At 45.8% G+C, this 62,962-nt stretch overlaps 3 protein-coding genes across 4 annotated transcripts; 2 read left to right on the top strand and 1 right to left on the bottom strand.

Annotated features, from left to right (window-relative positions):
• The first annotated feature begins 2,381 nt into the window (after positions 1 to 2,381).
• Positions 2,382 to 43,545, top strand: LOC142590191 (putative aconitate hydratase, mitochondrial). Its single transcript, XM_075702094.1, has 20 exons — positions 2,382 to 2,576; positions 3,358 to 3,426; positions 4,124 to 4,203; positions 5,128 to 5,266; positions 8,522 to 8,560; positions 11,033 to 11,113; positions 12,449 to 12,541; positions 13,521 to 13,590; positions 13,798 to 13,938; positions 17,862 to 17,960; positions 20,780 to 20,884; positions 21,662 to 21,753; positions 25,773 to 25,878; positions 28,067 to 28,298; positions 33,335 to 33,519; positions 35,442 to 35,745; positions 38,513 to 38,606; positions 41,641 to 41,773; positions 42,471 to 42,592; positions 43,031 to 43,545. Exons 1-20 carry the CDS (start codon positions 2,544 to 2,546, stop codon positions 43,160 to 43,162), a joined length of 2,349 nt encoding a protein of 782 aa, XP_075558209.1. The 5' UTR covers positions 2,382 to 2,543; the 3' UTR covers positions 43,163 to 43,545.
• Positions 43,546 to 47,878: 4,333 nt separating this feature from the next.
• Positions 47,879 to 55,213, top strand: agt (O-6-alkylguanine-DNA alkyltransferase). Of its 2 annotated transcripts, XM_075702093.1 has the most exons (5): positions 47,879 to 48,124; positions 48,852 to 48,998; positions 49,163 to 49,314; positions 50,682 to 50,839; positions 53,238 to 55,213. In XM_075702093.1, exons 3-5 carry the CDS (start codon positions 49,169 to 49,171, stop codon positions 53,498 to 53,500), a joined length of 567 nt encoding a protein of 188 aa, XP_075558208.1. In that variant the 5' UTR covers positions 47,879 to 48,124; positions 48,852 to 48,998; positions 49,163 to 49,168; the 3' UTR covers positions 53,501 to 55,213. The 2 variants fall into 2 exon arrangements, with proteins under 2 accessions (XP_075558208.1, XP_075558207.1); XM_075702092.1 differs by lacking the exon at positions 48,852 to 48,998.
• On the bottom strand, positions 53,240 to 56,931 carry LOC142590189 (WD repeat domain-containing protein 83). The gene has a single exon (XM_075702091.1). The coding sequence runs from the start codon at positions 56,806 to 56,808 to the stop codon at positions 55,888 to 55,890; it is 921 nt and encodes a 306-aa protein (XP_075558206.1). The 5' UTR covers positions 56,809 to 56,931; the 3' UTR covers positions 53,240 to 55,887.
• Positions 56,932 to 62,962: the final 6,031 nt, after the last annotated feature.

Raw genomic sequence — 62,962 nt, 5'->3', positions numbered from 1 at the left:
GCGTGCTTGACAACGTGCTTGTACAGCAGTTTACACAATTGATAAAGCAACTAACCCTACTTGGTATACTACTCACAATCAATGCTTCACCTGTCGGGCGGAACTGTGACTTCTTTTTATCAATAGACAATTTTGTTTTTGTTTTTTTGCCCTGGGAAAAATACAAGAAATGTTGGAAGTTATGTTGGTTTAGACATTTATTTGGTTTACCTCCTAATAGCGGGTCGTGCCAAACATGTTTCATTAACAACACACACTGTTTCTAAGCTGAGAATGTAATGAGGTTCACCTATGTGAGTGCATTATGAAATTGCACACTGCTATGAAGACAGCATAGGGAAGCCAGCTAACTAGGCAAGTAGGAGGGCAAGGAACATTGGAGCATTGTCCTTTGTCGTGTTCATTGTTTGTTTAGCTGACTTCCCTGTGGTATCTTACGAAGTCCAGCTGCTAAGCGAAGGGATCTGCTAACTATGTAGGTGAAGCTAATAGAAAAACCACACATGTAAACTTGTTTCCTAACGAGAACGAAAAAAATATCTGCAGTCATCAGCAATTCTACTGGCTCTGAACTCATTTGCTACAACAGCAGGTGGTTTTTGCAGTGATTGTTCTTGAGAAGGTCACCATCTTCTCAAAAACAACTTCTTTGCAGTAAGAACAGTGTAGTCTTTGTTCACCTCAGTATCGCGTGTTTTGTCTCCGGAGGTACCCAGATGCCAACACACTTACATGCTGTGTAGTGCACAAAACCAAACGCAAATTGCCAAGTGCAAATCTGTAATAGTTACTAGTGGCCAGTGCATCAGACTCCCAAATGCACAGGTTGCCAAAATGTGTCGAAGCATAAGTTCAGTCAGTGGTGACAACCTAGTTCTGTTTTCATGTGGCTACCGTGAAGTCAAGGATAAAGAGGTGTCCTGATGATAACAGCATGATAATGTTGGTGGCGGCACAACGATGTTGGAGTAAAGGAAGGATGAAAAAACAACATGGCTAGCTTATGCTCCTAACTGCCATAGCAGAAAAATGAGTGCAAGTAGATGAAATCCATGCAAAATTATGGACTTTCCTTTTAGTGCAAACAGACAGCCACATGCTCATATTGTGTAACGGTCCATTTCATTTTCCATTGACGTAGTGTAGAATGCAAATTGAACAGAGGACAAATTGCAGAAGTGCAGGCTTTTTGTTGTAGCATTTCAGCACCACACGTCTTCATTTCTTGTTGCATGTTGTGCCTCATTCTTTTTAATGTGCATTTAGTCTAAGCTGGTAGGGAGGGTTCAACTGGAGTAGCAAGCACAGACTGCAAAGTTGTTTTCTGTGCTTCTTGCTCTGGCCAATAAATTTGGCCAAGTGTTGGTGCCGTTGTGAGCTATTTCTGTCGTACCAACAGGAGCTTTGGCCTTGCTTCACAGGCACTTTTTATTGGCAAGAGTTGACATGACTCAGGATTATGGCCATTGGGAAAATTTCCTTTTAATTATTCAGACTTGTCGCCTGAGTTGTTGCACACCTAGTTGTTGCTGCTGCTGAGCTGCGTTACCGCTGCCAGAAACTTGTTGCCAATGGAAAAACTTTTCATAGTAGGGCAGCGCAGCTTAGACACTGAACAGCCCTAAATCAGTTTATACTGATAAAGTGTTCATTCAGGACTAATATTTTCATTCACTTAGCGGAAAAGGGTTGGTTACCATAGCAGAGAACATGGAAGCAATACTACCCTTGAATTTTCTGCTGAAGCCTCATTGCCGCTATGTCCAAAGAAACTGGCAGTGTGACGTCACAGATTTCAAAGTACTTTCTCAGGTTCGAACTGTTTTGAGGAGGAAAAGTTTTTAAGGTGGTATCTTTCTTAAAACAGTTGCACCCTTTGGGGTTTGTATTAGACCCACAACAATGATAGTCATCGGCCTTGCTTACGTTTCCTTTCTTGAAAACTCGGCGCTCGCTACTTTCCAGTCGACAATGTGTCACGCTCATAACGCGCATGCCGTTCGTGACTTGGAAAACCGGGCTCGCAGCATTGAAGCAAGGAAATGCGACAAGGCAGATGGCGATTATCCTTGTGGGACAAGGTTAGCCCCAAAAGGTGTAATTTCTTAGACTCTTTAAAAAATTACGAGCGAACTCCAAGCTTGAAAAATGCGAGCGCGCGCTTACGCCCGTGTATCACGTTGGAGTATAGTTAATTGTGCGCGTCAGGTCACATTCGAGGCTAACGCCGAAACAGTGCCGAATTAATTGAGCGCACAACCTGTGCGTCTAGCATCCGGAGCGTGGTCCAGAAACGAAACTAGATGTTGGTCGTCCAAGTTTAGCGGTAGCTTAACCACAAGTCTGAGGACACTGTGCTGTATATAAGAAGCCGGCGCATGCTCTCCGCTGCGGCAGCCGTTTGGGGATCCGCTGCGCCGCTGTCCACCGGACTGCGACCCCAGGCCGTCCTTTTCGCGTCCTTCACTGCGTCTTTCGCTTCAAAGAGCCCTCTGCTTCGAAACCGATTGCGCTGTGCACAGCGCTAGCGTCGTTGAGCAAGCATGGTTTACACTTCCAGAGCCTGCGCCAGCCTGGTAATTGCGACTCCTTTCCACGTTTAGTGCGAGCTTTGTGGGTCACTCTGCTGGACGGCGCGACCACGTTTGACCCGATCGAGATTCGATGCGAGGGGATCATATTTCACGCTCTGCCGGGTCGTTGGTGTGAGAATGGTGTTGTGTTTTCGTTGTGACGAGAGAATCGCGGCTTGTATGGCCTGCAAGAAAAAGTTTGTTGTGCACGAATCGCGATGCCGAGTAATGTGCGGCAGACGATCTGTGGGAGTCGGCAGCTGCCTTCGCTACGACTGAAGAACTTGATGTTCACAAATCTTGCAGTGCTCGTGTACTTGCTTTCTGCAACTCAGTCCCCCCCCCCCCCTTCCGCATAACGATGCAACTTGCACCGAGTGCATCGGTAAATCTCGTGTGCAAGTAGCGGATGACTCGGCAATGCCACCTCTGTAGCGGTCACCGGTGAAACGTTGAGATGCAGACCGGTTCGTTGCGCAGCATTTCTCGTCTTAATGCTTTTGTACAATGTTTCAAGGACTTGGACGCACGTGCGTTGTAATTCCCGTTGTTCGCCCGACCCATGTGTGCAAACTTTAGCAACGTCGCAGAAAATAACCGAACCGTGCCACGCCTCAGGTTTCCCGAGGTTGCTGCCCCTTTCAGGTCACTGTAGCGCTTATCTGTCAGTGTCACCATTGTTAACTGCGCCCTCTCCAAGCAAAGGGGGTCTCCCAAAAACTCAGTGCAAAGATCTGCCCAAGGTGAGACTACCTCATGTAAATGATGTCCGATTCACTTTCAGCTGGCGCAGCGGCTGTTCATCCAATCACGTTCCCTGCACGTGTCTCCACTGTCCAGCGCAGCAGCTCAGGTAAATTTTAGTGTTTCTGCTTTTTCATGCGTAGTATCTTTAATTTAGCAATCCTCACTTTGTGGTTTCAGTTTGTATAGCAGTGACAATACTAATACTTCCGCTTATTACGTTCTTATCACTCTTCCGAAGTTCTTATCATTCGGGAGGTGAATTTAAAAAACAATAACAATTCTCGTCCACAGTCGTTAGCATGCGCTCGGCTATTAAGCTTTCCAGTCAGCATATCTGACTAAAAGGGCACAAGATTCGTAGCACAAGATTGTTTATGGTAACGACATCAGCATGCACCTGAAAACAGTTTGGATATGTTATCAGTGAATCATGTTATCTGTTTGAATTTAAAAAAAAATGAAAAGTGTAAATGCCTTTTAGGTCTTTAGATCATTGTTGAATTTTAAAAGGAAGGTCATATTAATTCGCTTTGAAGAAGCAGTAGCGCCGAAAATTGTAGCAGGATTGTCAAAGTTCATTTAACAAGTCGACTGACTGTCGCATGTCAGATTTGCTCAGGACCTTATTCTTATTTACTACAGATTCCACAAATCTGTGAGAGCGCTGGTGTAATGAAATGCAGTTTCAATGTAAAATCACCTTGAACCTTTGGAAGCACTTATCACAGCTGGGCTCTAGTTAGATATTTTTTGTCCGTGTTGGCTATCGGTGTATCTTAAAGGCTGTTCATTATTTACTGCAGGTTGCCTTGAGCAGGTATGAGCCTGACTGCTATCTCCCATATGAGAAGCTTGAGCAGAATCTACAAGTTGTTCGAAAAAGGTATGCATATTCACGCACACATGCCAATGCATGTGGCCTAATAAAGAAACCAAATGGCAACTACTCGAAAGAGAGGTTGCACTGTGCGCGTGGTAGACAGTTTTTTTTTTTTTTGAAAACTGAAAATTAACCAACACACACACATTAAGAATGTGCACCAGGGCTCAAATTTTGTGAGAATTATTTTCTCTCAACCTTCCCCCCCCCTTTTCTTTTTTTGCATGTGATTATTGGCTTGCACGCAGTCATCACATCTGACACTGACAGTGGCGTAGCTAGGTCATCTGGCACCCGGGGCCCCATAGGCCTTCTGTCACCCCCTCGGGTGTAGCCGGCAGAAAGAGGGGTGTTTTCAGACGTATATGACACCCCCCCCCCCCCTCCACTGGCCCCTTGCACCCGGCGCCCACGGCCCCACGGCCCCCACCGTTGCTACGCCACTGGATACTGACCACTTACTTAGTGAGACAGATCCATGATGTAGATGCATAGAATTGGAAGAATAATTGCTCAAAAATGCACCCCATGAGAGCAAGGTGACAACCCTATCTAAAGACGTGACCCTATTATATGAAGAGCATAATGGAATAGCAGTTGTAGTAGTAGTAGGAAGAATGCCTGTTAGCTGGGTCTAGGAATTCGGAAAAAAAAAGTCTCATCTCTAGTGTCTTCAAGTACGAGACTGTCATCTGCAGTGTCATTCTGGGTTGTTTGCTTAGAAGTGGTGCAAGAAATGACAAAAATGAGGAACAGTCGCCTTTCTTGCTCCATTTCTTGCACCGTTTTTTGCTCTGAATACCGTGTGCCAACTAGCCCAGCAGCAAACTCACGATATATTGCTGCTTGCTTGCGTGTTGTCTTGCCCCTTTTGTACGGTTGATTGTGCACCAGGCCATCTAAGTTTGACGGACGCATTTCGTACAGGTTGAATCGGCCTCTGACCCTCTCCGAGAAAATCCTCTACTCGCACTTGGACCACCCCGAGGAGCAGGAGATCGAACGTGGCAAAAGCTACCTGCGATTGCGACCAGACCGGGTCGCCATGCAAGATGCCACAGCACAGGTGGGCGCAGACTCGCTTTTGATTTTACTGCGATTGCTTTTATGGGCTCCTCTCTCGAAGATAACTTCGAATCAGTGGTGATCGTTACCAACACCATCATCAAATGCATGAAAAGGAATACGATCAAATGCCTTTATACCAAAGTGCTCGGGACTTCTAAACTCCTTCGCTCTACAGGTCACTTCTTTGTAAAGGTTGTGCACCATACCGCTCAAAATAGAGCAAGCTGAGCACTTTTAACAAAAGAAAGCCTTTTTAACAGGAAATTAAGAGAGACTTACTGAGATAAGTTGGTAATTTTTTTTTGGGTGCGTACTTGTCTGACAGATTGTGCGACTGGAGCCATGCTTATTGCACCGAGGTTCATAGCGTGCTGTGCGGCAAAATGCAGGAGCTACGCACAAAGTAAAGCTGCAGATCGTCGAGCGCCACCATCGCTTCTCTTGTTTTCGAAATTGTCAGTTTGTTTGCAGGATCTTCATCACTGTTGGCTTTGTTGATGTTCGCGACCTTTCCACATTAGACGGTATTAAAGACATCATTGACCATCAGTTACAATTGACATCATCACGTCGCCATCAACTAAAACGTATTCATCAGCTATTGTACCCGTTGATGCATGCAACAAACAGCATATAAAATGAGTTGAGCGATTTGTGGAGAGGTGGACTGCTTCTGATATACCGTAAGCAGGTTTGCTTCATGTGTGTTGCTAGCGCAGAGTGTACTTTGTTGACGTTTGCAGAGGGCAGTGGATACACCGCAACGTGGCGTTCGTTGTAAAGCAACAAATCGAGCATCAGAAATTTCTAAGTTTCTTTGTTGTGCAGGCACTTTCGTTGTAATGGTCTTCATTGTAGAGGCGTTCACAACAAATATCAAAGATGGGAATTTGGCTGGGAAATAAACCATCCTTCGTTGTACAGGTAATTTCGCCATAGAGGCGTTCGACTGTGTACATTCGAACTCCCTTCTAACAGCACCAGTTTTAACAATATGTTGCATATAACAGTGAGCAGCCGATGCACCGTCAACTTTTGCATGTGTTCTGTGGCGAAATAAACCGTTTACCACAGTGCTCCAACGGTGCATTGTTGGTTATAACGATTAGGTGTGCCTACTGGATGCCTGCGCCGCAGGGAAACTGGAAGAAAAATTCTCTAGGAAGAAAAAAGAAGAGTTGCAAGCTGCCGCATCTACCTGCGTGCCGCACGGCATGCCTTCTTTGCATCGCCGTACTCATCGTGGGCCTCGTGCACCCCTCACCCGTCTCCCTTCCATCCCTCCGATTCACGAGTCGACTGCGCTGACGTCGTACACACACATACACGCTAGTGCAACTGAAGGTGGTCGCCGTCATTAGCACTTTGCTCCTTGAAGAGGCGGGATGTGTGTTGAGTAAGCTCCCGAACAACACTTTCCCATTTGATAAGCGCGGTGTGAGTCGTGGCTTTGAGACCACAAGGAGGTGCGTGTAATACTAGTGGCATTTCTCTCGCTTTTACCGCTAATTTGCCACCAATTCTCTTTTTCTTCTCCTGGAAATCGCATTCCTTTTCTTTTGGTGCAGAAGCCCAGTAGCTAGATTTTAATAGCGATAGCCAACAACATGGCACGGGGACATTGTAGTAAACGGTTTATTTTACCACGGGACACGCAAAGAGTTTGCAGTGCGGCAACTTTTCATTGCTACGTCAGAGTGTTGTTAAAACCGGTAATCGTAAAGTGGGTTTCGAGGGTACTTTTTTTCGGTTTTATTAAAATCTTTGAATATTTCTCCCGTCTGCTTCCTTTCTTTTTTCAATTTCAAACCGGTTATAACAATTATCAGTTATAACAATAGGAATTTCTTGAAACTTGAATATTTGTCAAAAGAGGTTTCAACTGTAGCAAAAGCCTGCCAAAGTTTTCTCGAGATTCAAAACTCTGACTGCCGCGGGTGAAGCGAGCATGCCGCTGTCGAACCAAACCCAGCTGCTTCAACTTGGCACGCAACAAACAGTGTGTTGAGTGCTGCTGCACTTATGTCTTGCGCCGTGCCTTGATACGTAACCATAGTTGCAGTTTGCTCTGTCGCTTCGTAGATGGTGCCACCAGTACAAGCAACTGGCTTTCCCACTGAGACGACCTGACAAAATCTTGCAAAAAGAAAAATAACATAAAGTTCTTCAGTTAACTGTGGTTGTTGCCTTGCATAGCATGCATTTCCATCATGCCTTCTCAGCTGAATGCAGCAGGGATTACTACTAGATTAGCCTGCCTTGGGCACTGACTTGCTGCAATCCTGCAGTTGGAGCTTGTGCCCGCAGTAATTACCTACAAGTCCATAAGCGAAGCTTACTTGATCAAGGAGTTCACTACTGATTTTTTAACTACTGATGTATGCTGACACAATGCCTCCTTTACTAGATGCCTGCTGCATGAACCGAGGAGCTGGTTCCTGCCCCTCTCCTCTTTACTCTTCCCCACCCGGGTTAACCCGGGTCGGCTGCGAGCGCTAGCTGCGGCTGCCGCTGCAAACCTAAATCACATAGCCCTGCCTCTGAGATTTTAGCGGCGTCTGTTGCGATCCCGGAGGCAGGACCTGCAGTCTCTCGTCAGGCCATTGGTCGAGTGTGCGCCAGCCTAGTAATCGTCACTTCCTCCGCAACAGGAAGTGGGTCGGCTGCGAGCACCGTCTCTCCGCGACTACCCTGAACTACGGGAACCTCCGCTCCAATGGGAAGACTAGCGACGCGTCAGGCATCTAGTAAGGGAGGCATTAGCTGACATGAACAGTATGCCGTTTAAAAAGTAGCTGTCTTTATCTCTATCATGCTGTTTTTATGGATTACTTAATGTGATTGTTGATGCATTTAGTAGAATCTTGCTTGAAGAATTATGTGTATCCTGTGCACTGAGATAGAATTCTGTGTTTTCATATTTAGTCTGCTAATAGTGGTGTGGCCATGTTCTCCTGTATTACAGATGTTCCATTAACATTCTATTTTTGTTCTGAACATCGTAAACAGCAGTATGACCGATCAGTTCACCTGTGTGATATTTCATGAACCTGACTGGGGCAGGCATGTTTTTTTTTTTTTTTTTTTCAGTGCTTTTACATAGAATAAGGTGTCTCAAATGTTAATTCTACAATGGCGAGTGTCAGTAAGACAAACACAGAAATGGGAGAGAGTCACTGCGATAGCATAAAAAATGGCCCACTATGACCAATTTGTCATTTTTTTGTCCTCTCTCATCTCTTTTGCTTGCCAGATGGCGATGCTACAGTTTATCTCAAGTGGCCTGAAGAGGGTGAGCAAATATTTTTTTATACTAGCAGATGTGGTCATTCCGACTTCTTTCAAAGCCTAGATGTCAGCCGTGGATTAAAGCAAGACACACTGCACCCAGTGCCTCTTGGCTGTGCAGTGTTGCTTCCCTGCATGTGCTATCTGTGGCTAAAGCATTTGTTGGCCAGCTTATGGCTCGGCATAATCCCTTCAGTCACGGTGCACACGTTTGTGCGCGTGATTTGTTTTTGCCACTTCAGTCCAGCAGGGTCAGCAAGAAAAAAAAGTCGCTTTCATTGAGCTTCTAGGTAAGTTGAGCCTTCTGCTTGCCCCGTGCAGCTATGTTTCACTTCAGCACGTAGAGTACCCGCCATGGTTGTTTAGTGGCTATGTTGTTGGGCTGCCAAGCACGAGGTCGCGAGATCGAATCCCGGCCACGGCAGCCGCATTTCGATGGGGGGGCAAAATGCGAAAACACCCGTGTACTTGGATTTAGGTGCACATTAAAGAACCCCAAGTGGTCGAAATTGCTGAAGCCCCCCACTACAGCGCGCCTCATAATCAGAAAGCGGTTTTAGCACGTAAAACCCCATGATTTAATAATAATTTTTTAACCATGCTCAGGATTTCTACACAACCACTTTTGTGAAGGTAGCGCCATGTCGGACAAGATGTTCGACACGGCGTGTTTCGTCAGAAACTGCAAAGCAATATATTTCCCTTCTGCACAACACCTGTGGGCAATACCGTATTTGCTCATGAAAGGCTGGCGAAATTTTTTTTCTTTTGGAATTGTTATTGGCTGCGGGCTTTACACGAGGCAGGCTTGTAGCTACTCACTGAAGCCTCAAACTGTGATTTGACTGCTATGCAAATTATCACAGCCACTGGTGACTGACTGTGAATGCATTTACAGTCGCTGACAGACTTGGGACACAGGCAGTGCCATGAAGATGTCCGAATAATTGGGCGGCCCGAAAAAAAAAAAAAAAGTTAATTGCAACAAGAAAATCGATTTCATTTCAGTGCTCAGTACATGAACCGTCATGAGCCCGTGCACGTGATCTCGCGGCTGATAGCTGATGTAGTCTACTTGTGAAAACATTCTACGGCTGAACTTCCCACATCGGCTGGCTATCATGTCGCTGTCTCGGGATCACCAACCAAACTTGCGGTTTGGTAGGTTTGGTGCCGAATGTCGGACATGGTAGTGGCAATACCATTGTCAGCAGTACAACGAGTGCCGTCTAGTAGCCCGATGAAGCGGTATGGTGGCAAGCACTGCAGGTATGTCTGTGATGCTTTTTCTTTTTTTAGAAATTTTTGCTCTTCATGGCGGGGTTGAGGGCCATGCATAAGTTCATATAGTAATTAACTTATATATGCAGTTCGAACAGGTGATTCAAACTTTTTTATGAAAAAAAGAAGGAAATGAAATGCTACATGAATGACTGTACACTAAATCAAAATTTAAGTACTCAAATGATGAGGAATCTCTAGAAAATGCACAAACTGTCATCCTACCATCTTGACTTTCTTTCAATAGACCCTGCAGCACTTTGGAATAAAACTCTGTAATTTTGATGCAAACTTTGGTGCACATATGGACAATGCATCATAGTTCATAAGTGTAGTCAATAAGACAGCTGCTGTTTGATCGTGCAACCCCATCAGCTACTGTGCTGACTTGAACAAGAAGGAAATGGCATGCCTGAATGGCTCACTGCTTTTTTTAACGAACCAGCAGACTGTGCAGCACTTCAACCTGCAACAGCTTGTGAGGAGCAGATGAGATGATGATGGACTGTTGTCGCCTACGTGGTAGAAAGAAGTAGCTCCAACACTGTTCATTTAATTTTGGGCCTAAATTTGATAGCGTTTGCCAAATGGTGCCTCTTAGCTCTTGCCATCACATGTTCTTGGTTTATTATTTTAATAGGTGGTGACGTTAACTCGCTGTGTAATCAAGTGGGGATCATCTTAGGGCTTGTCAAATCTATAGCAGGCATGCTAATGTTATAGTAGCATCATATGTTATGCTTGCCCATGAATTAATCAAAGTCCTACAAACACTGACACATGAGCAGAAATTACCCGTTGCTTTCCCTCCACAAGCCTGCACAAAACTTGGCATTTTATACTTGCACGACAAGAATTGGGTTCAGAACAATAATTTACATGCCATACATTGGTTCTGGCCACATGTGCAAGTTGTAAGGAATGTGTTGCAGCTGTTAATTAAGAGCTCACATGAGCATAAGCATCGAAAAAGCATTAAATTACATTTTCTGGCGCGAACTAGTTCTGTGCATTTCACCAAATGGCATCACAGATCACCTTGTTCCAAGAAAAAGACAATATTAATTATTTTATTTTCCTGGACATTCGCATTCAAGAACAAATACAAAACTCTTCCTTTACAAATGCTTCTTGGTAAGTGTGCTGGCAAAAAGTACATAAATTGCTGGAGAAGTCAGCGTTCTGTGCTTTGCAGGTGGCAGTTCCGTCAACAATCCACTGTGACCACTTGATCGAAGCTCAGGTTGGTGGGGCCAAGGACTTGGCAAGAGCCAAGGTGAGTCATTGATTCGTTTAGTGACGAGTTATTGTGGGCGCGCGAATATTCAAAGCTTTTAAAGGGGTTGTTGAATATCCTGCTGTGTGGCTTGATCATCAAATCATATGGCTGCCTTTCGAAATGGGACTGTTTAAGAAAATTTTTTTTCAAATAATCTGCAAGTGCATGGGAGGTGGTTGACAAGCAGATTGAAAATACACGTAAATCCAGCCAGAATAAATGTAAACTGTTGTTGCTTGAAATGTTGCATTTGGAAGTTATTCAAGCATTATGTCTACCACATGTGTGATGTCACCCCTGTGACGGAAGGGACGTGCCGCATCCGCCGCCGTGGGCCTGTGAGTGGTATTAGCTAAAATTCCTGGACTAGGTTTGGTGCACGCATACAAATACCCAAGAAATGCAGACAAATGGGTGAACGCCACTGTAGCTAAATTTGTGGAGCACTTCGTGTGTCGGGCAAAGATTGTGTGTTTGGCTCCCACAAGGGAGGAAAGTTGGCCTTTCTTCCACTTTTATTTCTTTTCTTCTCATTTCTGCATTAGAGTAATAAAATGCAGTTACCATATACAGTCAAACCTTGTTATAGCGAAGGTGAATCTGACATGAAAATACCTTTGCCACATCCCATATCCGTTGTGTACACGCTGATGTCGCTGATACACGCTGATTTATTACACGCTGATATCGGCAGGGAAAAAACTCATAATCACTTAATTATGTCTGCTAATTCGTCGTATCTGTATCTGTGCCTGTTATTCAACGTTTGATTATATTACCCACTTCTGATGTTTCCCTGAATCTGATTTACACCCAGTTTTTATGGGCTCATTGTAAAAAAAATAATGGGCGCTCAAATTGTAACGCATGCTATGTTCTATAAAGAAGAAAGCAGTATGCCTCTGATATTGCAATTAGAAGGTAAAGCCTGCCAAATTTACCTTCACATCCGTTGCAGTAGCTTTGTGGCTATGTCGTTGCGTTGTCAAGCTCGATGTGGCGGGCTCGATCTCAGGCGCAGCGGCAGCATTTCGATTGGGGTGAAAAAAAAGGAAAAAAAAAAAGCATTATATCCAAAAATCTAACTTCTGTTGGCATCTCTGCCGGAGAGCTCTTTATTGCAACCAGCGGATTGAGCGTCGTTGGCATTGTATGGACTTGCCGTCATCATCATCATTATTATTATTAAGAGTGCATGCTAGAGGCTGGCAAATAGAGTAATTTTCTCTATTCTTTAGTTTTGTCTTTTGGCTTCGTACAGTTGTTACGAAAAACCGAGCAGCTCGGTTCCTCTGATTCCTTTTCCATCTATGCTTGTGTTTCTCATGTTAGGACCTGAACAAGGAAGTGTACAACTTTCTCAGCTCTGCGGGCAGCAAGTATGGCGTTGGATTCTGGAAACCAGGCAGTGGGATTATTCACCAAGTAAGTATGTTGCCCTTTCGCGAGCAAGCACGTTTGTCGCGTTTGTAGTGAGCAGGGCCAACCAAGACACCGCCAGAACTGTGATTTAAGAATGTAACCCTCTATTGGACAAATCTGGAAAGCCGAGTGACGCTTGCATCAGAGCGGCAGCAGTGAGTGCAGCTGTCAGAGATAATCTAATCCCACAAGTCGAAGTCCAGCCGCTGTTTATACAGCGCTAAGTAAAAAGTTTTTGACGATGAATGGAATGATTTAACTTTTCTGCCTTTTCCTTGTCATAAGGGGTGTTACTAACACGGTTATTTCTAAGGGCTTTCACTTGATTTACATTGATGATTAGTGTAGTAGTTCTTGAATGTTTGCCATCGTGGGCCCTTCAATTTGTGAACTACCGAAGGAATATTGTGGCTTGTTGAAAATAGAAATATATTTTAAAAGTTTGTGTACATGCTCTTGTAAGATGTGAAAACCTCAGTACTGGGCATAGATGAGGAGTTTAGAACAAATGCAACTTTTTCTTAATGCAACTTGGATTGCCTTTTGGCTTCATTCAACCTGTAGCCTCCAGTCCCCCCCCCCCCCTTTCTTTTGTGTCGACATGTCTTGGTATGTTGACCACATTGTAAGAAAGAATTCAAATTCACTATCAAGAACACAACGTCAAAAAGATGAAGACATAACTGTCTTTACCAGTACTATTCTGTTCTGTATACGAAAGTCACGCTCTTCCCTACGTTACACCAAACCATTTAGGTTCATGAGTCTATCCTTTTGAATGTGTTTGACCAGTTGTAGCAGGTTTTGGTGATCCGGGGTCTTATGTTTGGAGACGCTAGAGAGAAATATTTAAATGTTTGATAGAGTAATTGGCCAGTCTAGATTATTTCAGTGTGTCTCATTTTGATATCCTTTTAACATGTAGTACTCAGAAGTGTGTCTGTGTCAGCAAGTTTCTCTCTTATTTCTCTCCCGCCTCCAGATTATTTTGGAAAACTATGCCTTCCCTGGTGTGCTGCTCATTGGCACAGACAGCCACACGCCAAATGGAGGCAAGTTGAATTCATTTCCTGTTTTTTTTTTTCATTACCGAGGAAGTACTGCCCCTGATGCTGATTTCGAAGTCTGGAGTGAAATTTATTGCCCATCTACGGCGCGTCTGCTTCGGCCTTTGTGGTTAACGGCGCAGAGGCCTCGCAAGCTGCTCCACTCAAGCACCCAATAACCGAATGTACGCCGTCATTTTTGTTTCTCGACAGGCGGGCTCGGTGGCCTGTGCATCGGCGTGGGCGGAGCGGACGCCGTTGACGTCATGGCCGACATTCCCTGGGAGCTCAAGTGTCCCAACGTCATTGGTGTCAAGCTGACGGGGAAGATGTCCGGCTGGACATCAGCGAAAGGCAAGCTTTTAAATTTTTTCGCATGCATCTTGAAACAGTTCAAATTGGACCTGTGCTCTGAGGTTTGAATGTTATGTGGAAAGTGTTTTAGTGAAACGAGTTGGACGGTGGACGGCTGGGTGTTTGCTCTCGGTGTCAGTGCGTCATCATGTAGTGGGTTCGCTTCTTTCATTGTTTTGCATCAGGTGTATGTTTCAAGCGGGTGAATAAGTGCTTTTCAAGTATGCTAGACATTGCGAGGCACGAAATAGTTTCAGATTTTGTCGCTGCTGTGGAGAGTTCTCGCGTGAGGTCCATGTTCTGTAATATTGACAAAATTCATAAAAGGATTGAAAGTTCTTCATTCACTCTGCAACCGTGCACTTTTCCCGTTTCTGAAGATCGCAAGAAATGTGGTAAAGACTAAATTTTCGATAGACAGCATTACAGTAGAACCTCGAGCGTATGCTTTGGAAAAGAACTCAAGGAAGAAGGTGTACCAACCAGGAAAATGTATGATCCAAGGTCACTAAAAAAAATCTGGCAGTCTCAACTACAGCTGACATCTGCGCAACGTTTTGTGGTACGTGAATGGTTGCAGCTCGAGACGCCGACATGCTCAGAGCTGGTGCGGCCCTAGCGGCCAGATTGTCTTTACGGCTTTGCAAGCACACACTTGCACTCCTAGAATTCGGCCCGAGTCAGCAGCTTCTTCGGGCGAGGCATTTTGTTGGAAAGGTCTGAAGTTTCCAGTCGGTGAGAATTGTGGTGCAAGAAGCCAAGGCGCCTCGTGCTGGAGGGGGCCTGAGCACTTTGTTGTGTTCTTATTGCGTAGTGTTTTAATACATCCATGGGAAACGAAAACGAAATGGAGCTGGTCTGCGACATTTGACTACGATGGCACCAGAGTGAAACTTGACGCTCACTTTGCATAGCCTGCAGCAGGGAGCTATGGTGCATTTGGGTTGTCTTACAGGCTGTGGAAAGCATGCAGTACGCTTCCAACTTCGCTACGCCACACGCTCTCTGAAAAAGATTGGTGAAGATGCTTATCGCAACAGGGTAGGCAATAGCTATGAATATGATGTCGAACGACCTGCGACGATGTTTGCCGGTACCATCATTTTCATGCCACATGGGTGGACAAGTACTGTGGGGAAGCTGCAGTGGAAGGCTCCTAATGCTCTCGATCGCGCTTGCCTCGTGCCTTTTCTTGTTCACTGAGACCTAGCGGCTGGAAAACATATCATACGATCGCAGTTTGGCGACGTACTGAATGTTGGGGCCGAAAGATAGCATTTTCCGGCAACTCTTTAACTAGTGGTGTGCAACTGCGCGAATATAGCTAAACTTAATCAAATAGGGAATGTCTTAAAGATTCGATTCGCAAATCGAATATCTACTATTTCATTTTTTAAATATTCCATATATTCAGTTTAGAGACCCACGCAGTGCAACAAGTCGTGCGTTGCAGAGCCCCTTGTGCTCAGTCCTACCAAGCGAGCATTCCCCTTCGTTTGCCGCTCGAAAGGAGCGCTAAGTGGACTTTGTCACTGCAAGCAATCACCGACGTCGGCTCAATTCGGGGGTCGAACACACTGTGTCCTAATGCCGCTATTCGCAGAATGACACCATATCTGTGGGGCTGCCTTGGTATTGTGTTCATCCTTGCTGACCGGACCGATTGAAGTGATAATAGAAGAATAGAATAGCTTTAGTTCCATCTACTTGATGGAGGAGGCTGCAAGTAAAAGCTGCTCCGGTAGAGGCAGCTTGACGAGGCCCGCAGCCCCCCCAACGCGGACAGAGGAGACGGCAACAAAAGCAGCGTGTATTTCATCGTGTGAGAAAGCATGGGCGAAGGGAGCGATTAGCTGCCGATAGGTGCTGATCGTGTTGGATATGCAGCGGCGAACCTCATATTGCTTCAGCAGTCGTCGATCACTGATAAGCTACCCATACGAACATATTAGCGACAAGCATTCTGTGACGGCTTGCAACCAGCGGCGAATTTTCATCACGGCCACATTGCCTCGACCACGCAGGCCTACTTGGCGCTGCTTCATCTGGCGTTCCCAACTACAGTTACGGTCCGGTATTAAATGGATGCAGATCTATTCTTAGCACCTGTGTGACACTTGTGTGACAGCTGTGTGACACTCGGAAAGTCGACAAACCACTCTGCAAACAAAAGCGACTGCACAAGGTGGCAACAAAGCTGTTCACGACCGCCATCTTTGCGACACATCTACGGTGGCCTCTCATTTCCAAAAAGACCCTGTTCTTAGATGCACATTGGTCTCTTTGTTTAGCTTCAAGCAACCTGTCCCAACGCTAGCTTTGGATGTACATCGCAAGCGTGAAAGGGTGGTGACTAGTTCCGTGCAGTTTCGTGGACTGTGGATAAACGGAGCGGGGGGAGGGTTGTCGCAAGAATTTTCCGTGACCCCCCCAGATTTCAGAATCTTTGACTGGGGACAAATCGTGCTGAGCCTGACAATGCAATGACACAGATAGAGCCTGCTTTTACCGGTGGGGCTGGCTACGTGCAGAGCGGGGATAGAGTCAAGTGATGTGCTGTCCTTTCATCTGTCACGCACATTGGCCTTACAATAACCTCCCTGCCATAAAGTTGCACTTCGTAATGGTCATTAGCACAACACTGTTCTGATTGCCAAGAGGGACTGTTTACAGAAAGCAGCTGTGTCTCACTTCAAATTGTAACGGTATTGATGTATGTTTTTGAGCACTATGACAGGACAAACCTCATTTGCTTTAAAAGGGCTGCAGTGGCTATAAACTGATGCCCTGCATAAAAGTGTGCAATGCGACTTAATTTTCCAACGGGAAGTGTACTTGCTAATATTAAAGGGACACTAAAGGACAATACTAAGTCAACTTGAAGTGATAGACTAGTGCTTGAGAATCTCTAAGGCGTCAATATTATCGCGAACAGAGCCTTAATAATCGAGAAATCGAGGTAAATGCAGGACACATTTAGAGACTCCCCCGGGACGTTCAAGCACTTGCCCGATGATGAAAGCACTCCTCAGTTAAAATCTGTCACTAGTACTCAACTAGTCATTGGAAAAAAAGATCCTCGTATTATAAGATGAAATAAAATGGTACTTGTCCAGCTGCATTTCATGTTTAGAAAAAAGAATAACAATAACGCGCGCGGTCTAAACATTTCGTTTTCGCTCGACTCTGCACCGCCCACGCTTTCGCATTTCAGTACTTTTCTGGTCGCATAGTGCTGCAGTGGTTTTGCTGGCTCGCGAAACTTGCACAAACTTTACGCCACTTGACCAAAAAGCAGTTGCAGCGGCGAATCCACCGCTCTGTCTTGGCTCGGTGCCGTCATCTGTTGGGCGGCGTTTTACTCGCCGACGGTAGCAAAGGGCGGTAATGGTGTCTGCAACATCACCGCTCCCCTGGTTGAGTGGCGGGAAATTTGAATTTTGAAAAAGGTATTCGCACCCTTTAGGTACAATTTTTTCGTAAACTACGACTTTTCTTTGTACGAAATAAGCGTTGCGAGGTTTCAGGACAGGTATTTAAACAGTCCACGTCGACTTAGTATTTGCCTTTAGTGTCCCTTTAACATGTCGTATTCAAATCCACAAATCACAAGTATAATCATCGCATAAGAAACAAAACTTTGTGTTCTCTCACATTGCTCATGTATGTACCACTAACTAAGCTTCTTGCGGACATTGGTCATGTTGCTTGTGTCTTAATTAAAAGTGAGCTACCCCTCACAGCATTTATGAAGTATCATGTGAAACATGCCATTAGGGAAGTTCATCACTCAGCATTCAAATCAAAGAGGCACTGAACAGTATTAGGAAATTTGCTACAACACCGTAGTCAGGTGCAGTGGTAAGGTTTCGTCACTTATAAACCCGAATGACTCATTGTTCCTTTGCTGCTGGCTTGTGCAGATGTCATCCTGAAGGTGGCTGGCATCTTGACCGTGAAAGGTGGAACTGGAGCCATTGTCGAGTATTTTGGCCCCGGCGTCGAGTCCATCTCCTGCACAGGTGAGTTTGGGCGAGCAAAAGCTCTTGTGTTGATCTAGCAACAAGTAGTGTATAAGGAGAAGGGGCTGGAAAGTCCACTAGACCATTCTTGCAGTGACTTTCGTTTGGTATCTGAGGGACCCACGCACAAAAGATGCAAGAGTGGTCAGGCTGTTATCTATCAGTTTGTACCTCTGCCTCATCCATTTTTCTACACCTGCACCACCACAAGGACACCGCGGCTGTGGCATTCTGCTGTTGGGCACATGGTCGCAGGTTTAATTCCTAGTCACGGCAGCTACGTCTCGGTGAGAGTGAAGTGAAGAAATGCACATGTACGTATTTAGGTTTACATCCACAGTAAAACCTCGTTAACTTGGATTTCACGGAACTGCAAGAAAGGTTCGGATAAAGCGAATGCCGAATTATCGAGGGGATCAAGAGAGCAATAAACAAATGCTTACAACACGCCATTATTTACTGCATGAATCACCAGATCTTGTTTCTATTTTGCACAAAAGCAGCGCAGAAGCTGCGATTCTCGTCATCTGGTGCCTGATTACCGCTCGCAGCTGTGGAGGACTCGTGGTTTTCTTCGCAGTGAAGCTGTGGGAAAACATCTGTGTTTCCGTCCGAGATGTGCTTTTCACCATCGCATGCAGATTCTGGTTATTTTTTCACCATTGAGCCAGTTGTTTGACAACAGCATCGTTATGTAGCTGGCGGGTTTAATGGCAGCACGCGAGCTGCGGTAGAATCGCTCTTCATCATCGACACCTTCCACTTGGTTTGACACTGCGCACGCATTGCATGGAGTCGAAACAAAACTGCTGTTTGCCGCAACCGCTGCATGCAATACTGTGGTCGCTGTCAATGCGATCGTGAATGGCGACCACGCAGTTCTGAAGGTACACGGCCAACACGGTGTAGTTCATGGCGGTAAACTGATAAAGGTTTTAAAGGCACAAATAGGCACGAAGAGTTCATTGCCGTACAATTTCCGCTGACAACTGTAGCGGTGCAGGCTCCACCGCTTTGTTTTGGCCGGACACTAGCTCTGGTTTTTGCTCTTTTGCATTGCACGTTTGTGGCATTCCCTGCTCGCCGCGCTCCGAGAGTTGTGCGAATTAACCAGTGTGTGACCAGATAGTTGGAGTGAATGAGAGTTTAATGCCATTAAATAATGCGCATGCCTGCCGGGACCAGAGGATGAGCCCGAATTATTCTATTTGTCCGAATTAACGAGGGTCAGCTAGTTGTATGGCAAAAAAACGCAGGAGGTCGAAATTAACCCGGACCTCTCCACTGTGGCATCTTTCATAGCCTTGTTGTCACGTTCGGACATTAAAATCAGTCAACGAATCAGTCGGTAAAATCGACGCCTTTAGTTACTGCACTGGATGATGGTTATGTCTGGCAGCGCTTCTTTGTTAAGCAACTTATTTGATCGCGTTTTACTTTTTCACATGTTCCTTCATCACAACACAGAAGAAATCGACACATAGAAGAGTTTCGCAGGTTGTGGGCAAAAAAAAAAAAGGATAACCTCCACTGAATTAATTTCCCGGTGATTTACCTCGGGGCTTTGATCAAGGTTGCAGTTATTTCCTTTCCCTTTGTCCTAGCTGGTCATCGACGCCTTTAGTTACTGCACTGGATGATGGTTATGTCTGGCAGCGCTTCTTTGTTAAGCAACTTATTTGATCGCGTTTTACTTTTTCACATGTTCCTTCATCACAACACAAAAGAAATCGACACATAGAAGAGTTTCGCAGGTTGTGTGCAAAAAAAAAAAAAAAAAGGATAACCTCCACTGAATTAATTTCCCGGTGATTTACCTCGGGGCTTTGATCAAGGTTGCAGTTATTTCCTTTCCCTTTGTCCTAGCTCGAGCCGTCTACCCTTTTGTTCCGAGTGAGGGTGCAGATCTAGTGCCTTTTCTACGGTGCAGCTACTAATCCGTTTTCTCTTCACGCGTAAGTGTTGCTCGCGTCCCCTCTTCGCAGAACCCACATGTGTGCCTCATTTCCGGTTATTGGCCGATACAGCAGGTGTGAGCTCGTCCTGAGCTTTGCTGTAGTCGCCTAAACTGGGCCACAAAATAACAGCAAGGTCAAGTCCCTAATCTCAAACTGACTGTTGCCTCGAAGCTAAGCATAGTAAAAAGTTGCTAGGACTACAGGTCCGATGATCCCTGCACAATGTACATATGTGCTGTGAGTGAGGATAGTGAGATCGCTCTACTGTCAGGTGTGAACAGCCATTCTAAGGTGTGTCACAAATGGGAAAAGCGAGGCATTGAGCGTATCAGAATACAGTGAAACTTCCAGTATAAAGAACATACTAGATATAACAAAATATTGGATATAATGAACTAATTCCAAAATGTTGCTTGCTGACTTTAGCATGTAGCGAATATATAGCAAACTTCACATATAACAAAAGTATTTTTTATGTCAATTACAACGGGGTTATGTGTGAAGTTCAGGTGTACTTACTGTACAATCTGGAATATACATAATGTGTTTTTCTTTTTCGAAAAAATTAAAAATTAGTGAGAGTCTCTTCCTCAACTTGTAATCTCTGGCAAAATTTGAAATGTCATCTGGCAGCCTTGGGGCAGCAAAGAAGAGAAGAAACACTTTTTTTTTTTTGTGGATGTATCACCATTTTGATGGTTGCCATTGCGAACCTACAAACTCGAAACCTATGTGAAAACATTCACCGATAGTCCAGTTCAACCTACATTCCGGTTTATCGGTATGTTGATGATGAGAACATCTTGCTAGCCTCTACTGCTTATAGGATCTTTGATAACTTTTTAAAAATTTATTTTGCAGGAATGGGCACGATTTGCAACATGGGTGCCGAGATTGGCGCCACAACGTCGGTGTTCCCGTACAACAGCCGAATGCGAGACTACCTGGTAGCAACCAACCGGAAAGGTAGGTGACTTCCCTCTGACTGTAAATGTAGCTTGTTTCTTCTTGTTGACTTGCTCTGCAAGTTGTGTCTTTATTTGTGGGAATGATTGAAATCATGTCGTTTGTGGAGCACTCGTTGCTAGGTAATGACATGGGCTGGTGGCGCAGCAGGAAACTCACGACCTTGTTGTCATTGTAACAGTGGGCATTGAAGCAAGCAAACAGTTGGAAAATTGTTACATCTTTTAAAAGCACTACATTTGGATAACGAAGCAGACGCACCTCGCGTTTCTGATAGCAGCTCGGCGACGACGACGACGACCCGTGCTGTTATTTGCAAGAGAGCTCGGGCTGTTCGCTGCGGCTAGGCGGCTGTTTATCTGCTGCATCTCACCTTTAATTAAACATCATTACAATAAAAACTTAGGCCCCTACAACCTGAAGTTTAGCGTTGCGACGTGCTGCATTCTCATACTAATAGCCTGCATTGCAGACACAACTTTGGCTTACAGTTGGAGAACTTTAAAGATTGTACGTCAGTGTAATGATGTTAATGTCAGAGTCAGCTGATTGGTGGCATTAGGTCGCATCGCGTGATGGCAGCTTAAGCAAGACTTTAGCAGTCGCAGTAGGTAGCTCATTGGGATAATTCGCAATAATGATGAAACGTTGCAAGATGATGCGACACAGGAAGTGTTACAGTTTGTCTCTTCTCGTGCGACATCTTCTCGAGCTGTTTGTTCATGCTTTACCAGTCTTAGCTTTTCATTGACTTTCTCTTTGTATTTGGGATCGCAGAGATTGGCGCTGCCGCGGAGGCCCACAAGGAGCTGCTGACTCCCGACAAAAACTGCAAGTACGACCAGGTCGTTGAGATCAACCTGAATGAGGTCAGCCTTGTGACGAACCTTATGCCTCTGTGCATGCTTATTACTTATGCAAGGACACGCTTCACCTTAATTTTCTCTTTTTTTTTTGCCCTTAAAGGCTCCAGTGGGACATCGCATTAGTTGGGAGCAAATGCACAAAATTTTCGTAAAGTTAGAAGAATCGGGGTGTCTACCAACCGGGAAAACCGGGAATTCTCAGGGATTTTGAGTAGTCTGGAAAAACTCGGGGAAAACTCAGGGAATTTATGCCTCTATCAGGGAAAACTAGCTGTAATTTTATTGAAAGGGTCGAAAGTCACGGTAATGCTGGCGTGAGTAACAGACAGGAATCGTAATGAATCGTCTTTGACGCCCTGTCGTCGGCTGGAGAAGGTGACAGTGTGCTGTCAATGACAGACTTTCCCGATTTCCGATAATTTGGACGTCTACGCGGCAACACCACGTAACCCTTAGAGTCAATGTATCAGAACGTCTTAAATTTCGGACGCAAGAACTCTTTGCCGTCTGATTTTCCGGACGCTTTGCCGTGACTACAGGTGCGAAACGGCATTAATCAAAGTCACCACCACTGCCATTTTGATTACTTCGTCGCCTCGAACCAGCGCTCTCGCACACAGATCCGCTGGCAGCCGTAGCCACCACTGCGGTAACGCTAGGCTAGCTGCTTCGGCGTTCACTATGAAGCTTCTTGCCGTTGGGTGCCGTGTTTTTTATTGAAAGAATTCGCTATTGTCAGCAATGGCACAGATTCCGCCATTGTGGTCCTCGCGATTGGCTTAGAAGCTTGGAAAGCACGATGCATTGCATAATGCCAGTTCCCGAAAGTCAGCTTCGCCTCCATACAGAAATGTTACTTGGTGAAGCATACGCAAGAGTATTGCAGTGAAGCATAACAAGCTTGGAAAGGGGCTATTGCCACGGGACACAGTATGTATTCCTTAATTATACATGCATGCACTTGGTATTTCCTTTCACAGTACGAGCACTGATATGCCTAATACGTGTACCAACAGGCCTTCAGAGCGTTTTCGAATGTGCCTGTGGCGGTTTGAACTCTTAAGGGCAGTAAATGACAACCATTTATTTTTTTCAACTGTCCGATTTTTCGGATGTTTTCATGGCTCCTAGGGAGTTCAAAAAATCGAATATGAATTGTAAAACAGACCAAGCAGATGCTTCAAATGGTCCGTGGGACGAATGAGTGGTGGAAGGAAGCGGGCTGCCGCCATTCCGAAGGAGCTTGAGCTCAAAAAACAAAGTGTTGGCTGATGCCGAGATGCAGGTGTCCTTGATCCAAACCAATATAATCTCTTTAAGGGCTGATTTACGCTCGAGCCGCCCATAGCCGCAAGCCGCACCGCACGCTTGCGATCCCGCGAAAGATTGCACGTATGAAACACTTGTGCACACATTACGGTTTACGACGTGTAAGGTACACACTGTGCACACAGTGTAAATGGTAAATGGCAATAAGAAAACAATGCGCACGTAAATTATCTCCGGACATAATTTTGTAACGAAAAAAAGAAGTTGCATGCCTCTAACTTTTTGCATTCAAAGATGTGCAGAATTTACCTTCACAGAATGCAAGTTCATTCCCTCGTAATGTTTGTCATCGTCACTGTCGGACAGCTCTTTATCGCTGTTCACGTATCGCAACGTGTCATCCTCCACGTGGTCAGCTGTACTTGATATTCTGCATCTCGTCGTGACTCGGTGATGCATGTTACTCACGAGTGTCTGGAACACAAAATATGTGTAACACAGCATGCTTCATTTGAGCTGGTTGCTATGTGTTGTCACACAGCGAAATTTTGAACGGCGTGATGCAGGACAGAGCGCTTTCCTATCTCTCTTTTCTTTGTCCTGTGTCCCCCTGCTTAAGATTCTGCTGTTTGGTGTGACACATCTCTATTGCCACTTGCTTACCGGCTGATATAACGTAACGAGCTTTTGCAGTGAAACCAACGTGTCGTTGCCAACCTACACGAAAGCTTGTTAGTTTGTGCACTGTGCAAAAATGAAAGCTTGTTCTGTGTTGCCATTTTTGTGGTGACAATGGCAATTATACTGGCTCTGGTAGTATTCTGTTGCTACACGTTGTCAGTGATGTGAATGCTGTTTGAATTTTGTGTTCTATTGAATGTGTGGGTTATCTTTTTCTTCTTTCTTTTTCTTTTTCCAAAAAAGAAAGTTGTGCATGTTAGGATCAGGTAAATGTGGTATCTTACAATGCAGTTATTGCAGCCCCATTTAGCTGTCATCCTACTCTTGTGTGCTGTAACACTCGTGACCACTGTACCAGCAGCAATAGCCCCCAAGGTTCTGCAGTCCAGACTTTTGAAATGGCTTTTAACCAGATCTATTGAGCTCTGTTAGAAGTGTTAGCAGTGCTGGTTAGATGTGTTGGCAATTAATGTTTTAAAGGGGCCCTAAAGGGAAACACCACGTCGGTTTAGACAGAGTATTCTGTTAAAACTCTATTTTTGTTAATTTCATGATAACACATTTGTTATTAGAATAGAAAATGAAGGTCAAACTTGCAGATATTAAATCTTGTGCCAAAATCCCAGCACCCATATAACATTGTGACGTCTCAAATTTCGATGTATTTACTCGTAGTTGGGTCACTGTGGCTGAGGAAAAGTTCTCAAGACTTGCAAAGTTCAATTTTTGACTCTTTTAGAATACAATGTCACCCATTGTTACCAACAAATAATTAACTAGGCCGGAGCAGACATCATCGAAATTCATGACCTCGCAGCAAGCTCGTGCCGGAACTTCAAGGTGGTGCCACCAAACAGTATTTCATTTTTGTGCCTTTTCTGGCTAATCCAGCCTTTTTCTGCAGTAAGGATGGCGTCTTTCGCATGTTTTAGAGGGGCAGTTCTAATTTACTACCGTATCTACGTGACTCTAACATGTCCCTGAATCTAATGCACACCCAATTTTGTCCTGTTTAAGCTAAGAAAATAAAAGTGCTCTTGAACGTGACATGCACCTGAATGTACTTAACTTGCGCCCGATTCATAAAAGAGAAATACGGCATGTTCCTAATTTCGCAATCAGAAGAAGCAAGACGTGCAGAATTTACCTTCACAGAAGGGAAACATTTTTAACGAGCTTTCATAATGAAAGCGCCGTGTCGTCAACGGCATTTACACTTAATTGGCCACAGATACCAAGCACACGAGGCGGTACTCTCAAGCCGTTACTTTTAGAGACACTTCTATCACTTTCCCAAGATTTCACATGACTCTGCATCGGACTTGTTGAAATATGCAGCTCACTCTGTGCAGATAGTGAGCTTTGCACAACGCCAGAAACGCTGGTGGCCGTATACGCCGACACATGCAGTGCCAAGTTGTGTGAAATCTCGCGAAAATGAAAGTGGTATCTTCAAGAGTGATCGTAGTCGAGCATAAGATGAACCCACAGCAAACTTCAAGAAAACATGCTCTGCTGCCATCTGGTGATGGCGATGACAGTGCGTGTGACAGTAGGCTATTGGCAATGCCGCAAATGCTGTTTTGGTCTCTTGTCCAATTGTAATGGAGAAGCAATTTTCAGACCCATCTTTTTTTTTAAAAAGGTGAGCGTTAGATTCGTGTAAGTATGGTAATACAGCTCAGCTTGTTTTTTTTTTTTTTTCTTTGGTGTCGCTTCAGTGCGGCAGCTTCGTTGAAGGCCACTGCGCGTGTAGCCGAAGGTCAGAAACTCAAAGTGAATGATGGTGTTTATTTATTTAGCACACCTTACAGGCATTAAGTAAGGGGGTTAGTGGATGTAATAAAGAGTAGGAGGAACTGATATAACCGAACAAGTAACTAATCCAGGAACAAAGATAATACTAACTAACATAATTACTATTACGTAGTCCTTAATAAATGGTAGAAGGTGTTGGCAAAGAAAAAATTTGCCGAATTGAACAAAGCAGCAGCATCAGTACGGAAAAAAAATAAAAGGCAGTCATGCAAACAAGGAACACAATAAGTCTGTGCATTACGCTTATACTGCAGCTGGAACCGCACGTGAATGGTCCATTCACACCCGACCTGGCTCACCCCATCTCCCAGCTGGGCAAGAACGCCAAGGCTGCCGGGTGGCCCATCGACATCCGCGTCGGTGAGTGGCGTGTGCTCACACACATTTAGCTAGATTCACAGATCCACGCACGTATGGATACACACGTATCCTGTGCAAGTGTTTACACACAACTGGGAACGCTAGCAACAACTTAATTTGGGTGAGTAGGTTCGTCTTGAGGGTGTACTGAAGCAACGCGATGGGACGAGGACAAGAAGACAACCGCAACAGGACTGGCGCTGGCTTCCAGGTAATTCTGCCAACTAACGAAGCTTTAACTCGCAGTAGCCATTCAGTCGCTCGTTTAAGTTAACGAGGTAGCAGCAGTAGTGGATGACACGAGCTCAGCCTCGTTGCCTGTTGCTGGTAACTGTCTGTGATACGAGGGCGAAGGCGATGTATCATGATCGACAAGGTTTATGAGAGGTGTATACACAGATAAGTACAACACATACCTAAATAACATATTTACTAGATTGTAATATAAGTTCTTTTTTTTGTGTGTGTGTGTGATTTTCGTTGCTTGAACTCAATCCTTGCAGTACATTTGATTAACAGCAAAATAGACCATTTGAAAACAAATATTCTATATCCCGTGGTTTTTAGTGTCACGTTGCCAGTCTGTACCTTTACATCTCGATCCAATCCTTGCGCATGACAACTGAAGTAAAAACTGCTTTTTTGTTTGAATCGACGTCATTTTCACTGTACTTGTGACTGGTGTTACAGTTATGGTGTTGCGGTACCTTGCGGCCTTTCACTTTTCGACTCCGTTCATTTGCGACGTCATGGCACGCAGCACGTTCAGCATGATGCCTGCTTCGAGAGACAAGCAGTTTTGATGGCTGAGAAGCTGGGAAACTGCTCCACGGCATGGTCTCGATGTCCACTAGCCAACGATTTGCGGATGGTTAAACCAGCGGAAGCCCTCTTTACTTGCGAGGCCAGCCAAAAGGGATCTGTGGATCCGGTACTGCCTCCTGCCCTTGAATGCAATGGTTGTTCGGTCTTTTAACGAGTGCTTAATCACAAACAAGTTCTACGGCACGGAAGGTGACTTCATTCTTGGGAACTCGTTTTCGGAGATAGGTTCACTTTTGCGAGACTTGGCTCATGCTGGCAGTGAACCCCTCGAAGTATATGTCCGATGGCGCTCATGGCACTGTTAGTGCGCTTTGCATAGCACCAGGAACACTTGTAGGGAACGCTTTCGGTGGCGAGTCATGTGAAATTTTGTGGAAGCGAAACTATCTCTGATAGTGATCACTCCAGAATGCCGCCCCAAGGAAAGCTCAGTCTCCTCCTCAGATGATGACGATGAGTGAAAATAGCTTGTGTCTAAATTGTGATTTCTTGAATGAAGGTAACAATCCTTTTTCCATTCATCACGCATTGCATTTGCTTTCTTTTTTTAAAATATTTTATTTTTCGTGACTGGAAAGTCAACCATCGCGTTATAATTGCGTTTGCGTTACATTCAAGTAAATATGATACATTCAAGGCTTTGTACTCATTGTGTCGCAGTGGCGCATTCATTCTGGGCGATGAGCCAAGTGTGTGCATATACCCAGAGGCACACACCCAGTGATTAAAGTTCTCTTTATGTTGCTATGAACAATGGCAGGCCGACACGTTTGTCGCAAACATTTCCTTTATTATGGCACTCTGCGACTCTTCCCTCATGCTGTCCACATGCAGTCCATCCGCGCACATCACACGCAACACACTCTACGCATGACCCACTTCTTCCTTCCTCTGTCGCCATTGCACTCGCAGCATCTGGTTGTTCCCCTGGCAACTACACTCAACCACTTGTGTGGCCTTCGAGATCCGTGCCTTGCCTCCCCTCCCTTGGAGCGCTCGGTCTGCTTACGCTGCCACTCCGTTGTCACAATATATCCACAAATATATCCACTGAGGAAATGATGATGAATACCAAACCCTAGGGAGGAGGCAAAAAGCTTCGCTTTAAAAATGTGTCCGACATGGCTGAGACCTTGATTTGAAAATTACAATAGTGCTAACACATGCATCCACAAAGGAACAAGGACGAGACACAAGCGCTGTGTCTTATTCTTGTTTCTTTGTGGATGCATGTGTTAGCGCTATTGTAATTTTCAAGTCAAGTATGCACCAACTCGTCCAGAAAGAAGTCTTAATTATGGCTGAGACCACTGCAGATCTAAAATAGCTAATACTTTGCACATCATTCCCTTCTCCTGTGCAGGCCTGATTGGCAGCTGCACCAACAGCAGCTATGAGGACATGAGCCGCGCTGCCTTCCTGGCAAAGCAGGCTCTCGACCACGGCATCAAGGCCAAGTGTGCGTTCACGGTCACTCCGGGCTCGGAGCAGATTCGGGCGACCATCGAGCGTGACGGCCAGTCCAAGATCTTCGACGAGTTCGGCGGCATGGTGCTGGCCAACGCCTGCGGACCCTGCATTGGTCAGTGGGACAGGTATGCATTCAGTGGCACAATTGAAAGAGTTTGAGACTTGATTTGTGCAGATGCCGAGATTAGGTGGCAGGCAGTACCTGTGATACAGAACCTGTTAATACGTACAGTTCCCTGAGCCGCGCATTCAGGTTGGAGAAGAGTGAAAATTTTCTGTCGAGATTTTATATGACTACGTTTTCTCTTAACAATACATAGTTTCTGTCTCTCTCTTGGCCATTAAGATTCTACTGTTTTGACATTAACTCTGGTGAACACACCATGGGCAAATGAATTACAATTGCTGATGGATGAATCGGACTCGACAAGGACAGTGAAAACACCTGAATATGGGCAAATGAATTACAATTGCTGATGGATGAATCGGACTCGACAAGTACCGTGAAAACACCTGAATAAGCAGGAGTCCAAAATGATGGATTCTCCCAAAATTAAGTGGCTTTATTCCACAAGTGACCAAAAAAGGTGTGCTGTACTCTTGGATTGACACTTAGGGAGATACCTTCAATATTGTATTACTAATAGTGCAAGACACATTGGCATCTGTGAGCGACGGCATTCTTGGCCCAGTGCCAAGAAGGCTATCTTGTTACCGTGTGGAAATGCTGCCTGTGCGAGTCATGTGAAATGTTACGAAAAAAAAAAGTATCTTTCGAAAGTAATTGTCCATGAATACGGCCCAAGTTTGTCAGTGCATGTTGCTGTGTGCAGGTACCTTGCCCTTGCCCTAGACAGTCCGTGACCGTGATTTTCTAGCAAAGCCTTTTATGCTATTATTTTTCACATTTATCGTGCTTATCCAATGGCCAGAGCAATGCTCCACACGTGTTGTCAATGAGATCAGCCGGTCATGCACAGTGGATGATAAGAGTGGCATAGAATTGAGTGGAAGGCATCGTTACAACTTCATGGACTGTATCTCGGCCATTGCCATTCTGTTGCTACAGAAAGTACAGTCAGTGCACCCGCCGTGGTATATTTGTGGCTTTGGTGTTGCACTGCTACGCACGAGGTCGCGGGGTCGAATTGCGGCCACGGCGGCCGAATTTCGATGGGAGCGAAATGCAAAAGCACCAGTGTACTTAAATTTAGGTGCACGTTAAAGAACCCCAGGTGGTCGAAATTTCCGGAGTCCTCCACTACAGCGTGCCTCATAATCAGATAGTGGTTTCGTCACGTAAAGCCCCATAATTTAAATACAGTAAGTGCATGCACTGAATCCTCATCGGTGACTACTAAATCGATCATGCTTCACCAGTTTTGGTTTTTCAAAGCGCTGGCGGCATGGCTGATGACCGTGCCGGCAACGTCTCAAAATGAAAATATAGCTATTTCTGCTTGACTCGGGGACCGTATTAGCTCATGGTCATGCAGCGAAAGACTGAATTGTCACACAACACTCTGTAAGGTGTCTGAAACTTCGGTTGTCCTTATACATTAAGTCCGTGGGCCTAGTGGTGGCGCCGTGAGGCTTTCTGAATTATTGGTGTCTGAAGCTGTTGACTGTACCATGCGTTGTAGATGTTCCCAAGCCAACAGGCTCGCAACTGCAATGGGCATAAAGCTTTGTGGCATTGTTGGCGCTGGCCTGCAATGTGAGTGTAAGCTCTTCTAGATTGTTGCAATCCGGGTACGTACGCCTCCTTGAAATCCTTGAAAACTCTTGAAATTGAAAAAAAAAAAAGAAATTCAAGGGCTCTCTTGTTTCCTTGAAAACTGCTTGGGAGCGACTTCTGAACATTTAAAGTAGCAAACTCCGAATTGGCGCTGTGCCGTGAGACACTGTCTGTCGGGAAAAAAATCCTATATGTTCCTGTTTGAGAGTTTCACTAAGTGATTGCAGTCTGGCATGTCCACAGCCCCTCAAGAAAGGCTGGTTTCAACCACCATTGCCATCGTAATGGGTTAGACAAAGCCAAATCAAGCAACCAAACCGTACCACCTTTTTATTATTTTGTTGGTTGGTTTACATTGCAGCCGTTATGGCTCTGTTTTTGAAGCTTGGGCTCCAGACATGCCTGAAGGAAAGTAAGCTTCAGCCATTTGGCTTTTATGTGACGAGTACCTCTGGGTGACTAACCCTCATCAGTCGAAGTCTATGATGTTGCCATAAGGTGATTCACATTGCTGCAATGGGAAAGTTGACGTTGAAAAGCCACCTGAAGAGCTTGAAGCATGTGTGCAATTGAGTGTCTGTGTAGGTATACACTCGAGCCTCATTACAACGAAATAATGGATATAACGAAGTATTAAATGAAATTTCCCCTGAAGTTCCCATAGAGATCCACATATCTAAAACCTCATTTTAATGAAGTGAAATTGTTCTGCCAGTGGATATAATGAACTAAGTTCATCTCCGAAACCAAAAAATACCCGACCATTGTGCACAGAGTAAATCACTTTCCACGGGGTTCGGCACTTCTTCACTGCGGCTGTTCAAAACTCCCGCATACCTGCCAACCCTCCTGATTGCCCGGGAGACTCCCGATTTTTTACTGAACTTTCCGATTGTACGATCACTGTTTTATATCTCCTGAAAAGTGTGTTGGCGCAATAATGGTATTCTTTTGCGAAACCGGCACCGCGGAATCTACAGCCATATTGTAATCGTCAGCATCACCAACAACGGCTGCACTAGCACCATCGGTATCACTGACTAAGCAGCCGACTACAGTGCCTAGTAAGCCGACCAAAGCCAGAGCCAATGTAGCTCTTGCATTTCATGCTGCATGCCTTTCTCCATGGTGCATCTTGTTGCTGCTGCTTGTGTGTATGATTAGGGTTGGCTAGGCCGTCTGTGTGCGGTGCACTGTGTAAAGTTATAATCCTCTTGTGCTCGATGCCATGGCGTTATCTGTGCCCAAGAAAAGGTATTTGCAGAAGTTTTTGCAGCCTTATACTTCTGAATGTCCGTGATTTTAGACATCTAGAAAAGGAGCACATATTGTACAACATGTGGATGCGACGTCAGCGTGTCTTGCGGTGTCAAAGGCGACTTGAAACTGCGTGTTTCCACGGCGAAGCATCAAAGCTACGTTCACACCACTGAGCAGTAAGGCAACATAGTGAACTTTCTCCAGAACAAGTGCGACGACAGTGTTATACGTGTCGAGTGCCTGTTTACGGGATTCCTCGTCGAACACAACCTACCCCTTCGTGTCAGCGACTAGGTTGGGCCTCTTCTACGGAAAATATTTCTGAAATGTGACAAGGCAAAGCGCTATGGATGAGGACGCAACTCTGAAACGCAACTCCGATGAAACACAACTGTGAAGAATGTGGAGGTGGCCAACCTGAAATTTATTTCGCAGGCATCGCTCTCGAGTCTTTGTTTCTTTATTCAGAGTTTTCCTCAGCTGCTGCCCCGAGATTCCAGTGAATCTGCTGAGGACACTTTAGATGCTCTCGAAGCTTAGTTCGCCACACTACAGGCGCACAGTCTTCCAGAGGACATTCTGAATGAAGAAAGGTGGGACGTGCAGTGGTCTATGGTTGGAAAAATGAAAAGCACCGATGGAAAACATTGTTTCACCGAGTTGGTAAGGTGATGCTGCATTTACTCGTGATACTGCATAGCAACGCAGAGTGTGAGATTATTTTTAGCACGGCGCAGAAAACTAGGACTGCGTTCCGCTCATCAATGTGCGACACAACCCTCCAACACCTGCTGCTAGGGAACGGCCATCAGTTTGGACCATGTTTTGAGCAAAGCTACTCCGACAAATTTTTGAAGTGGGCACAGTCTGCTACCGCAAGGTCGTGCAAAAAGACTTATCGAACACTGTCTGAAAGTTTGACTGAATCCCCCCTCCCATTGGTGCGAATAAACAGTCTCCCGATTTTTTATCACGCCAGGTTGGCAGGTATGTGCCTGCGTCGAATACAATGTCGAGCAACGTTGGTCGTCTTAACCAATGCACCTGTGCACAAGCCACAGCCCACTATTGCACTTCTCCACTGACCTCTCTAGTGTGTGCCTGGCTTTTTTTGTTGTTTATTCAAATTTCATCACATGCATGGCCATGTAGTCATTCCATAGGCCGCAAAGCCGTCTTATTCCCATGTTTACAATTGTGCACCCCATTGGCCATATATTGCAGTAAATGGCAATGATGGATTTAATGAAGTAACGGATATAACAAATTTCAGCTCCTCTTTCATCTTCGTCGTAACGAGGTTCGAGCGTATAATTGCAGCTAAGAAGAAGGAGATTAAATCATTCTTAATTTATGGTATGACTGAAGCTGAATGAATTTTGGCTTTTGGCAACCTGAAAGTCCTTGTATTGTCCTTGGATTTTGTGTTGGATGTTCTGTACAAACTCTGGCTTGCAGTCATGTTCACTGTTGGGCCAGACCAGCCCTGAAAAACTATAGTGAGGCACAAACTCGTTGCCCTGTAGGAACTTCTTGCTAGCCTGTTTGGTGTGTTGAACATAATGAATGAGAACTGGATGCAATATTTGTATAAATTAGCAGACTTAATATACTATGGGGTATAATGACAAAACCATTTAATGTCATCCCTTGATCACTACAGTTTTCTTGTTAGAAATTGTTGCTTTATGATTTACTCGCTGTGAGCCTGCTGGACTGAACCATGGACCTTTTTTCTTTTTTTCACAATTGTAAAGCTAGCTTTTCTGTGAGTAAGGCTGCACAACTGATGGCTGCATAGTTATTGTTTTGCAGTCAGAGCGTAGGAGCACAGTTCGCTTGTCTTGTAATATATGGAAAATGCAGACATGGCTCTCTTGTAATGAAAACCTTATACAAGAGAAAATCTCCAGCATGTGTAGGCGGCCTTCATTTGAGCCATGATTGGCACTGCTATTAGTTAAGTAAATGTGCTGTGCAGACAACGTGCTCCTGACGAATTTCATGGTCCTCTGCGGGAGACAGCTTGTGGTGGATAGACTGCACTGTAGACGAAGTCTTGTTGGCTGTTGCAGAATGTACCTGGTCTTCAGGCTGTGTAGATGAGAGCCAGCTAACGGGTTTGTTCTGAGCGCTGTGCTGCCCCACCACATTGTCTTTCAGGAAGGACATCAAGAAGGGTGACAAGAACACAATAGTCACGTCATACAACCGCAACTTCACGAGCCGCAATGATGGAAACCCCGCCACGCATGCGTTTGTGACCTCCCCGGAACTCGTGACAGCCCTGGCGATCGCCGGCAGGCTGGACTTCAACCCTATGACGGATGAGCTGACGGGGTCCAAGGGTAAGAAGAGTTCTCATGTCTTTTCTTTTAATGTGTGCAAGAAGTGAATCCCTTCTTTGCCATGTGGAGGCTCTGTATTTTGCATGGTTTGTTCCAATATAGCCAGTAGAGAACACAGATCGAAATGTAGGCTGCAAAGAACCACTTGTAATCACGCCAGTTGACAAGAGGCTGTTTTATTTGTTGGCACTTGCAGATTGGCTGTAGTGGTGCCTCTTAAAAAAGTTGGCTGTTGTGGTGCTATACTGTCCACACTTGAAGGAAATGCCAAAAAACATAACAAAGGGTGCAGGACAGGGACAGTTCAACACCCTCGGAAAAAATGTCTCATAAGGCCCACCAGACAGCTATCGTTGCATAAAAAAGATGGCCTGAAAGGCTTCACGTCATATGCCAGCTGCAATTGATGGTGTAGTGCTATCTATTTATGTCTTGATAATGACACACAACACATTAAATAACACCACAAGAATGTCTGAAGCCACAGCAAGCATGAAGATTAATCAAATCCGTGTACAGTCATCGACCGATTTTCCAGATGCCCGATGTTTCGGACATGCCTGATAATTCGGACGCCTTAAATTCGCGGCACCGTCACATACCCCATAGAGTCAGTGCACTAGAATGTCTGAAATTTCGGACGCAAAAGCCCTTCGCCGTCCGACTTTTCGGACTTTTTGGCATGTTCGTATGACCGAAACGGCGTTATCAAAGCCACCACCGCCTCCATATTAATTATCTTGCGCAGCTTCGAACAGGCACTCTCGCACGCAGATACGCTGGCAGCCACCACCGCGGCAATGCTAGGCCTATCTGCTTCAGCGTTCGCTACCAAGCTTCTTGCTGTTCGGTGCTGTGTTTTTAATTGAAATAATTTGCCCCTATCAGCCGTGGCGTTGACGCCGCCTTTGTAATCCTCGCCAGTGGCTTCGAAGCTCGGAAAGCTCGGCGAGTTGCATAATCCCTGTTCCCGAAAGTCAGCTTCGCCTCGGTACATGTTACGCGGTGAAGCATACCAAGAGCGGGAAGGGGCATTTGTCGAGGGACACAACTTGTATTACTTAACTGTTTAAGGCTAGTAGCGCAGCTCAGGACGAGCAAAAAAGGAAAGAGGTAGGGGTAATCAAAGGGAGCGGAAAACAGGCCAAACTGCCACGCTTTTGTATTACTTAATTATACACGCGTGCACCCGCCGTCTCCAGCCACAGTACAAGTACCGATACGTCTATTAAGTGTACTGGCAGGCGTTCTGAGCTATTTCAGACGGGCCTGTGTTGATTTGAGCCCTTGGGGGCAGTAAAAGACTGCATTTTTTTCGGACTGCCCAATTTTTCGGACGCTTTGGTAATCCGGTGGGTAGCCCAGTAAATTGGAAGTTGACTGCATACCATCCATGACTTTCATGGAGGCTGAATGGTAGCAGCACCAGAGTTCCCTTTAACGATCTCTTTTAGAAAACTGCTTTTAGCGCTCTGGTCAAACCACAGTTCCTTTCACAAAGCTTCTCATTTCCTTTGGTTATTCTGAGAGAGAGAGAGAGAGAGAGAAAAGAGCTCTTTCATAAATCCTAAAGAACTTTTCCTTGTGGTATACCTGTCTGGCTATTCCAGATAGGAACAACAAAAAGTGAAACGATAGTCACTGAGAATGCCACAAACACACAACATATACATAAATGCACCAAGATACAGAACACGGAAACCACTTCAAGTACTTCATTTATACCAGTTTTTCTTGGGGAGGTTAAACGTGTCTTTGTTGCGTAGGGAACACACAGGCAGTTCCAGTCTACAACGGCCAGGTAGGTGTCGTAGCTCAAGTCTTTGGTAGTGCAGACATGAGGGCTGTTCTTTTTAATGAGACCTGATGCTTTCATGGAATTGCGTGCCTCCATATGTCTTCCTATCACGTCCTCGGCATAGGCGAGAAGTTCAAGCTCAAGAGCCCCGAAGGCGACGAGCTGCCGCGCCTAGGCTTCGACCCCGGCGAGGACACGTACCAGGCGCCGCCCCCCGACGGCTCGTCTCTCAGAGTGGACGTCGACCCCAAGAGCCAGCGGCTGCAACTCCTCTCCCCGTTTGCCAAGTGGGACGGCAAAGACCTCGAGGACATGGTCATCCTCATCAAGGTCAAGGGCAAGTGCACCACCGACCACATCAGCGCTGCAGGTCCCTGGCTCAAGTACCGCGGACACCTGGACAACATCTCCAACAACATGTTCATCGGGTGAGTGCCCGTGCTGTCGTTACGGAGCAGAGCGGCAACGGGTGGCGAATGTCTGATGATGGAGTAAGACACTTCGGGACGCATGTTCACCAATGCTCTCCATTCGAGCTGGCGAGCGTAACACTCTCGCACAGAAGGGACGGGAAGCACACCGTGCCACAAATCTAGGCACATTTGTGCCTTGGGGATTGAGCTTCTTGTAGGGATGCCCTGTACCAATAGCGCAAATTTATGCCTAGTAACTCCTTCATTATATTCTCTGAGAAGTGCACACCCATTTGCGTTTGTACAGGCACTAAGTGTAAACAAGCCGTCATAATTTAGTAGACTTTTGTGATGCCTCGAGGACACCAAACCGTAAACTGGAACATCAAAGCCGGTACGCCGTTGGTTTGTGTGTTGGGACTCGCTGAGGCCCCCGCCTGCAGGAAGTATATAACATCAGCTGTTCATGGCAGCGAACAGCTGATCTTGTATACCAATGCCTCCCGGCATACTCTGGCCTTGGCGGCCCCATCAACAGACTGACCTGGTTCCAGTTTTGATCCCTCCGCTGCCCCTTCAATGTCCTGGACATATTTTGCTGCCTACGGGTGCTTGCCTGAGGCCTCCATTTGCCTGTTACTCGAGGTATTCCCATTGCAGGTACAGTGTGTACAGCAGGACCTCATTGATACGATCCTGGGACGTATGATTTTCCAGTGCCAACATCCGCTATCAAGGACACAAAAAGGACCCTGTAGAGTTACGCTTATCTTGGAGTGCGGCTCTTAGGCACTCGTTCCTGCGTTGAGCAGCAGCGTGCCTCGGCGTCCCTCGGCATAACCGAGTGTGAACAAGCACAATGAACACGGAGCGCAGCAGTGAATGAAAGATGGCGAGATCAAAGAAAGCGCAGGAGAGTATGGCAAAGGGTGAGGAGGAAAGTGGAGTGCTGCACGAGACCTGCTCTACAGCGGCGACCAAGCATCCAGCAAACGTGTCCACCGATACCATCTATGTAAACAAAGTGCTGGTGTTGACTTCAGACCCATTGTGCATGCACTACTTCGCCTGCGCCGCCGCTGCTCGAGCCACGTGCTCCCATGTTCACGCTTTTTTTCTGATGCAACCGGCGGGAATGCTTCGTCTGCCGCTGTTGCTAAACTAGCTGCCCAAGAAGAGGCTGAGCGGAGTCGCGGAGAGAACCATGTCGTTCTCCACAATATATAGCAAATTCAAAACATCTTAACAGATTCGTATTAGGGAGTATCGTAATCGGTGAATTTTTTTACCGGTTGATATGTTGCCAGAAAAACATAATCTTTCAACACCAGCATTCAGTGCACAGCCAAACTGCGATCGTATATGTTTTTCAGCCACTAGGTCCTATGTAAACAAGCAAATGCACAAGGCACGCGTTTGATGACAGTAGCTGCCCACTGCAGCAGCTTCCCCGCAATAGTCGCTTGTCCGTCTCATCTGAGTACACTGGTGTGCACTAAGTTTCTTATTCCATTACCAGCAAATCTCCTTCCGGGTCATTGCGCACTGTATTCACAGCTGTCGCTGCCAACTCTATTGCAATAATAAGCATCTTCACTTATCTGTTTCAAAGCGCGTGGTGTCGTAAGCGTACTGCGTGCTTTTAGTAGGTGATAACCCAAACGCAGGCGGAGCAAAGTGAGTGCCATGTATGCTCTGGCAGCATCGTAGGCATCGTATTGCAGTGTCGCCAACCAGCCCATTTTCGTATGGGTCCCCCGTCGCAGTCTTGAAACACTGCGCAGTGGGAAAACAACAAAGTGCTTCTCGGATCGCTTGGGCCCTACCCTGCTGGATGCACATCTACGTCTCGTGCCGCAATGATTCGCGCTGAGTGGGCACGTCAAAACTTCCCGCCAAAGTGCCCTGCTCGAAGAAGCTGCTGACCCAGGCCAAATTCGCCGAGTGCAAATGTAAGCTTGCCGAAGCCATAAATTCGACAATGCGTGTCTCAGCCCCCTCACTAGCTTGGCACGCATCAGTGTCTCGTGCTGCAGCGATATGCGGAAAACCTCACATTACATAGATGTCAACTACAGTTGAGTCTGTCAATTTTTTTAGTGACTTCCGATTGTTCATGCTTTTTCACAGTGTGCTCTTTCTTGTGTTGTTTTTTTCCTAAAACATAGGGATGAGGGCCTACTGTATTCAGCTGTCTTTGTTGCTTCTGCTGTCCTTGTCTTTTGATGAACTTGCCTCACTCGTGCTCTGCCGAAACTGGTAGTCTTCTATGCAGTCCATTACTGGTCGAGATTTCTGTCACCCTGAAGCTCTTGACCACGATCTCGAACAAAAACGCACACTACTAATTCAAAATCTACACACACACTTCTTGCAGAGGTGCCCTCTTATGCACCTGAAAACGTTGTGTAGCTTAAACAGTGTGCCTTGGCACAGCCGAAATACTCTTGGAACACACTGGAGCTATCCTACATGGTCTCAATCCAGTGGGATACGATGACGATGAGGATGCCATCGTCGACAGGACAGTAACTAATACCATCTGGTAGCAGCTCGTGGGAATTAACCACCATGTGGATATGTTGATGCTTAGTGAAACAATCTTTCCAAATTGAAAAGGTAGATAAACGGGTGGCTGAGGTAGCGTAGGAAGGCAAGGTGGGATAGGGTAGGGTAAGGTAAGGCGGGATAGGGTAAGGTAAGGCAAGGTATGTAAGTAAGTAAACAGTCTTCCCGACATTTGTGCTCAATATGTGTGGTCACGCTCTCTCCCAATTTGCAGGGCCATCAGTGAGGAGAGTGGTGAAGCCAATAAGGTCCAGCATCGACACACTGGCGAGTGGGGCGGTGTGCCCGACACAGCACGCAAGTACAAGGTAATGGACAGCTTTATTCAATTGTATGAACACTCCAGGCACATTTCTGCCATCGCCCATGAAGTTCCGTATAAAGTCTGAGGGCGATCAAATCATGGCGTCGCGATGTACGCTGTATGTGCGAGTGAAAGCTTTCAAGGGTAAGCCGGTGATCTCGGCTCAATATTGCACACACAACAGCAGAAAGTGGGGAGGAAGCACGCCACCATCAGTCATGTGCCAGGCTTTGGGGGGAGGGTAGGCAGGGGGGCCTGGCCGAGCTGCTGTATCTTGAATGCTATCTGTGACGGTTACGGAGTCCATGCTGCACTGTGTTTTCGTGGTGTAGTCCACATTGGATGCAGGCGGCTGCACAAAGCTCAATCGCTTGCTGCTGCTGCTGCTGCTGCTGCATTTCTTCGCTGCAGCATTTTGACAGAGTGTTTCCACGGTCATTGAATGAGATGTGTTCATGTCGGCTTGTGCGTGCATGACACCATGCTTGTTAATTAAATTAGTATGCCTATGTTTACAAGTTTATACAGCTGTAAAACTACTATCCTTACTTCGTATAGCAGCCCGCTGATTTGCTATTCCAATAGATGCTTCGCCTTTTGGGCGAAACTGCGACTTTTTAATATCATCATTAATATCATAATAATCATCATCCTATGTAGTCCACTGCCTGATGAAAGCTTCTCCCAGAGACCTCCAATTACTGCTGTGCTGCGTTTTATCAGAAAGAAAACTAACAATTGACAAAGATCATGCTGCAGATGCGTGTCTCATGCCATACTATGGGCGACACCAGTGATTGACAGAGGTCGGGTGACCGACAGCAGGTCTCGGCGATTGCTTTTTCGCGCAAAATGCCGGCTCAGCAGACCCCATTGTGACGGCCATGTGCAGCAACCATGCATCATTGTTTGTGAAGGAACAGCATCTGTTAAGCATTTTACATGTTCCATGTCCCGGATCCATTCATTTGTGAGTTACCAACTTCTCTCGTTTTGAAGGCATTTACAGAAAGGTCCAGGATGGTGTCCTGCTCAGTGCTTCATTTTAGCACCGGCAGCCAATCTATGAGGTGTGCACTGTGTTATCCCTCATACTGCATCAGTGAGATGCTCCCTGAAGATAGCACTGTATGTCCTTATGCCCAATTGGCACGTATACTTGGAGATCGTGCTTGAAATTTGGGAGGATCGGATCGTGTTGGTCAACTGAGATCCAAATTGCATGTCTTGTCTGCACCAGAGCTTGGGGGGCTGAAGAGGCATAACTTGAAAGGCAAGTTTCATTGAAGATCTCGATTACATTTTCAAAGCTTGCCTTGGAAGCTTTTATAGATGGGCTTGCAAACTGTGCCAGAGGATATTAAAGACTATGAGGGGAACATTGTAATGATCATCAAGACGTTGCTCATAAAGAATCAAACAGAAGTGTGGCGCCCGTTTCTTGTGACTGTGCTCGCATGTGGTAGCCACAGTGATTGTAGGAAAGAAATGAGCCAGCGTATCATGACCCGCTGACGCATCCACCTGGTGGGTACCAAAACGAAAACTGGTTTGCAGAAACAAGTGTTGTAGTGAATTACTTAAGGCGCTCTGATGCTTTACACTATATTTTCTAGGGTTTACGGGGTTTGGACTCTTAAATTACTCCAAAAAGCAAAAAAAGACAAGTTTAAAAAAATTTGGAGGACACTTAAGCTTTGCCTTTAAAAGTGGGATGTGATAGCATTCAAAGGTCCCCGACTCCTTCTCACGCTTCCCAGCAACTGCAGCGTATGTAACTGTAACGCTTACTGGGAAACGCTCGCGATGAATGTTGTGCACGAAGCCGGGCTTTCTGGTTGAAACGCGGCCTCTTGCATGGGCCGCGATGCAGCGAAGGTGTGTACCATCTGGAGATATTGCAAGAAAACGGTCGCGCTGCTCCGTGGCCTCAGAGACATTCGCGCAAATGGCGGATCCCATGGCTGGTCTATGCATGGTAGAAACTCTAGAAAATATACATTTTTACATTTTCTTGTTAAGCAATTATGTTTTCTTGTGTATTCAAATTACAATCCAATGCTATCATGTCTGTAGGTTTTGTGTAAGTTGTACTTTACGATTTTTCCACGTATTTTAGCTTCGGAAATTCAATTCAGTAACTTCCTTGCGCCACATGGAGGGCCTGGATATGGGTGGTTCGAAAGTCTTTTTGTGCAAACAATGTCCGATGCTGGACGCCGACGCCAGATTTTTGCGACAAGGGGCCATTAATGCTATCACTTTAAAATATAACGTCAGTGCTCTTTAACCCTTTATGGACAAGAGTTGCCTACAGGCAACATACCAGAAATGTTTTTTTCCCTTCTTTTTGTAACAAAGGTTCAGTTTTGAGTAGGGAGTTTGAGGCAAGCATCACATGTTGGAATAGAGCAGGAACAGAGGTCGAGGAAGAAGTTAGGCATGTAATCAGCTTTCTTTTGAAAGCAAGGTCAAAGGGGAAAGACTGATGCAAGATCCCTGGCTGCAGTCATATTTCACAGGTAACGTAGAGAGTAAATTCAAGGTGCAGTTTTTTCACATCGAACGAGAAATGTTTGCACAAGTTCCATGTAAAGTTGGTGGCGTGGGCTGAAGCTCATTTCCAGTGTCCTGCCTGGTGTTGCCCACCTGTTGCTAAAAAAAATTTCTGCTGTAGCACATATATTTTCTTTCTTTTGTTGGATATCACTTAATAAAATGGACACGTTGGCTAGTTGGTTGAACATCTTGAATTGGGCAACAGCGTGAAAGACGAGGACGCATAAGAGGCAGATAACAACCACACGCAGCGCTGGCTAACAACGGTTGTTAGCATGTGGTGGTTATGTGCCTCTTCTGCGTCTTCACCTTTCGTGCTGTCCACTTATTCACGAATAACCTTATTCTCAGTGTATTTTACGCATTTCATTGAAAAATAAACATTTCCTTTGGCTGTTTGTATGTCTTGTCCATAAAGGGTTAGTAATAGCAAGTTACTGACACTTGTGTTTCGCACGATTTCCTCTCTCTTGTGACAGGCCGAGGGCATCAAGTGGTGCGTGGTAGGCGACGAAAACTATGGGGAGGGCAGCAGCCGAGAGCATGCAGCACTCGAGCCGAGGCATTTAGGAGGTCACGCCATCATCGTCAAGAGCTTCGCTCGTATCCACGGTACGTTTTCGTTTTGGGCTTGACCTGTTCTGCGACTGTGGGGATTGGGATTGCAGCTGGGGTACTAGGCATTGAGTTGCACCTTTCGGGATGTTCGAGTTTTTTCAGAGCAAACCACAGAATTTTTCAGGAACTGCTTAGCGCAGGCGTTTCGGCATGTGTGGACGGGCTTTTCACAATATGCGCTGCACGTTTGAAACAAGTAGAGCGAGCCACTTGGGAAGCTGAGAATGGTTTGTGCAACACTGCACTGTGCTCGCTTTTAAATTGGTATGAGTGCAGCAACAGCTACTATAGGGGCTCTAAATATACATTATTTGACAAATGATTACCGCACAAAGCTCACCAGCACCTTAATAAATAACTTCCTTATTGTCTACGTGGCCAGTAAATCTAATCCACCATCGTTGTAGTAGTTTCTGGAAAAATCAAGTGTCTGCTTTTGCGCAGTCGTCATTGTTGCTCAGATTTGCTTGGCTCATCCCTAGCAAAATCTCTCTTCAGGTAATGTGGGGTAGCCACAGCAGTTCCAGTGGTGGCCCAGTATTTATCCTTTGCATACGTTCTTTAACATTGCTAATGCATACAGCCAAGCAGTGCAAGATGCGACCCTTAAACAAGTGGTTCATTGTCTGTCTCGATCTGTCGAGAAAGGCTATCAGTATGGGCATGATCACCGTGTTGTTCCCCCTTGCAGAGACGAACCTCAAGAAGCAGGGACTGCTCCCGCTGACCTTCCAAAATCCCGCCGACTACGACAAGATCAAGTCAGACGACAAGATCTCACTCCTCGGCCTCAAGGACCTCGCACCTGGCAAGGTAGGCACCGATTCCAGCACTTGACTGTGGTATTGGTTGTAGACCTTCAGAGGGAATGATGGCTTGCACGGGCGCTGTGCACACATACTGAATACTGCAGCGGCGGGATTCTGTTCAAACTAGATACTGCACTTGGAGAAGGCCTTGAACCCCTCCTACATTCCCATGTGTGCTGAGCTTAAATGCAGTTCTATAGAAAGCGTAGAATTTTCTATAAAAAGCATTAGAAAAAAATCTGGCTTTAACGTCTACAGGAGCTGCTAGCATGACATCTTGCGTGGGGATGATACTTAGTACTACAGTAGTACTTTGTGACTGTGTGTCCGGAGGTCTTCGCTTGACTCCGGCACTGGTCCTCCGATGGTTTGTGGACAACTATTTCTTACTTGGAACTCGGTTTCTTAAAAGTCTTTTCCTCTTTCTCTTTGTCACGTACAGCCCGTCAAGTGTGAGATCAAGCACAAGGATGGCTCCAAGGACACCATCACGTTGAACCACACCATGAACGCGACGCAGCTGGAGTGGTTCCGTGCCGGCAGCGCGCTCAACCGCATGGCCGAAGTCAAGTAGTGCGACAACAGCAGCAGGCAACATCGTGTACAGAAGCCAAGCACAGTCTTCCCGAGTGGGCAAAAAGAAAAGAAAAAGAAAAAAAGTGCGGGAGTCTACAATTTCTTTTCCCGTCAACACCACCAGCATGACTCTCCAGTCTCGCTCGCCTTGCCACCGTCTCAACGTAGCATCTTTTTCTTGCAGAATCTGCAGCATAGAATCGCACTGCCATTTGTGTGTGTGTGATCAGCTGGACATTTCCCCTTCATCTTCTTGCTTGTTAGAGGAAGAACTGTGTGCAACGTTTATTATGATTTTTTTTAATGTCTAGTGCATGAGGGCACGCCTAGGAAGAGGAAGGTAGAGGTAGACAAAATAAATAAAAAATGCACTCCTTCAAAGGTGTGTGTTTCTGGTGATGCCGATTGCACGGATGACTGTGGCATCATGTCCCCTGCAAGTTTTTTTTTTCTCATGCAACAGGACATCAAGTACAATGCTTATACTGTAATATGAAGTTCAACCGTCATATAACGAACTTCAGTATAACGAAGTTCTCGATATAATCAAGCACTGAACTTTTCATAACCTCTTGTCCATAGAGCACCATGTATTTAGAACCTCACTATAATGAAGTGTGTTCGTGTGCAGTTTCAATATAACGAAATTTCGCCTCCACCGCATGTCAAGACAATAAATGGAAACTTCCGCGGACGCAGATGGTCAAATAGTTCAATTACAAGCAGCTGCTTGCAAACGCAGCTCTCAAATGGCGGGAGGCGCATCTAGGGCGACCGCTGAAGTGGAGCCGCATCATGTTCCATGTCAAGTCCAAGTGCGATAAGAGCCTATCGCGCGCCGCGCGCTTTGTGCTTTAGGTGCGAGTGGAAGTGTGCGAGGGTGAGAGAAGAAAGATGGTGGTTTCACGAGTGGGGGCGCCTTCCCGCACAAGCAAATGGAAAGAGCGGGAAGGGGAGGGAGCTCATTGTAACGCGATCAAGTGTGCGCGAGGAGGGGGAGGGGGCTGTAAGTTGGTGCGCGTCGCAATTTCTGGCGCTCGTCACGTCCGTGGCTGCGCACGCCTGTGAGTGCGCCTAAGCACGTATGCAGCCGCGCACCCTACTTTAGAGGCCCAAAAGCCCATCCGTATTCAGTGAGACATGCCCGTAAGATGCATACTCCTGTTTTATTTCTTTCAACCTTAGGCGAGCGCTCATTTTATTTTAATCACACACAGAAAGTGTGGAGACTTCTGTATGCCGCTGATGTTGCATAATAGACGCAGCTTGCCCTCTCAACAAAGCCTTACCAAATTATAGAAAAATTAATGCATACTAATACTACCCGCCATTCCCGTGGGGGTTGAATAAACCGTAAAGCCCGGTTTCCATCTAGCTATTTTAGCAGGAGACTACATGCTCATGTCGTTAACTTGGGTGCAACATGGTTCAATGCACTCATCTTCACCTGGCATTTTCAACACTTATGTTAGTGTGTCCGAAGGCCACTATTTGTACTGCTTCTCTCGAGTACCCAGGGCGTGCTTTGCAAAATAATTTTTGCACCGACTCATGCAGAGACAAAAAACGTGGGTTAAAGGACAGGAAGTGCATGAGTGCTTCGTTGTGCCCTGTACCCACCTTTCTTTGTGCATGTCTGTTGGCGACAAAAACTATTTGGCAAGGCGTAACTAACATGCCCAAATTGCTACTCTTGACAGGATATACCGTCACACTCTCTCTGCCTTCACAAAATAGCCATTGTGTTTATAGTAGCACAGTAGGCATTGGTGGTTCTTGCCACAGGTGAGAATGTACTGTAGCAAGGGGTAAAATGTGTGTATGTATTTGTGATTTCACAACGTGGGTGCACCTGATTCCTGGCCTACTTTTATAAACTCTCTCCAGGTCAGAGACCATAGGTAAACCCAGACTGGCAAGACTGTTGTGAATAATTAAATTGAGAGGGAAGCTTAGCTTTGCCCTAGAAAAAGCGATTAGACATTCTTCATCAAAGAACTCTTCACATAACGTTTATATCCAATAATCCCACTTGGTCATATAAGGTCCCTCTATAAAAACACGATTTCATGTGTTCATATGAGGCTATCTTATATCGGGGGTTTTGAGGCTTTAAAAAGGGCTATTTTAAAAGGGCTATCGTGGGTAACATTAATATCAAGGCTCCATGAATGTACTTGCTCTGTGATACGATGGGGTGAGCTGGCTCGTTGAAAACGCTGAATGCCTAACCCCCTTTTGGAACACCGACTGCTTTTCAATAAAAGGCATCTCTTGCTCCTCATTTTCTGCATTTGTGGGAGCAAGCCTTTAGACATTTGATATAGCCCTTTGACGTTTTCCACAGGGCCATTTCGTGCATGCAGTTACCTGGAATACTTGGCCACTTCAGGAAATTTCTTCAGTTAATGATGCATTAGTGGCAAAAGAGATCTCAGTGGAGGAGCCCTCCACCTCCTGATGTGCTGTTGCCCAAGTTTGACTTCAACAGAATTTTCATTCCTGTTCTGAGACTCCACATCAGAATTCACATTATGGGTAAATGCACTGTCACAACTCTGGTGATGACAATGCAAAAAACTGGCATAGTTTGTGCGGCACCATTAACATTGGTCGTTAAAGGGACACTAAAGGTTACTATTAAGTCAACGTGGACTGTTGAAATACCATCCCAGAAACCTCGAAACGCTTGTTTCGTGCCAAGGAGAGACTTATTTTAAGAGAAAATGCGTTCTGAAGCGTCCGCGTACCTCTAGCGCAGTTCAAATCGCCCGCCCTCCGATCGAGGAGAACTGACATCATGGTCTCCTAGTGACGTTGCGCCATCGGTGAGTAGAACGGCGTCCGCAGACGGCGCTACGGCTTTTCTGCGCAAAACGCGAACGCGCGGCCAGAAACAGAGCCAAGACAGAGCCGACAGCAGAGCGAAAGCGGGAGTATGGTGGCTAGCGGAAGGAGAACGAATTACGTCCCACGTTACGTCCCACGGCACACGGAGAGTCCGTTTTCGTTAAACTATAGGCTGCAGCGAGCTCGCAGCGTGGTCGGCGTGGTCTATGAGAAGCGACGAGCCTTTTCGCACTCGCAACAGGGCATAAAAATGTGCGAATCGACGCAAAACTCGGCCTAGAAACGTGCTTCGCCACAGCCAGGGCTCAATACGACCCAAGCTGGCACGACCCAGATGTCGTTTCCCGCACCGCCACCAGGTGCCGCTACTATACCTCACACTCCAGCGCAAGACGCCCATAAGCTGGTACTTCATTCTATGACGCTAACTTCGACGCTCGTCGCAATGGAACCTGACACCGACAGATTGGCTCGCGATGGTGGGCTCAACTTCAGCGATTTGAGCACCGACGAGCGCGACCTGCTTCTGAGGGCTCGCACTGCCGGCGTCGTTGCGTACGACGACGGCGGCCTCGACACCGGCTCTCCGGAGCGGGAAAGCAACGAGGGCTTCCCACGACATCACATGGACGTGGCATTTTCGCTGCTTGTTCCAAATGAAAGTTTCGCGAGCAGAACCCTCACAGCACGACGCGATAACGAAACTACTGAAACTCCAAAGCGTGCGCGGCGCAGAGTCGAGCGAAAACGAAACCTTTCGAACACCCATATTACTGAAGGGTAACGTCAAAATGTTATTTTTTCCTAGAATCGAATAGACGTAGACAAGTAGCATTTTTTCCGGCTTATAATCGAATGAAATGATATTTTTAATACGAGTAGTTGAGTATTAGTAACACAAATTATGAGGAGACCTTTCGTCATCGGGCTAGTACCGGAATGTCGCTGGGGGGTCTCAAATCGTGTCATGCATTTACCTCAATTTCTCGGTTACTAAAGCTCTGTTCGCGATTATATTGACGCCTTAGACGTTCTAGAACATTGCTCTACCACTTTAACTTGAGTTTCTGGTAACCTTTAGTGTCCCTTTAAATTAGACAAAGGTACATTTTCACTTTTAGCATGTCGAGCAATGTATAAATAAATTAGTGTGTATTCTGTAAAGCACACGTGGAGGATTTGCTAGATGCTTCCAGATGTTCACCTGCCCACAGTTCTCTCTTATGTACTTCACCGACACCAAATTTCCATTCTTTTGGACTCTGCACCGGAATTTTTACTGCCACCGTACTCCACCTACCAAATGCTTCAATGCAAATGTTGAGCAGACTGCAAGGACATATAGTGACATGTTGATGAAGATTAGTGATCGAGTAGTACGGTAAGCTCGTGCTGCCTGCATAAATGGCACTTGGTGATGTACTATCTTTCACCATAGGCTATGCTGTCCACCTTCCGTCATTAGGGGCAAGGTGATGAAATTTCAGCGTCGCATCTCTCAACTTATGCTGCGTCGATGTGAGGACGACTGGAGGGACGCCGACAATACTTTCATTGCTTTCATCACGCTCTTCTTTGCCTTAGTCATGTCAAACGCTTGGATAACTGTCGAAAAGGACAAGACGACGGCATGTGACGACGGCTCCATCCGAGTGACGGACGCCGATCTTGAAGGCCGTGCTTTTGCTGTACTGCAGGTGGCCAGACCGATGACGTCATAGTCACCGTGTTTGGGACATCGCTTGTTTCAGAAGTACAGTGAGCTAGAATATCAGAAGCATGGAGGGCAATCCACTATAGGCCTCCGTGATAAGAAGTGAGCGAGTAGGCCGCTACTAGCAGTCGCAGAGCACAGCCGATCCAGATACCAAGCTGATCACGTGGGTGCCACTGCCGGTTGCATGGCCGCTTGTTTAGGTTGCTGCTGTGCCTGTTGGGACCAATGGTTTCGCGCGAATAGCTCGTTATGAGTGTTTTTCCTTGCATTTGTGAGTTCGTGGCCACTGTCACCACACAAGAGCGTTACTGAAACGCACCCGAGTGCACTTTTCAGGAGGTGCCAGTCCTGGAGAACTGCATGACCGGGCTTTTGAAAACAGCTGATTGACAGGTTGGTTTGGTTTGACCAATATAGTGAGAAACTCTATTGGTTTGACCCCCCTCCCTTCGTACTGTGTATTTTTGAGCAGGAGAGATTGTCGACTCTTTCAAGCGCGCGGGAAGCATATTACGCTTTAAATTCCAAATATGGAACGTATTCTGAAACGCCTAATTTAACGTCACTGGCTATGCCATAAAGTTATTCGGCGTGTTTGTAATTTCACGCATAATTCATGCACTAGTTGTTTCGAGTTTGCTGCGAAACGCGTAGCTGTACAGGCAGCTCCCGTTGCAATATTTCAACCCTGCGCAGGAGCTTTACCGCACTTTGCCAAAAATTTCTCGGAGCGATATTGTAGAACACACAAATCGACTGCCTAGCGATTTTGCGCGCAACGGCGACAAGTCCAACCCCACGCACAAAGAAATGTCCCATCCGAGCGACGACTCTCCAGTGTTGCCGGCATGAGGGCAGCGAGTACGCACCAAAGCTGGCGTGTGACGCAAACTGTAACAATTTATGTTGATCTATTTCGCAGTACTACGCAACATAAAGTATTTCTGAAGGTCTTACAGTATGTTTCTTTTTTTCTTGCGCGTATCAAAATTCGGTCGTTTGCTCGTTCCGACCGCGAAGCGTGGCAAATTTGCGGTGCCCGCGAGTTTTGTACCCGGCCGCGCACGTTGAACCGCGGCTGTCTGCTACGCGAGCCTTTGTTTTTTCCCTGCACCGAAAGGTTCCTGTGCGACCAGTGGAGCGGTGAAGGAGCCTAGCACCTTTCAAGCTAATTCCAATTTTAAGCAGACGGCAGGTACTGTTCCATAAGCGCTGTGTTCGGCGAGTCCGAACAAAGCTAGCCCACGAGAGCGAATCTTCCACGGCGGTAAGTAAAAGCGGCACAAACGCCTCAACGCAGTGCAACTGCATACACTTTCATTGCCTTTTGCAGATGAAACTCGTGAAGAGGCTTATCTAAACTATTAAATGGTTGACACCCAGAGTGTAGTTTATGAGCTTTATTTTGTCAGCCTTTTTCTCTCCTTCTAGACCGTCATGAAGCGAAAGTCGTGCCCCTACGGCCCGACCAACGACTACGTTCTAAGCAGCCCCATTGGCCGCCTTGCCGTGAAGAGCTGCCCGCACGGTCTGCACAGCTTGCATCAGGTGGATGACGAAGCACTTTTCTCCCCGGACCCGAGGTACCGTATTTAGCCGGTCGTCATTGTTTCTTTGGCATTTCTCATCCAGGGACATGCAGGGATTCCATAGTTGAACATAGCATACTGTAACCGGTTGCAGTTATGTGGATCGGGCGTGGATGGTGCAGATATTGAGGGCTGTTGCCTGGCCTGAATTGCTTAAAATGCACTTTTACATGATTCGAGAATGAACACAACCTTGTACACCACACTGTCACTTAGAAAAAATGCCATATAATTCAAAGTTGTGCCCTTAGTGACATATACAACTATTCAACTACATCTTGAAATAAGCACACAGAGCACAAAGAAGACCAGTGTGCTTGTGTTGCGTGTTCTCATTTGCTTAGTTTGAGAGTAGTCAAACATCTCGTATCCTTTGCACTTTTCAGGCACTATTCATGTTGGTCTGTCATTATTTACGTAGTTGAGTGGCTGCTTTACTGCAATTGCAAACAAGCTTAGGATCACCAGTGAACTATGGAAAATTACTCAGCTGTGGCATTCATTGCCGGACACTGAAATTCTGATGTTTGATTTATGCTAGCACTGACAAGTAAGCCAGTTTCTGTCTTTCGTCATTCTACCGTAACGACTTAATAAATTTTTTGGTTCTGCTTCCTCGAATGAGGAGCTACATATGACAGTATATGGCAAGTCCACGCTACATACCAAATTCTTTCCAACTTTTGCACTGATGCCCATTCTAGGCTCTTTGGTGGGTCAGAATGATGCTGTTGTAGCACGGCAATATTTGAAGCCGAAATCAGTCATGCAGGTTGGTGTAGTACATTGACTTGGAAATTCTTTAGCAGGCATTGAACATTGACGAGACCACCTATCAAGACTGGTGCATGGGTGTCCAAAAGGCTTGTACAAAATAATCACAATGTTATAAGAGCATCACAGCTTTACTACAAAATATGTAATCGATTTATAAGGTGCTGCAGCATTACTACTTGTCGCCATTGTCTTTCTTTTCTGTGCCTTGTCTCCTCCACTTGCGAGGCCCACGAGCGTTGTGCCCCTTTTGGAGGCAGTCTCCGCCCTTTCTCACTTTTTCACGTCAAATAATTTCTGAATAACACCATGTCTATACTGTGGATCTAGTGCTGTAGTGTTTTTCTATGCTGGTTGCCTTCCAACAGTAACTGCTAGCAGAGATGATTGGACTAACAGCGCCTAGGTAGAACTTGGACAAAAAATAAACAGAAAAGAAGGGATGAGAACATGGTGGTTACTTTCACAATTTCTCTCTTTTGTCCAGGCGTGCATTTAGTTCCAGTTAGTTTAATCCCATCCAGCTTATTAGCCCAAACTTGCACCTGGCTAAACAATGATGCTTGTTCTTTTTTTTTTCTTGTCAGAATTGAGGTGAAGTTGGTGAGCCAGGAGTTTGAGGACAATGGCTACACGTACCAACCTGTGCTAAGCTGCTTGTCTTGGCTTGATGCCTACTTCAAAAGCCCATGCCAAGAGCAAAGGCCACTGCCTGCCATCTGTGGACCAACTGTTTTTCCTAGAGGTCTGCTGCATTTTTGTGTCAGAGGCATTCTAATTCCTTATCCAGGGTGGCATGCTGATGTGCTGCTTATAATAGACTCGTTTCATAAATAGCAAGACATTTTTTTTTGTAACGCATCATTCCCAAGATTTGGCGGCCTGCATATTCTTTGCCTAGCCTATATGTTCGCAGCTAGTGCGAATTTTTCATCCGTTGTGTATGCGGAGTGCATGAAATTGCTCGACGTGCAGCTGGCAGCGTGTGGTAACTCTTAAGTGTCATTTTAATTGGAGATATTGCTGTAATATTCTCGTCACCAAGCTGCATGACTAACAAAAGTTTTGAAATGGGTCAATTGTTCTGCTGCACTTATACCAGTATGTCAGCCTTTACTCTCCAGCATGGATGAAAAGGTTACATTTGAGTACTGCCTGCTTTCTTGCCCACAAATAGTTAACATCAGTGCTTCATCTTACCAGAAATAAGTGTGGTGAACGATAATCGACTGACTGGAGGTAGATTCACAACACATACGAAACCCATATGGGTCCTTCAGGGAACAAGAAAAAGCTTTGTCCTGGTTCAGTGTTCAAACACGTCACCAGTGTGTTGTTGGAGCAGTCGCTCTAGAAACTGAGCCAACCAGGCAGCTAGCAGTTGGCAGTGAGAGGGCAGAGTAACAGACAGCACTTTTCTGTTACTGCAAACGTCAGTTGAGCGCTGCTAGAAAGTGCGGCGAACATCACCTGTCGGTCGAATGTCTCGAGCCGTAGTGCACATCTCGGCTCACATCAAGAAGCCAAGAGAGAAGAACAAAAATAGCCACTGGATGCGTGCTCAGTGATCGGTCCCATAGTCGATATGTCGGTCATTCTTTTCTTTCGTGTGCTACAGAACTATGTCGACCACACTGAGGCTTGCGACCCAAGGCCTTGGAAGGCCTGACCTCACCTCAGCCTCCAATCGAATTTTACAACTTCACTGCATGCTTCACCTCAACTTCCAGCAACCTCACCTCGACCTCACCTCGTCCTCATTAATGAGTGTGTGGTCGGACCATAACACTCGACATCATTTCACGAGTTGGAGGAGGCTCTGTTTTCAATGTAGATCTTGATGTAGATCACATAACAACATGCCGCGGTGGCTCAATGGTTGCGGTGTTCCGATGCTGAGCGCGAGTGACCATGGCTCGTGCCAGTGGGGCCCTGGAATAGGGGCTCCAACCATCTTTATTTACATTGAATAAAGTTTTACTCTCTCAATTCAGGTGCACATTAAGGAACCCCAGGTTGTTGAAGTTCATTGTAGTCAAAGGGGCACTGCAACATTGCAAGCGCCTTTCAAGTATTTTTTCAGCAAATGGCAATAGTGGTTCTGTGAACGCGAAACATAAACGGGAATGAAAATGGTGAGATGGGGCGAGTTGGTAGGTTAACGTCATGGAAAGCAAAAACAGCACAATGTGGAGAGTGGATGAAATGAGACAAAAGATTCTTCGTAGGTGGTGTGATGAGGTTTGTTCTTGCATTGTAAACATGGATGCTTGACGCCTACTTCAGTATCCCCGGGACGCTGCCCATTGCAGACGTCGGCAATCGCTTTTTCTAGCGAAATGTTGACTTCACGAATTACGCCGCTCCTGAATATATCTTGGGAAGGGCTGCTAATCATGATGTTTTCTTGACAGCCCTTAAATCTCGTCTTAGCAGACAATGCATCCCGATGGTTAGCACATGTGAGTGAAATCTCGGCACGTTGCCTTCTAGATTTTCAGCGTGGCAACAACTGTTTGAGGTCATGCTAAAGATCCGTGCTGGCTTTCAGTGTTTTGCATAATTTTTTGCAAGCAATAATGGTGGTGCTTTTTATCAATATTAAATGAGAAAAAAAGCTATTTTTGCAAGCTTCTGTGATGAATCCTTTTGTATTTCACACTTAACATGTTGTACTGAGAATGCTACATGCCTACACTATCTGAAAGTGGGCTTTTTATACCATCCAAATTTTGTTGCAGTTAGCTTTTGAAGGCACACATCGCCTGCAGTTTGGAGCCTGACATTTATTCGTATTCGCTTCTCAGTGTTTATTGTTAAAAGCATCGAACTGCCAGAAAATCATGGCAATCTCAATCTGGTGCAAGAATTTACAAAGCATGCTCGTTCTTGTTCACACGCTTCAATCCTCCATGTTCAGGTTATAGACTTCTTTAGCTTTTACACCAATACAATGTGCACTTTCACTTTTCTTTACGAGAAATAATCACGGCGTGGCCGATGACTCGTGACATTTAACATATTTATGTTAAAATGTGTTTACCCACTCCAGCTTAAGGTCTCATCAGACACATAGCAGTAACCTGAAAATAAATAACTAATATTATGGTGACTATATGCTCATGCTATTGCTGTCGCCGCAGGCTCGTTTTGGGCCTCGGTGTGGCGGACGTTGTCCGAGAAGATCGGTCCAGGGACGACGGTGAGCTACAGCGAGTTGGCAAGGCTCTGCAATAACCCCCGGGCTTCCCAGGCCGTTGGCTCGGCCATGCGGAACAACCCGCTCCAGCTCTTAGTGCCGTGTCACCGTGTCGTGCGGCACGACGGCACCCTGGGACATTACGCCGGGGGGAAGCGAGACAACGTCAAACAGTGGCTCCTTCATCACGAGGGCATTTGCTACTAAATCGCTGCGAGGAAATCGAAAAGAAGTCGCGCAAGACCTGTGATAAAGCTTGCTGTTGGTGGCCTGCCAACTAGCCCTGGCCACTGGATTGGCCAGTTTTGTGCCATGGTCACATAAGAGGTCCCTCTAAAATGTGCCAAGCTGGCTTTTCCGCAAACAGTTGCCCAAAATATGGTGTCTGCTCGCACGTCATTAAAATGGCGTTTACCGGATGGTTGGCGCACAGTGATTATGTTCATGAACTTGTGTTTATGATGGGAAGGAATACTGTAAGGCAAGAATTACGTTTTGTTACCATTTTAGCGATGCATGAGCCACCATATATTGGACAGAGTGCCCTGCAGAATGACCAGCTTGAGTTGTAAACAATGAACATGGCCAGTTTAGTCATGCCTCTTTGTAGGGACTTAAAAATGTCACCTAGCCTGTTGGCCCTCAGTATTGCTGGCTAGTTGCACCAAGTTTGTAAATGGACTGCAGTTTACCAGATGTAGAATACTGTGGGGATGACCGAAAGTAGTCATCGGCTGGCCTCTTGGCTAGTAAAGTCAGAACTTCTGCAGGTTATGCTGTCAATGTAAAGCGAAGGCAATATTAAAGAAACTGAAAGACACCGTCACGGAACTGGCCATGAAATTGGACTTCACATTTGCAATGTAGTTAATCGTGCTACTTTGCAGCGACTTCAATTGATAGGCTGAGGTTGTCAGTTGGTTGTCTATATCAGCGGCTAGATGCAGCAAGTTTGTAAAGAAAGCTACAGTTGTTTTCACTAAACGTTGGAACAGTGCAAGTGAGTAAATATTAATGAGTTGGCACCTTTACTTGAAAGTTCCAACTGTCGCAGGTCTTGCCGTCCCAATAAATTTAAGCCATTACCAGAGTCCCTTATTGCTAAACATGCTGAAAGCTTGTAAAGCAGCTGGTGTCCAATTTCATTTTGAAGTTTTTTTTGCTTGTTCATGGTCTGAAATGTCTGTAGGTTGTACTCTTTGAGAAGTTGGCTTATCAAAGTAGAGCAAAACAGTTCCTTGAAGTGCTCGCAGTTAGCTTCATGCAAACAGTTATGACAAAGGAACATTTGGTAAATACAAGATTTGCCAATGGTTAACTATAAGGTTGACATTCTTGCACTTTCGTTGGCAGCGATGTTCTGCATTGACTTTTTATTAGGAAGGCACTCATAATTTGCTTCATGCCTATAGTTAGCACAGAGCTGAATGGCTAAACAGTAGCTTTTCTACAAGCATGGAACATGACCTTATAGTCTTTCACCAGTTTTTGCTGCAATACCTTGCATTGCGCTTTCATTGTAAAAACTTCAAAGGAAGGATTTTGCCGAGGCACTTCCTCTAGTGAACTGCTTTGTGTGAAACTTTGATAACGGAGTGAATTGTTGCCTTGTGCTACCAGTCTGAAAGGTATTGATCCACATATTCGGAGAAACTGCAGATCAAGTTTGCTTGTTAAGAAGTTGTAAGGAATATTGACGCAAGAATGCATGAGCAATTGGTTGCTGGAGCCTGCAACTTTGATGTGCACAGCTTGCCTATTGTCTGATTATGTATTTGACGCATGCCTGCTTATGTAATACAAATAGAGAAATGTATCACTGTGGGGAGGTTTGCCAAATTGTAAGGAGTCTTATGGCGTCTGTAATTGTTGTTCGTCATGTGATACGTTGCTGCAATAAAATATTGCCTGCAAGCTGTCTGCAAACCTCCAAAACTCATGTTTCCTGGCTGCAGTTATCTGTGCTTGACCCGTCATTGATGTTGAATTGTGGAACTGAGCGTCTGTCGCAAAGTTTCTATAACAAAAGTTTGTAACTGGTCTTCAGCATCCACACTGCATAGAAACTACTGCGCATAGCCCAGCTATGGCATCTTGGCACCTTCTTCCTTGTATTTACAAATTAGTGCTGTTACACAAAATAAAGTGGATCGTACACAGCATGCCAGACTTCTCAACTTAAAATTTCTTGCACACGGTGGAGGGGCCGAAGAATTGCGACAACTGGCAGTGATGCCTTTCAGTGCAGTAGAAGCCACCTTTGCTGTGTTCTGTGATGTCCCTTCACCATAAGTAAATATGAGCAGACGACCCATGTACTTATGAAACAAGGTGCACAGATACGAATGCTGAACATTGCAACAATGAGGCCAAATGCGATCTCTGAATGCACAGTATCCGTTAGCCACGACACGACTTCTCATCTTGAGCATGTTGAGTGGTAACTGTGTCTAGCCTCTTGATATTGCGGAACCACGGTGTTTCCATTTCACAATGCAAGCTCCCTACCGGATGCTAGTATCGCCTATTCTAGCTTGGTCGGGCTGAAACACGTCCATCATCTGGTACACCATGCTGAAACGGCAGTCATCGCATCAGGGGTCTTTGGCGACGCTTTCTGGCTCTCCCCAGAGATACACCAGTCCCCGAGTCGCCGTCAGTAACACCGCTTTCGACGGGTGTTGAGACAGAGACGACACCGGCGCTTCGGTCGGGTGCCTCAACCTCTCCACCAGCGACCCTTCGACGAGGTTCCAGCAGCAGACCTGGCCGTCCTCGGACCCGGAGTAGACGTGCGAGTCGTCCTGGCTGAGGCAGCAGTCGAGGTAGAACTGCGCGTTCTTGTGGCCGGCGAACTGCTGCAGCGACTGTCCCGACGACTTGTCCAGGAGTCTCAGCGAGCCCCCGAGACAGCTGACGAGCACGCACAGGCCGTCACGCGTCATCTGCACTCGCGTCGCCGGGCAACCCAGCGTGTCCGCGCACATTCTTCCCATGCGGAGGTCGTAGCGACGCACTTTCCCGTCGAGCGACGAGCTGACGATCTCGTGGTCGGTGGCCAGCACGCTCGTCACGGCGTCGCGGGCCTCCTTGAGCGCCTGCAGGGGGTCGCGGGCCCGACTCCTGGTGTCCCAGCAGCAGACGCTGCCGTCTATGGAGCCCGATATGACCACGGTCGAGTCCTCGTTGAAGCAGACGGCCTGAACGGCGCCGGCGTGGCCGCGCCACTTGCGCGAGCTCTTGGCCGTCGTGACGTCCCAGAGCACGACCGACTTGTCGGTGCTGGCCGACGCGATGGTGGCGTTGTCGCACGAGCCCCGGATGTCCAGCACGTCGCCGGCGTGGCCGAGGTACGTCTGCAGGAGTGCGCCGCGGAACGGGTTCCACAGCTTGACGGTGCGGTCGCTGCCACCGCACAGGCAGTAGTTGCCGTCCGCGCTGAAGCGGACCGCGCGCACGGCGCCTTGCTTGCAGTCGAGCTGCTTGATGTTGAGGCTGGGCACGCCGGCTACCATGGCTGCGGCGATTGCCGAGACGAACTCGTCGCCTCAGGCGCCCATATTACGTTACAAAAATACAACCGGCACACGAGCGCGCAAGCTATTCGCACTTACCAATACAGTGAGAAACGGAGAAACACTTCCACTTCCCATGCACTGCCATGCACTTCCCAATCCATAGGGCTTCGGCTAAAGTGTGTCTAGGCTCGATGTGGCTAGATGAGTCCAGTTTCGTTTTCTGTTTTTTTCTTTTTTTTGGTTCTTGGTCTTTTTTACTCGTTTGATTTTCTTTTTTCATGCGACAAAATTTACCTTAAGTACTTTTTGTCGACGTTAACACTTTGTAACTTAGTGTTGTCGAATTCGGTTTCGGTTCCGGGTGCCCGCGACTGATGTGCGTTGTGACGGATGGCCAGCGATTGAATACTCCTTGCAACAACTCGAGGCTTTAGTACTTTTAGCACTCGTATCCTCGCTGGTGTTGCTATTTCTTATCAGGGCATTGATCGACGCAAAAAAGAAAAAAATGTCACGCAGAAACTCCTCTGTGATATGTCTAAGTATGCGTAAGCACTGTGCCTACTTGCTGATCTCCACGCAGCCCGGTGTCATTATCAATGTTATGAAACTTGTTCAAGGCCAGTACTAACGACAGCGCGGTGGTGACACGAACTGGTGCCTACGGCGGCACAAGGAGCATTGCTGACAGAAGCTAATTACTGCGTGCGCAAGGCGCCAGGTGCGCTGATGACGTTCCGATCATTATAAGCCGTTGTGTCCCTTTAGCGCCTTATCCATCCGCGTCGAACCATTATCGAACCGTGAACGTACTCAGGCGGCGGCTTCGTATGACACCGCCGCGCAGGCCACAGCTTGAAAGCAATCTGCGATGCCCACAAAGAGTGCCGACTGCTCACAGCGTCTCGCTCTGTTAGTGTTGAAGAGAGACCGTGCGCGCGCGTATGTTGAAAGGGACCTGCGAAAGTGGCTGACTGAGGTGTGTGCTCCGTCAGTTCTCGCCGCTTCGTTGGCGTTCAAGCGAGAGGCAGCGCGAAGGTTAGTTCGCTCGCTGATGCGGGCGCTATCTCGAAAGCGGTCGTCTCACGGAGGGATGGTTTTTCTCGTTTGGTAAGCATAGAAATACATACGCGATAAAATAAATAAAAAATAAATAAAAATAGGGGAAGCTCGATCTGACACTATACTAAGAAGACATTAATACTGCCCTTGTGCGAATATTCGATATGTTCGAATATCTCATCGATATTCGCTTCGCTCGAATATCAGCTTTCAGAACGAACGAATATACGTATGTTCTCGCGTATAAGCCGCACGCCCAATTACAACACCTTGAAAAAAAAAAGAAAACGCGAGAATAACCCGCACGAGTAACCGCAGACAACACCCAAATATTTGTAAAGACAGCTTCCATTCGCGGATGCACGAACCGTCAACATCATATCTTCGGCCAACTCTTCGGTGCCACTCCAGGTGGAGAACTTTGCCCTAAAGGTGGTTTCACGGCAGTGCGACACGCACCGTCGTGAAACCACACCTCGAAGCAAAATTTGCGCTGCCGTGAAGCCACACCCAAGTCGAAATTTGTCTACAACTCGCACCTCGATTTTACAGTTATATAATGAAAAAAAAAAATCGACGCGACACTAAGCAGCAATATTGGTTGTCGACACCCGGTGAAACTTCGCTGCTTAGGCCTAACAGCTAACGCAGACGGCGGCGACGTTAAACTGTCGCGTGAAGTTTGTTAACGGGTTAAGCTCGCGCGCGTAGACAGAAAGACTCAAGCTGAATTTGCGCGACAAAGGCGGCGTCGCGTAGTCAAGGTCGCACTTCACAGCATCGTGACAACGCGCGACGGATGAACGCGAAGCCACTATAAAACTTTAAGAGAGCTTGTAAGCAATTCTTCTGTATGGCTGAAGTAGTAAGAGTTCTTGAACTGGCATTTTTGCATGGAAATATCTTAACAGCGGCAATTTGAATATAAACTGACTCCAGAGTCGAACCCGTTTACTTCATAGCAAGAAAATAAGAATATTTTTTTTTTGGATTTGCCAACATCTGGCACTTGTGTCAATGTGTTATGTGAAATCCCGCAACTGTTCAAACTAATTTGCTTCAAAATATTCGACGATAATTGCTATTCGCCTCGAACGAATAAAATCGATATTCGTACAAGCCTACTAAATGCATTCGGTTGATAGGCGTTCGCGAGCGTAGCGGCAAATCAAATTACCAACACCATTTGGAATAAGTATTATGTTCACATTTACAACACAGCAGGCGAATAAGACAGATCGACTGTACAAACAGGCGTAGATATCGGAGCGGCTGAGCGAATTTGAACAATTAGCTTCCGTTTCTCACGGCTTTTGGACCAACCGGTACTTCACGGCGGCTTTCAGGATGGACCAAACGCTTCCGCCTTTGGTCCATCCTGAAATCCCGTAATCCGTAGGTCCGTAATCTTCGACCTGTACAAAGCTCGGGTAATGGTCATCGCCGTATATAGTGTTAGCGACATGCGCTACTAAGCGCATTCCGCAGAATTTGTTTCTCCTGTCGAGGAAATCTAGAACCAGAAAAATTGAGGGATAATGCAGATAAGTGCTTTTCTCGTGTTAGGAAAACTAGGTTATTTGTGTTCTTTTTTTAACCGTGCCGCATTTTTAACCGTACAATCTGAAGGTATAAACGCAGAATTTAAGCAGTCCTCGTTCGGTATGAAGATGTATCAGTAAGATAACAGCCCTTTGTATCCCGCTGGTAAAATTCCTTGCCTTACCCCTTTCGGAAAAGGTACATCGAACAAATGGTGTCCAAGGCCAGAAAAATGTGGTACCTTATTCGTAGAAATTTTAGATGCAACGACATAGGTAAAGGAGACGACGCTTTGCCCCCTATGTATGTACCTTCAATACTTGACTATCCACGCGTTATCCGGAACCCTGCTCGGAAGTACACCGCAGATAAAACAGAAAAGATTTGAGACCAGCCCGATTTGCCAGCAGTAATTACGATCAGTAATCTCAGAAATAAAAGCCACGCTGTGATCGGAAACGGTGCAAACTAGAAGTCATAAATTTAGATTCCGATTTCTTGCACAATATTTATTATAATGAGACAGGAAATAATAAAACGTAATATTCCTGGAGCCAACGCACCTTGTCTTGTCTTGTCTTGTCTTGTGTCCTCAACAGTGGCGCGTAACCACTATGGGGGATTGGCCAAGAAGCAGGTGGTTTTCCGTATGGTTAGAAGTAGAGAGAAACTAGATTTGTATATTGGAGCTTGGGACGATAGAACTGTAATTTAGAAGTGTAATGAAAATATTCCTGAGAATTTCGATAGAATAAGTTAACGTAAAGAAATGAAATAATAGAAATTATGGATGATTTTAGAAATTCAGCAAGGTGCTCTTTTTGTCTCTCTAATAAAATTGTAAACTGCCAGAAAAGCATCCCTGTGGCTGGATCCCAGTGAAGTCGCCCCAAAAGAGAGAATGCTTGGCGAGGTTAGCGATAGGCCAAGTTTGGTAAATGAGTATTCTAATAGTTTTCTTTGTCTTAGAAAGCGGCGGCATGAGAGAAAGTAATGTTCGATGGTTTCAGGTGCACTGCAAAAATAACATAGAGGGGACATTGCGAGACCAGACTTGTGTAAGTAAAGATTTAGAGGAGGTGTACGACATCTCAATTTTGTAAAAGAAACTTCCAATTGCCTTGAAGGACACCAATTAATATTCCATGGGAAGCCAAGATGGTGGAAATCAGAAGACAGTGTTAGCATGGATATTGCAGAGTTTTGAGATATAGCGAAATTTCTGTACCTAGCCGCGGAGATATAAGCTGATGTCGGCAAAACAGATATGATAAGGCCGTTCAGGAATGCTCGTGTGAGTGAATCAGCCATTTCATTCAAGTGCAACCCATGATGTCCCGGTACCCAAAGCAAACATACTTTTCTTAGGTACGGAGGTACCATCGAACGAAATGTTCTTTGAATTGCTGAATTTAAAGATGCAGTTAGTGCTGTGCATATAGATAGCGGGTCTCTCACAATAACAGCTAATGGGTATTATTGGGGGAGTTTTCGTAATGCTAATATAATCGCTAAAAATTCTGCCTGAAATATACGTGTGAAGTCGGGAAGGCGAAGGGAGTAGGACCTTTGAAGAGATTCAGAGAAGATCCCCACTCCTGCCTTCTCATTGCAAAGAGCTGCGTCAGTAGCTACTGCATTGTCAGTGGTTAGCTGGTGTAGGTGGCCGTGTAAAATATTAATTAAATCTCACCTTGGTAATAGTTTGGCATGATTAGGAGATATGTCCTCGAACTCAATTTTGAGGTCTGTAAAGGAATCATTTGAATGGTAAACTTGGCGCTTGGACACATCCAATTTTTGTAACTGTGCTTGTACGAATACTATCTGAGGACTGTGGAATCTCGACCACGATACTTGGAAAAACTCAGAAGGTTCAGTGTTAAAAACATATTGCATACGTCTTTTTAAATAGTCATAAATTTTAAAAAATGTCTGAACCGTAAGTATGCGGAATCTGCAATCTAGGGTGGGCATATGAGCTTCCTGATATAAAACAGCGTTGGCAACAAATATAGATAGCCCAAGGCATGACCGTAGAGCTTCTCTTTCTAAAAGTATGAGAGGTTTAATTTTGTAGGCGGGGCCACCGGAAAATATCTCGCAGCCGAATTCTAACATGGGCCGAACATACATTTCATAGATCATCAGTAAGGTATCTCTGCGTAGTCCAGAGCGTCGGTGGCTGAGCCGGCGGAGCATAGCTACGGCTCGTTCTGCCTTTGTTTTAATATATTCAATGTGACTGCGCCAGGTGAGTTTGCCATCGTAAATGACACCAAGGTGCTTGACTTCGTCAACTTGAGGAATGATTTCCTGTCGGTGCTGTAAAGATATATGCACCTGTGCAGTTAATGGGAATACTAATACCGCACTTTTGCTAATATTTAACGACTTACATATCCCCTCTAGCCATGTCTCCAGCATACCTAAGTAATTCTGCAATGACTGTTGTAGTGAATGTATATTATTTGCGGACTTAAAAAATCTGATATCGTCCGCGTAAACATAAACATGTACTTCCGGACACAAAGGAATTGTGCTTAGCAAAATGTGAAATAATACAGGGGAAAGAACGGAACCCTGTGGTACGCCTCTTGTCTGCTTGTGTTCGGACGTCGAAATACCATGTTGGTAACAATAAAACCCTCTATCTCTTATAAATGCATAGATCCAAGCGGTTATATATTTTGGGAAATTCGTAGACAGAAGTTTATCGAATAGAATACAATGTTCTACAGAGTCGTATGCCTTTGCTACATTTAGAGTCACCAAAGCTGCGTACTCACGTTCGCGGCGAGCAAATTTAATGCGGCTCTCTAAATCTACATGAGCGCACCATATGGAGTGGCCGGGACGAAATCCAATCTGACAAGGACTGAGAAAGGTATCATCCTGCATAAAATTTGCTATACGGCCGTGAACAACCCTTTCTATTACTTTGACGACATAGGAAGTAAGAGAAATTGGTCTTACGTTGTCTAAATCAAGTCCAGCTGCTTTTTCTTCAATAGTGGAATAATTTTAGCTACTCTCCATTCTCTTGGAACCCATGAATTTGTGAGAGAGAAATTTATTATATTGAGCAGGTAGGTCCTGAAGCGCATAATCAAACAAAACTTTTAGCATTCCTGTTGTAATGTCATCTGGATCTGGGGCTGACGCCGGTAACGAACTAATAATGCCCTCAAGCTCTGTCGCTGTTACTTTTACAAAGTCGTCTCCCAAGGGAGGTTTCTTTAGTCCTGTCGTCAATTTATGCTTAAAACGCCACGAAAGTCCTTGAGTTGAGCATTTTCTCAAGTGATTCTGATACTTCTTTTGTTGATAGAACGACAGAGTCGATATTCACGGGCGCTGGTATAACATTACAGGATCGAAGAAATTTAAACAGGGTTTTTTTATTGCTAGACTTCGAAAGATATGTGCAGTGCTTGAAATCATAATCTTCCTTAGCTTTTGAGACTGTTCGTTTAAACGTAGTAGCTATATATGTATAATCAGCCCAATTAACAGGGCATTGGTTGCATAAAAGTTTTTTCCACGC

This window comes from Dermacentor variabilis, chromosome 8, assembly GCF_050947875.1.
Source record: "Dermacentor variabilis isolate Ectoservices chromosome 8, ASM5094787v1, whole genome shotgun sequence".
Lineage (NCBI taxonomy): Eukaryota > Metazoa > Arthropoda > Arachnida > Ixodida > Ixodidae > Dermacentor > Dermacentor variabilis.
This window is presented reverse-complemented; position numbering and strand designations above follow the sequence as displayed.

Excerpts from the sequence above, each read along its gene's own strand:
- agt (XM_075702092.1), top strand. The coding sequence starts at position 49,169 with ATGAAGCGAAAGTCGTGCCCCTACGGCCCGACCAACGACTACGTTCTA. Across the intron at positions 49,315-50,681 it reads CTTTTCTCCCCGGACCCGAG|AATTGAGGTGAAGTTGGTGA; the intron begins GTACCGTATTTA and ends TTTTCTTGTCAG. Across the intron at positions 50,840-53,237 it reads ACCAACTGTTTTTCCTAGAG|GCTCGTTTTGGGCCTCGGTG; the intron begins GTCTGCTGCATT and ends CTGTCGCCGCAG.
- LOC142590189 (XM_075702091.1), bottom strand. The coding sequence starts at position 56,808 with ATGGTAGCCGGCGTGCCCAGCCTCAACATCAAGCAGCTCGACTGCAAG.
- LOC142590191 (XM_075702094.1), top strand. The coding sequence starts at position 2,544 with ATGGTTTACACTTCCAGAGCCTGCGCCAGCCTG. Across the intron at positions 13,939-17,861 it reads CGGCTGGACATCAGCGAAAG|ATGTCATCCTGAAGGTGGCT; the intron begins GCAAGCTTTTAA and ends TGGCTTGTGCAG. Across the intron at positions 20,885-21,661 it reads GGTAGCAACCAACCGGAAAG|AGATTGGCGCTGCCGCGGAG; the intron begins GTAGGTGACTTC and ends TTGGGATCGCAG.